Consider the following 61,468-nt stretch of genomic DNA (forward strand, 5'->3'; position numbering starts at 1 on the left):
CAGGTGGAGAAAGACAAGTACCAAATGATTTCACTCATCTGTGGAGCATAAGAACAAAGCAAAAAGTGATGGAACAAAACAGCAGCAGACTCACAAAAACCCAAGAATGGACTAACAGTTACCAAAGGGAAAGGGACTAGAGGTGGTGGGTGGGAAGGGAAGGGAAGGAGAAGGGGAATAAGGGGCATTACGATTAGCACTCATAATGTAGTGGGGGGTACAAGGAAGGTAGTATAGCACCGAGAAGACAAGTACTGACTCTATAGCATCTTACTACACTGATGGACAATGACTGTAATGGGGTATGTGATGGGGACTTGATAATGGGGGGAATCTAGTAACCACAATGTTACTCATGTAATTGTATATTAATAATATCAAAAAAAAAAGACATCCTTACCTCTGTGCAAGGCTAATCCTTCTACCTATGCCCTTGAAATTCATCATTACCCACTACTTGGGATCCTCACTCCCTCTCTTAGGCCTGTGACTCTTCCCCTCTACAGCCTCCTTCTTCTCCAACAGCTTCAAGTCATTCCTTGTAAAAAAAAAAAAAGAAGAAAAGAAAAAGAAAGTTCTTTTTTCTGATCCTTCTTGCTTAATGTCCACTCCTCTCTTCCTCCCTTCGCTACCAAACTTCTCAACAGTAATCTATGATCTCTGTTTCTACTTCCTCAGATCCTACACACTCATTAACTCACTCAAAACAAAAAACTCCTCTCCCAAAGGTCACCAAAGTCCTCTCACTGCCAAAACCCCACAGGCTGTGTGAGTCCTCACCCTGTTTATCATCTCTATACATGCCTCTGGTCTGCTCAGTACATCTCTAAGTTCGGCCACAGCTGTGGTGGACAGTTCTGTGTGAAGTCAGACTCACCGTGCATGGCCAGCATCCCAGCAAGACTGCACCTTGATTTTCACATTGTGTTTCAGGTCTGTATTGTCAGGGTTCTCCAGAACCCCTTACATTATATAAGTCTTGTTATAAAGACTGCCAAGTCCAGCATCTGTAGTGTGGGCCTACAGGTTTGAGACCTGCAAAAGCTGATGGTACACTTCCAGTCCAAAGGCCAGCAGACTGGAGACCCAGGAGAGTGGACAGTACAGAGGAAGTCCCAAGGTAGTCTGCTGAATAACTTCCTCAACTGATTGGATGAGGCAGTAGAGTGAGAAAGAGTCAGAGGCCTAAGAGGGAGTGAGGACCCCAAGTAGTGGGTAATGATGAATTTCAAGGGCACAAGTTAGAAGGATTAGCCTTGCACAGAGGTAAGGACATCTTTTTACAAACAGAAAAGAACAAGGCTGCTTTTCTCAAAGTCTACTGATTTAAATATTAATCTCATCCAAAAATACCCTCCACGCTGACACACAAAATTAACCATTACAATCTTTCTCCTACACAATGGGAGCTTGCCCACCACCCCTCTCCTTGCCCACTGATGCAAACACAGCCAGGAAATACAGTGGATTTAGCACCCAAGGTGCAATCTTCAACCAATGGGCACAGACATGAGCAGATGAATATTGCAACCTCCCATCTTTCACGTGGACAATTCTGGAAGGCATTCTCTAAATTTGGAGGTTCTACTAAATAGAGCTTCCATTACCTGCAACCACAATCTCAATAAAATTCTGTTCTGTTTGCTTTTCTTCCTTCCCTGTCTCTCTTGGATCCTTCAACCCTGCTTTTTGGATCACTCCCCAAAAAACTACCTGCACGTAAATCCATCCTCAGGATCTTTTCTTATGGAACCCCAAATTTAGATGCTTTCTCAGTAGCAGCTGATTCTGATTATTCTCTCCTATTCTGCTCCTGCCTCTCTGACCTGTCTCTCTCATGGGTTTCTCTTCTGTTGGCCTGACCTTAAACCATACAGAGTCCTCTGTCTTCAGCCTTCTTCCTTTCTCTCTTTATAGACTTTCCTGGTTGACGCTATTCATTTCCTCCTAGTGCTGGGGATTCTCGCTGCTCCAGCCCCCTGCTGACTTGAGGTCCCTGGAGGCTAAATCACCAGGCTCTCACACCAAATTGCCCACATCCAAACATAATCCATTCCCACACAATTTGTGTCCCTTCTATGTTCCACATATCAGCTCATCAGCTCATGGCATTACTGTTCTCTCAACATCCCAGAACAGAAATTTCAAATGCCCCCTCTCTCTCATCCCACAGATCCTTTTATTAATACCTCAGGAAAACTTCCAGACTGGGTTCCCTCGTCTCCAATCCCCATTGTCACTAACTCCATAAAGGTCCTCATCATCTCTCTCTTGACTTATTCTAACTGTGCTCTCCTATTTTCTCTGGCTCCAGATCTCCCCAACTCAATCCATGCTCCAAGCAACCACTGATTGCAACCACAGATGTGATTAAGCTGCAACCCATATCCAACCCTTTCCACAGCTTCCAATATTAAAGCAAAGAAAAACCCTCTAAACCTTTGGCAAAGAGGAACTTGGAAAAACACATCTTCAGGTGAGAACAGTGGTCATTTAAACATCCTTGATGCTCATTTGGGTTAATTCTCCACTTCCACACCAAAACTGCAGGTGTGGAGGTCATGCTCTTCTACCCAAAATCTGGTCTAAGCTACAGAAATTCCATCTCTGTAGTTCCCTTATCAAAGTGATTCAATCTGACACTTACAAAATGAATTTTATTAAAAACTAAGGTAAAATGTCAAAGAAAATCTAAGAATCAAACAGGCACACACACACACCATAATCAAGGATGTATGAACCCTTAAAAATTGACTAGATCTATTTTAAAACAAAACATTTTATTCAGTATAGCACTGGAAGTCCTAGCCATGGTAATCAGATAAGAAAAAGAAATCAAAGGCATCCAAGTTGGTAAGGAAGAAATAAAACTCACTATCTGCAGATGACATGATACTATGTATAGAAAACCCTGAAGATTCCACAAAAAAAACTATTAAAACTAATAAGTGGATTCAGCAGAGGTGCAAGATAAAAAATCACTATACAGAAATTTGTTGCATTCCTATATACTAACAATGAACTAGCAGAAAGAGAAATCAAGAAAAAAAATTCTGTTTACAATTGCATCAAAAAGAATAAAATACCTAGGAATAAACCTAACCAAGGAGGTGAAAGATCTGTACTCAGAAAACTATAAGACACTGATGAAAGAAATTGAAGAAGACACAAATAAATGGAAAGCTATCCCATGCTCAAGGATAGGATGAATTAATATTGTCAAAATGGCCATCCTGCCCAAAGCAATTTAATTCAATGCAATCCTTATCAAAGTACCAATGGTATTTTGACAGTTCAATTTTCAATTTACATCTCATTTCATTCCATTTCATTTTCAATAAACTACAGCAAATAATCCTAAAATTTATATGGAACCATAAAGACCCTGAATAGCCAAAGCAATATTGAGAAAGAAGAACAAAGTTGGGGATATCACACTACCTGATTTCAAGCTGTACTACACAAAGCTATGGTTATTTTAAAAAGTACGTTACTGGCACAAGAACAGACCCACAGATCAACAGAAGAGAATAGAGAGCCCAGAATTAAGGCCACACATATATGGTCAGTTAATATATGACAAAGGAGCCATGAATATATAATCTCTTCAATAAATGGTGCTGGGAAAACTGGACAGCTACATGCAAGAGAATTAAAAACTAGATCATTGTCTTACACCATACACAAAAGTAAATTCTAAATGCATTGAAGACCTAAATATAAGACATAGAACTATAAAACTCTTAGAAGAAAACATAGGCAATAATCTCATGAACATCAGCATGAGAAATTTCTTTCTCGATGTCTCCCAAAGCAAAAGAAACAAAAGCAAAAATAAACAAGTGGGACTACATCAAGCTAAAAAGATTCTGCATTGCAAGGAAACCCTCAACAAAACAAAAAGGCAACATCATATGGAAGAACATATTTCCAAATAATATATCTAATATGGGGTTAACATCCAAAATATATAAAGAACTCATAAAACACCAAAAAAATAATGATAATCCAGTTAAAAAATGGGCAGAGGACCTGAATAGACATTTTTTCAAAGAAACACAGATGGCCAGAAGACACATGAAAAGATGCTCAACATCACGAATCATTAGGGAAATGCAAATCAAAACTACAATGAAGTATTGCTTCCTCACACCAATCAGAATGGCTACTATCCAAAAAAGAGGGGCATTACGATTAGCAGACATAATGAGGGGCGGCACAGGGAGGGCTGTACAACACAGAGAAGACAAGTAGATTCTATAGCATCTTACTACTCTGATGGACAGTGACTGTAATGAGTGAGGTATGTGGGGGGGACTTGATGATGGGGGAGTCTAGTAAACATAATGTTGCTCATGTCATTGTAGATTAAAGATACCAAAAAAAAAAAAAAGAACGGCTACTATCCAAAAGACAAGAAATAGCAACTGTTGGAGTGAATGTAGAGAAAAGGGAACCCTCCTATACTGTTGGTGAGAATGTATATTGGTCATACCACTGTGGAAAAAAATATAGAGATTCCTCAAAAATACAATAAAAATAGTAATACCATATGATCAGCAATTCTACTTCTGGGAATTTACCTGAAGAAAACAAAATCACTAAATGGAAAAGATATGTGCAGACTTACATTCACTGCAGAATTATTTACAATAGCAAAGATATGGAAGCAACCCAAATACCCACTGATACATAGGTGGATAAAGAAGATGTGGCATATAGAAACAATGGAATATCACTCAGCCATAAAAAAGGACATCTTGCTATTTGTGACAACATGGTTGGACCTAGAGAGTATCATGCTAAGTGAAATAAGTCTGGCAGAGAAAGACAAATACCATATGATTTCACCTATATGTGGAATCTAAAAAACAAAGCAAACAAAAAAGAAATAGACCCATAAATACAGAAAACAGACTCTTGGTCACCATAGTGAGGGGGCCAGGAGGTGGGTGAAATAGGTGAAAGGGATAAAGAGGTATAAACTGCAAATTGTAAAATAAGCTAGTCATAGGAATAGAAGTGCAACATAGAGACTATAACAATAATACTGTAATATCTTGGTATGGTAATAAGGTAACTACAGTTATTGTGGCAAGCATCTAGTAATGTTTATCAAGTCGCTATGTTGCACATTTGAAATCAGTATAATATTGTATATCAATGTCATTCCAATAAAAAAAGAAGAAAGAATAAAACCAAATCAAACTAACAGATAAAAATGTAAAACCTAAACTCTAAAACTTTTAGAAGAAAACAAGAAAAAAATCACTGTGACCTTGGATTAGGCAAATATTTCTTGTAGATGATATCAAATGCACAAACCACTGAAAAAAAACTGAAATACATAAAGAAATGTCAAAACTCAATAACAAGAAAAATCAATTAAATGTAGACAAAAAGCTGAACACTTAATCTAAGAAGATGGCAAGTAATACAGTTGGCAAGTAAGCATATGAAAAGAGGCTCAATATCATTAGTCATTAGGGAAATGGATATTAAAACCACAATATGTTACCTATCAGAATAGTTAGTATTAGGTCGTTAGATCAAAGATTTGAACATACCAAGGATTCGAAAGGATAAAGAACTAAAACTCTCACCTTGCTGGTGGGGATGTAAATGGTACAACCACTCTGGAAAACCATTCAGCAGTTTCTTCAAAAGTCAAATATATACCTACCATATGACTGAACCATCCCACTCCTAGTTATCTAACCAAGAGAAATGCTGGCACATGTCCATTCAAAGACTTGTATATGAATATTCATAGCATCTTTATTTGTAATAGCTAGAAATTATTGTCCATGAACAGGTAGATGGATGAGAAAATGGTGGTATAATGAAATACTACTCAGCAATAAAAAAGAAATGAGCTGTTGATACACATAATATGGGTGAATCTCAAACTAACCATGATGAGCAAAAGAGGTCAGACAAAAAAGAACACGATTCCATTTATATAAAATAGAAAATGAAAACCAACCTAAAGTGACAAAAAGCAGATTAGTGGTTTCCAGAAAAGGAGGAATGGCATAGAAGGACACAAAGGAAAGATGAAAAGAAGTACAAGGAAACTTTTGGGTGTGATAAATATGTTCATTGTCTTAATTGTGGTGATGGTTTCATGGGCATATATTTATATCAAAATTCATCACATTGTACACCTTAAATTTGTGCAGTTTATTGAATGGCAACTCTACATCAATGAAGCTGTTAAAATATTTCATTTTTAAAAATTAATAGTCTTACTTGGTTCAAAGCCCTGCTTTCAGATTCTATCAAAGGACTTCGCCTATAATGGGAAATAGCTGAAGGAGCAGAGATCTGGGTTTAAAACCCTGTTATGCCACAAAGTTGTTTTATGATTTTCCCCTAGCTACTTAAATTCTCACAGTCTCCTCAGTTTCTTTATCCATAAAATGGGTCTGATAATCCTCACAGGTTTGTTGTTTCACTAAAATTTGACTTCGCTAACAGGTGAGAGAGTCCCTGGCACATCCTAGGTGCCGGAATACAATTAGGCCCCATCTCCGAAGTAGGTAGATTCCAGTAGGTAGATTCCAATCTATTCCCTTCCTTTCCCCTCGCTTCCCCTTTCCTCCCAGAAAGGGAGGGATCCTAATCATAAAGACATTCAGCGGAGAAACAATGAAGAGGAAGCAGGGCAGAGGGCTGGGATTGTGTTCCCCTGAAAACAGTGCCTGAGACCAGAACTTGAGACTTCCCGGAGGGTGGCCCCAGGGATGAGGAGGGAGGGAGCAGAAAATGTGAGGCAGGGAAGGAGAAAATGCCAGTAAATGTGGACATACTGAGCTAGCTACTGATGTGGAGGTCAGTCCAGCCAGACACCCTCCCAAGAACTACAGGGCGCACCTCAGAATTGGCCCTGGAAAGGACAGAGGCTGGGGCACTGATCGGCATCCTCCCTGGGAGGGGGTTGCCCTCAGAACCTCACCTCTCTTCTCATCACGCTTCTGTCAACTGAAGGAGAAAAATAGAGACGTGGCCTCTTGCAAAGGGCATTGTCAGGGTTGGGGGAACCATTCATGGCAGCTGCAGCTCAAATCAACGGTGGCCTAAGGACATGTGGCCTGGGGCACCAAAAGCAGCCTCCTCTGGCCCAAAGTCCAGCCTTGGGTCAACAATGCAACCTTCTCAACATTGTTGAGCACCTTTGTGCCAGGCAGACGAACTCAAGTGCCTTTCAGCCAAGCAGAAGCTAGAGACCCAAGATTAAAGCCTTCTCTCCTCAAGATCACAGGCCGGAACACAACTGACTTCCTCCATCAATCCCTCAGGACTCCAGTCTGGGAGAGGAGGGGGAGAATACCTGAGGGGTGAGTCATTAAAGGAGCCCTGGGAGGAAAGGGTGGGGCTGGGATTTACCAGAAGGCAAAGCTATTTCAATGAGCAGTCGTTAAATCATTTTTAACCACTCCATAAATCTGCGCCACAAGTAAATTGCAAACTAGAAGCTTCCTCAGATTAGAAACATGTTTATTGTGTTAATGCCTATCATTTATTAAGCATGTAATTTGTGCCTGGAAATGTGCTGTGTTCATTCATGCCTTATTTCATTTCATCCTCACAGCAACCCAATCCAGTAAATATTATAATTAAGGGAAGCTCAGAGAGGTTGAATAATTTTCTAAATGTCAAACAGCTAGTAATTTGCAGAGCCAGAATTCAATCCCTGGTAGCCTGACCTCATTGCCTATACCTTGGTCCATTAGGCTATACTCAAGTCCCTTAAAAAAAAAAAAAAAAAGTAGAACTTCCATCAGAGAAGACACTTGAAGCAGCAGCCTGCCCCACTGGAAGGAGAGGGCCTAGGGGACCACCCAAAGTTCGGTCTTCAACAGTAACTAGACACAGGAAACAAAGAGAGGAACTCCACTGTTGTACATGTATGGACACATCACTGGTGGCCGCTCAGTCTTTTTAGTCCCATCATGCTAACCAAGAACAGAAAGGAGTTACCCTTCCCAGCCTCCCTTGCCTTCAGGGTGCAGACGGGCAACTTAGGCTCTGCAGATGGGACACCATTAAAAAATATGCTCTGTAAAGAAGCATAAAAATGAGGCAGGGATTCCATTTTGCAGAGGCAGGTGACCCTAGGGGCAGGGTGTTCTTTGTGAAAGCATCAGTCTCTCAGCTTTGCTAAGGCAAAAAACAAGTTGAAAGAGGCTTTTGACTTGCTTAGAATGCTAAAAGAGAAGAGCTTTAAGCCTTGGGCACTGCCAAGGGCTCCCCAAAAAAGAACCTCAAGGGCGAAGAGAAGCAGGGGCCACAGCAGGGGAAATCCTAATGGTTCTGGACCCAATTTCAACACAGGGGGCAGGTTGGGGCAGGGTGGGGGGTTTCCTCCGCATCAGCTGGATGTCCTACAATTCAAATCAGTTCTGACTGCTATCTACCTGGAGATAGCATCAGCTCCCACAGACTAAGGGTTGAGTCCCACAAGACTCTCCCCTTTCATACCCAACTTAAGACACCAATCACAAATCCAGGTTGTTGCCTGTGCTTCTAACCAACTGGCTGTAGATTGGAGTTTCTGACAAACCCGGCCTTGTGTTCAGTTTAAATTGCTAGAGCGGCTCACAGAACTCGAAGAAACAATGTACTTAATAGCTGACTGGTTTATTATAAAAGGATGTAACTCAGGAACAGCCAGATGGAAGAAATACATTTGGTAAAGTGTGAGGGAAGGGGCCAGGAACTTTCATGCCCTCTGAGTGAGCCATTCTCCCTGCACCTCCACCTGTTCACCAATCCAGAAGCTCTCTGAACACTGTCCTTTTGGATTTTTATGAAAGCTTCATACAAAGGGATGATTGATAAATCACTGGCCTTTGGTGACTTGATTCAAGCGTCAGCCCCTCTATCCTTAGGTTACCTAATGGCTTTCTTAAAGTCACCTCATTAACATAACAAAATAACCTTTTTGGTTTCATCACAGGAAATTCCTAGGATTTCAGGTGTTCTGTGCCGGGAATAGGTTGAAGACCAAATACATATTTCTTATAAATCACAATATCACAGATCCTTTTACAAGTGGAACATTTTCCCGATAGCTCTTCTGTGCTCAAACCCTGAGGTTTGTTTTTCCAAGCGATTTTTCTGAGTGCAGCCCAGTCCCCAAAAGTGACAGTTCATTTGCCCCTAGTTGCCCCTTTTCCCTTTCTGGTGAGTGTTTTTCAGCAGCTGGGAGCAGAGATAAGGGTTCTCCTGATGAATGGGAACAGCCTTGCATCCGCGGGAGGGATTCTGCATGTCCACAGAAAAAAAGGCTCTTATCACTCTGTTTTTCACATCCTGACAAAAGATGAGACCCTTTTATTTCTTCATCTGCAAAACCTGACCATAGGTCCAACCTCACAGGACTCTGAAGACTTTCTGAAAAGCACTTTGTGAACTATCAGGTATAAAAAAGACTAGCTTTTATTACTGTTGATGATGATGATGATAATGAAGCTTAGGGGAGGAAAAGGTCACTCAGCTGGTCTGGACTCCTTGCCTCTTCCAAAGTTCTCTGTGAATGTTGCACTTCGCTCATAACATCCTCTTTGACTGAAATCACCGCTCAGACTGAAATCACAGACAGAGGTTCAGGTCTGTCATTGGACCACCAAAGGCGAACATCAATCAAGTATCAAAGGAGCTGCCAGCAGGTATTTACAGCTGCAAGGAAGCAAGAGGGGCAGCCGAGAGTAGATTTCCCGGTTAGGGTAGAGGCAGGTGAAAGAGAAAAGCTGCGGCATTTCCGGTGCTGGGGAAAACGAGGAGACTGAAAGGCAGTATTACTATGTAACTTTCATGAGTTCATTTTAGGAAAGTTAGAAAATACAGATAAAAATACAAATATATAAAAAGAAAAATCACTTGCAAACCACCAGCCATTACTTTAAACATTTTTCTATTTGCCCATTTAGATATAGTCTTCCTATTACATGGAATCATGTTTTTAACAAGTCTTTTTTTGTGTGGTAAATATGCGTAACATAAGATCTACCACTTTGACCTTTTGTATATATACAGTTCAGTGGCATTAAGTTCATTCCTACTGCTGCACAACCATCACTAATGTCCATCTCCAGGACTTTTCCATCTTCCCAAACTAAAACTCTGTACCCATTAAGCAGCAACTCCCCATTCCGGCCTCTCCCAGCTCCTGGCAACTACCATTCTCCTTCCTGTGTCTGTGAATTTGGTTATTCTAGGTACCTCATATAAGTAGAATTCTACAATATTTGTCACTTTTATGAGTGGCTTGTTGATTCACTTAGCATAATACCCTCAAGGTTCATCCACACTGTAGCACGTGTCAAAATTTTATTCCTTTCTAAGGCTGAATAATATTCCATTGTATGTATATAACACATATTGTATATCCGATCATCCACTGATGGACATTTGGGTTGTTTCCATCTTTTGGCCATTGTAAATAATGCTGCTATAAACATTGATGTACAATATCTGTTTGAGTTCCTGTTTTCAATTCCTTTGGGTATATCCCAGAAACAGAATTGCTAGTAACAGATTCTTGTTTTTATATCAGTGAGCCATCCCCTTCATTTCTATGGGTTTGATATGATGCTAATTGATTTTGTAATTGAACTTACTGGAAAACTGATATGCCTTCTTGCATTTCACATGTTCCACCTGGGGTAAGTTTTCTATATCTTCTTGGTACACACCTTTAGAAATTTCTTTAGGAGAGATGATGTTAAACTCCATTTTTATTTATTTGAAAATGTCTTTCTTTATAACCTTTGTTCTTGAAATAAATTTTGCCAGACATACAGTGCTATATTTACAGATTTTTTTCCCCCTTTCCTTTAGCACTTTGAATCGTTTCAATGTCTTCTGATTTCCACTGTGGCTGTCCCGAAGTGCGCTGCCGGTTTGCTTGTGTTCCTCTGTAGATGATCTGTGTTTTCTCTCTAGCCTTTGAGATTGTCTTCATTGTTCTGCAGTTTCACTGAAGTGCAACTAGATGTAGATTTCTTTATATTTATCTTTCTTAGCATAAATTGTGCTTCCCGTATTTGTAGATTCTTGTCTTCACCAATTCTTGAAAATTCTCAGGCATTTTTTCCTCAGACATTGCCTTGTTCCCACCTTTCTTCTCTTCTTCCTCGCAGAATACAATTTCATACTTGTTATACCTCCTCATTCTTTGTCTCTTAGTTTTTCTACCTGCTTGTCTTTCTTTGCTGTAATCTGGAGAAATTCTTCAGATCCATCTTTTAGTACACCATTTCTCTCTTCAGCTGTATCTTTTGTTTAACCGTGCATTGCAATTTTAATTTTAGTGGTTACATACAATTTTTTTAAATTTCTTGATATTCTATTTTTTTCCCTAAATCTACCTGGACATTTCTTATATCTCTTACTCCTTGCTTATTTTTTGTATTCCATCTTTTATTTCTTTAAACATTTCACAAGAGCTTCTTTAGATTCTTCATCTGGTTTTTCTTCTTTAGATTCTTCATCCAAACTCTGAAGCCCTTTAAGATCTGAACCTGTTGATCATTGCTCCTGCTGATTCTTCCTCGTGATTTGAATCCTTACATATTTAAATATTTTTGTGAGTTTTTATTTGGCTGACTTTAGTCCAGAAGGTTGGATCGAGGATGCTTTCCTCTAAGTGGAATTCAGTTTGCTTCCTCTGGACTCCAGAGGGCATTAATAATCTAGGCTGCTTAAATTTTTCAGTTTGTGGCTTATTTGATCAAAGGGAAAATAAAAATCCCAACCATAGATCCATGTAAGAGCAGGAATCACATGAACTAGCATTTTAATGAATTCTAACATGTAGTGCTTGCAGTCCAGATAGGTATCCTTGTTGGTACCCTCCACAAACAGGTGGACTTTTTCATTCCCACTAATAATGCAGTCCTGTCAGGACCCTAATTTGGGGAGGATAAGAGTGCCGCACATTTAGCTCTTCCATCTTCCTAGGCTCTAGGCTTACCCTCTGATTCTCCCCCAACCTCCCATATCCCTACCTGGTCCCCAGAGCTCTAGATTCTAGTTAATTGGTTTGTCTGTTTACTTACTATTTACTTTCTGTTTTGTATTGTTCATTTCGGGGGGATTCTCTTGAGAGATTACCTTTATTTTCTTGGGAGCTCACTAAGGAATTTTTTAAGATGTATGTTTGGTTTGCTTTATATACCATGTAGATATTCTGCTATGGGAGCCTTTTGAGAACTTTGTTGTATTACTGGAAAAGAAGTTTTAAAATGGAATTGTTATTATATGGCACATATTGTTTTATAACCTGCTTCTTTTCCATTTGATATATGATAAACACCAGTCACATTAATAAGAATATGTTTAGAGCATCATTTTAATGGCTACATGGTCTTCCATTCCATAATTTGTTCAATCATTTTCCTATTATTGGGTATTTAAGGTTCTGTTTTTTCACTATTCTAAACACTTCAGTGAATACCCTTTATAGCTAAATCTTTGCATATGATCTTCATTCTTTAACTTTATAAAAGAGGTACATAACAAAATTTTCAAACACTAAGGAAAATGAATATTCTCCTTAATCCTTTTTACCATCACCTCAAGTAATGCCATTTGGTCTATAATTGGAATCTTAATCTACATTAATGAGATTGTATAGGGCTAGATGAGATGAGATGGGAATTAGGGCTGGAATATGCAGGAAGAGAGACCACACACTCTGCCCTCCACCCCAACAACTAGCGGTAGGGAACCAGAGCAGGTACTAGGGATGGGCTGAAAGTAACCAAAGACAACAGGAACAGAGAACTGAAGGGACAAGAGACACCCACATAGATTTCAGAAGCCTAGGACAACTGGGTCAAGAGGCACTGGGCCTCAGGGAGGGTCAGAGCTCCAAAATCCAGGGATAACTCTCCCTTGCCAATCCTCTCGTGCCAGAAGTGGAGGTTCTTCTCAGATGCCCCCTACGGGCTCTCCTCCCTGCCTCTCCTTCTTTTAAAAGGGACTGGTTTATTTTGAGTCAAAAAATAGTACAGGTTCTGACACTATCCCTAACCCTGTGCTTTATAGTAGTTTACCCCCCCCCCCCCCCCGATACTCAGGGTCTTACAGTTTAAAGAACTGTGTAAGTTCTCCTGCTTTTAAAGAAATCCATCCATCAAAAGGTCTTTAAACACCCTCCTAACTTCTTTCTGCCTGCTTCCCTCAAGTGGAGCCCCGGGGTTTGAGCAAAAGAGAATTGCAAAAGGAAAGGCTGCCCTCTCCGATGTCTCTCAGCTCTTGGCTAGACATTTTTGAGGACCTGCTGCACCCACCTCTGTGAGATCTCTTTAATACAGAGATACTGTATTATCTCCCTATTATCGCCCTATCTGTACAATAGTCTATTTCAAATGGATTCTGCCGACTGTGCGGGTGCAAACCATAAAGAAGCCCGACCTCCTCTCTGCTCCCAGTGAGTATGGAGCTCCAGCAGGAGTGATCAGTGTCTTAAGGAAACCCCAGAAGTTTTGGTTGTTCATTTATTAATTCAACTCAACAAGTATTAATTGGGCGCCCACCATGTACTGGCTTTTAAAGGGGCTACTAAGAATTCCCTACATAGCTTCCAAACAGCATGCTCTAACTCCACCAGAATTCATGGTGTGGATCCTGGAGTTACCAGTTGCTCTAGAAACTAATGTTAATGGCTGGCCATTTTTACTTCAACCAGTAGAGCCCATGGACCACTGAACAGAATGGAAAGGGCATACCAAGGCAAGCACCAGTGAGCACTGGCACAGGACCCACAGGGCTGGGTCTCCCTGTAAAGGACTGAGTGCCAAGGGCTGGCCATATCTAGTTCCCACGACTTCCAGCTATGGTCACACCTTCAACAGTAAAATTTGGACACCTTTTATCTACTTTAATTCCTTAAGTCTCCCCAAGCTTCTGAGTTCTCAAAGGCTATCGTCCAAAGCTTCTGCTTGTTGGGAACACGTCTTAACCAGGTAATTTGCATGGAGGATTTGGTATGGGGGGCGAGGGCAGGGAGACACTGAGGTGTTTTCACTGTGATGTACAATGTTAGAAGCCTGTGGCTGGGCCAACTCATTTAGCTGATCCCAGCACCCGGGGAGCCAGGAGACATCACTAACCATGGGCTTGCCCAGCAAGAGCAGCTGTCAGGGACTGGGCAGGAATACAGACAGGGGCCCCTCACTAGGCAGCTGGATGCTTCACACCTTCCTCAAACACCTTCACAAGTGGCTGAATGGTAGAGCCCTGACACCTACAGGAAACTAGGAAAACTTGGTGGTCAGAGCTTTGTACAGAAAACTTGGTTTCTTGGCTCTGAAATCAGTTCCATACTGGCTTGGGCAAGGTACTTAAAGTATTTGTGTCTCCATCTCCACATTCATAAAGAAGAAAAGCAGTAACTAGCCCCTTAGAGTTAACATAAATAATACATAAGCTAATATATGTACAGAGCTGGCTTTATAGAAGTGTTAGCTATGACCTTAGGGGAGCTGTGGGAGATCTGAGCACTAGGATGATAAAATCCTCAGCACCCTACCCTCCACCCTAGGCCTGGCCCTGGTGAAGCTGGGAATCCTGCGGGAGAAGGGAGAGACTCCGTCGGTGGGAGTGGGCTGACTGTGGGCTCCCGGAAAGGGAGGACTCCTTCCGTGGCATCCCAAATGGCCAGTGACACCTAGCCTGGCTGTGGCACACAGCAGGTGCCCAAAGAAATGAGTTAGAAGAGAGGAGCACAGGCCTCCGTTCTGTCCTTCCCACTCCTGGGGCGGGCCTGTAGAGGCGCCTGTCGAAGAAGGAAGTTGTTCCTTTTCCGTTTTTTTTTTTTTTTTTGGAGGGCGACCTGGGAAGCGGAATCCCTGCCGTGGCCTAGAGATTGACCCTCTCCGACCCCCTCCCTGTCGCTGCCACAAATCGGGCTCCCAGAAGTCACTCTGTGTGGGCTCGCAACTTCCAGAAGCGCCTCACAGCTTGTTGCCGGATGTCTGGCGAAAAGTTATGGTGAGTGGAGAGTGGGATAGCGATCCGCAGGCTCCGACACACAGGGCGTCTACGGACCCGCTCAAGGAACGCCTTTGCGCCTCATGCTGAGGCCGGGGGGCCGGGGGCCCGCGGGGAGGCTGGGAATTGTACTGACCGGGCCGAGTCAGGGGGGTGGGGGGTGGCGGGCAGCAGCGCGGACTTGGAGCCATGGCCGGCGGGTGGACGAGGCCCCTCCCTCAGGCCCAGCGGTGCCTCAGCCTCCCTGGTGTCCATCGAGGAATTGGAGAACCCGAAGTTCGTCGGCGAAGGCGGGTTCGGTGCAGTGTTCCGAGCGCAACACAGGACCTGGGGTCACGACGTGGCGGTCAAGATCGTGAGCACGTGAGTGACCCGAACTGCAGCTGGCAGGGGTCCGCCAGCGAGGCTGGGCCTCTATGCAGCGGGGGACCTGGATGGGAAAGGGAGGGATCTTCCTCGGAGCAGAGCGTGACTCCAACTCTCTCCTGGAGTGTAGGGAAGCGATATCCAGGGAGGTGAAGGCCATGGCAGGTTTGCGTAGCCAGCACGTGCTGGTCCTGATGGGGGTCGTGGAGAAGCTGGAGTGGGAATACCTGTCGGGGCCGGCTCTGGTGACTGAATTCATGGAAAACGGTTCCCTGGAGGGGCTGCTGCAGCCCGGGTGCCCTCGGCCCTGGCCATTCCTCTGCCGCCTGCTGCGGGAGTTGGTGCTGGGAATGTGTTACCTACACAGCCAGAACCCTGTACTTCTGCACCGGGACCTCAAGCCCTCCAACGTCCTGCTGGATTCAGACCTGCACGCCAAGGTCAGCCCATGTGTATGCCATTCCAGCCTCTGGACAAGGTCCTGCCCCAGAACTGCTTCAGCCCCACCCACTGGACACAGGACCTGCTGCAGCCCTGTCTACTGAATACCCTCAGCATCTCCCTCTGGACATAGGGCTGCCCAAGTGTCAAGGCCCACCCAGGAGCTTTAGCCCCTGCCACAGCAGGTGACAGAGGCCCTGGCCAACATGGTCAGTTCCACAGGTACCCCCCCAGCAGGCCTTCCAGAGACCCGTGGCTGACCTAACCCAGGAGACTCAGACCTTGACCCAGCCCCATGGAGAGGGACCCAGGCCTCCAACCCAAGGCCCCACTGGTCCTACCATTCCCCTAACCCTCCATGCACCTTTGCAAGGGGGACCTGCACCTTCTATTGGGGAGGACGGGATTCTGGAAGTTGCCTGGTGCTGTCCATCCCACTACCTTCTCCTTCTTCTGCAGCTGGCAGATTTTGGCTTGTCCACGTTTCAGGGGGGCTCACAGTCCGTGGTAGGATCTGGGGAGTCAGGAGGCACTCCAGCCTACTTGGCCCCAGAACTTCTGGCTAATGTAAACCAGAAGGCCTCCATGGCCAGTGATGTCTATAGGTAAGGTACCGGCTCCAAACTCACATCCCAATTCCTATACCTTTCTGGGCCCTTCTAGGGAATAGAATATTAGAAAATGAGTCTTGCCAGCAGTTAGACCAGGTCTCAACTTTTTGTCTCCTTGCAGCTTCGGGATCCTAATGTGGTCAGTGCTAGCTGGAAGAGGAGCTAAGAGTAAGACTCTGGGCAGACACTGGGACCTTTACCCCAGGTGCCCTCCTCCCACAAGCCCCAAGCCCTCCTCTTCCTACTTACCCACTCAAACTACCCTCCTCCCTCCTCACCTCCCACTGGAGGACACTCGCTGACCTTCTCCAGGATGGAGCAGGTGGCCCTTCATACCTGAATGCCTTCTCTTCATGCTCCCCACCCCCATCCTAGTAGTGGCCCAGACATCACTGGCGCAGGAAGCAGTGTGTGAGAGGCAGACCCGGCCCCCACTGACTGAGCTGCCCCAGCCTGGGCCTGAGACTCCTGCTTTGGAAGGACTAATTGAGTTAATGCAGCTCTGCTGGAGCCATGAGCCCAAGGACAGGCCCTCCTTCCAAGGTGAACTGGCTATTTAGCTAACAGCTGGGGTAGGTGTGGATATGTCAGCAGGAGGCTTTTCCCTGGGAAAAGAAGTTTTGTTCACCTGCCACCTATCCTGCCTCCTCTCCAGAGTGCCGACTAAACACCAACGAAGCCTTCCATCTGGTAAAGGAGGAGGCAGATGCTGCAGTCACCTTGGTGATTGTCCAACACCATTTCCCATCCAGGAGTTGGACAGGATGGCACAACATGGTTCCCTTGGCCACCCAGTGACTCCCCACTGCCACTGTTCTTTATGATGAGACCCTCATCCCTACTTTCTCCACCCCACCCCTGAGTTCCCTGGCAGCAGATTATGGATCAAGAGACTTGTCTCTTGGGCTTATTCTGCCTCTCCCACCTCCAGCTCCCCCTGTCCTTGCAGGTAAAGAACTTCCTGTCTGAGCACAGAGGCACCAACAGGACATTATCTGCCCTAGAGCCCAGCCCAGGAGGGATAGAAACAGATAGTTCCACTGCAACCACAGAAAGCCATGATTCCATGGTCTCTGGGATGAACAACCTAAATCTGAAAGAACTCCCCAACTCTGTTCCTGAAAAATGTGCAAACCTTCCTGAGAGGATCAGAGCACACAGAGAGAAGGTAAAGCAGGCCCAGAAAGCAGGGACACCTTCAGAATCAACACTCCAACTTCCCCAAACTCCAGAGATCTCACCTTTCAGAAACCAGAAGGCTGGCCCCACCTCAGCTTGGTTCCCAGGTCCTGGACCCCAAAGGAATCAGGTGAGACATTGGCAGGACTAGGGGTCCACCAGACTCCTGTGATTCCTGTCCCCTCTCCAGGGAAAACTGGCACTGAGGGGGTATGCACTGAAGGAACAGGCCCCAGGACAGGGAGCCTGAGAGCAATGTGTTGTTTGCAGGGGACTGAGAGGTGTGGCACCACCAGGCCTCCCAGGGCACTGGGGCCAAACCCGATGCCAGGTACCCACTCCCCACTACTTTCTTTCCCCTGTGCAAATCTTCTACCAGCCTCTTCCTCAGGACCATATATAGATCTAGGGTCCTCTGGGGAAGGCAGGAGAGAAAGGACTAGCTGCCATCTACCCCAACCTTCTCATTTCAAAAATAAACTGATACTGACTGGGACTGGATCCCACTGAGGTCACACAGCAAAGACTGGATTTACCCCCTGGGTCTTCTGACTTTCCCCAGCACCAGCTCTGTAAAACCCTAAATTCTGTTGTCACTATGTTAGTCCCAGCAGAAATGACCTAAATATCAGGGTCTCAGACTTAGCTGTCATTCCTCTTAAGCTTCTGCTGACCCAGTTCTGAAGCGGCAGCCTGAAGAGCAAGGCCAAAAGCCCTCCTTGACACAGGCACTGGCAGGCCTGGAGACAGGTACTCGCATTCCCCCTGGGGGTGAACATGAGGTCCTGTTGACCCTCTGCTGCTTCTCCTGAGTTTCTGCTACTTAACCTTCTCACTGTCACTATTTCTCTTAAAGGACCTCCATCTCTTATCATACATGACAGCCAAGGGGTACAGATTGGAAACAGCAACTACTTGGTTATACAGGGCCTGACACCATGGGGCATGGATTGGAACCAGCAGCATCATGCACCCCAATGAGTAGGATCGGAAGAAGGGCTCCATGAGCCTGAAGCCTGGAGTGGGCCGAAAGGCCGGTATAATAGTAATAAAAATTGAGGCAGCTTCTAAGCTGTCTCCTGGACTTGGGGCACCAAGACTTTCTTTGAGGGCACTCCAGCCTGCACCCAACCTGAGTTTGTGTCCCCCAAGAGTTAATAAATGTGGAATTTTAAGCAAAGCGCTGCACAGGAGGATGAGGCTTCAGCCAGGGAAGGGGAGGGACATGTCTGGGAGACCAGGGAGCTGACATCCAGGGAGGAGGCCCTGCAGTTTCTCTGAGGCCGGAAGCGGGATGCTGAGGGCTGGCAGCAGGCAGTGCTGCTGTGGCATACGAGGTCAGCGCCCAGCCAGTGGCAGGAAGGAATCCGGAGGCCTCATCCCTGGCTGGGGCAGCTCTAATCAAGGCTGAACCCTTTTTCTAGAGCAGGCAGAGACCCCACCCTAAACAGAAACTCAGGATAGAGTGGTCTCACTGCCCTCCTTTTCTTCTGGGTTAAGGAGACTTAGCAGTGAGGCCCCAGGAAGGTGGCTCTCCATGGAAATTCGCAGCCCCCAGCACCTCTCTTGTCCTACACGATGCCCAACGTCCGTCCAGTGGTCACCCTCCATCTATCAGCTCCCTCCACCACAAATGCTCACACATTGTTTCCAAAGGTCAGAGCCCTCTGATTCTCTGCTGCATGCTGGGAGAGGAGATCTAGGGCTCCACAAGGCTGCACATAGATGTGCCCCTCCCACGGGGCTGGACACTAAGGGACCTGAACAGCCCAGACTCAGGCATGGCAGCTGCTAGTCAGGCAGGGGAGGGGAATGAGCGTGGCCTCCCCATTCCGACCTTATCCTTGCTCCCATCAGGCACCACTTTCTCCCCTACATTCTCATTAGCCTTTACTGCAGCTTCGTTTTAGTCTCTGCACATCCAAATGTTGCACCCCCACTTTGACACTTGCCACTCAGCCTGGCTCACCCCTTGCCTTTGCATGCACCCCACAGTCTGCATTCCCCTTCCTAACGGAGACAGAAGGTGAAGGTGATGGTGTTAGGAGAGACAATCAGAGGGGGAGGAGGCCTGTGGAGTCTGGCTCCACACTGAAGGGGCCGGGCTGTCCCATCCGGGAAGTGGGAGGGGGCTGCGGCGCCAGGAGGGAAGTGCCTGTCGCCCGGAGTTCTGAGCCACTACCTTAGCAGCCAGCTTGACTCTGCGACCAGTCCCTTGGCTCCCTCTCCAGGCTAGCCATTCAACGGCGGCAGCTTCGCGGGCAGTGAGTTCAGGGGCATGGGGGAAACCAGAGGTTCCTTTGCTTCAACCCCAAATCCTGCTCCCCTGGCAATGAGGCTATTGCTAGGGAACCTTGGCCACAGTCTGGGTTTGAGGGAAGAGGAGCTAAGGATTGGGCAGCCCCTTCACTACCAACTGGGAGAAGCCTGGGAGGCCACAGGGAGTGCCTGGAAGGAGACAGGATTGCCTCAACTCTAGGGGTGCAGAAAGTGGTTTGGACCAGGTGAGAAGGGCACCTTTGGAGCAGGCTGGGGCTGCAATAAGTAACCTGGCTCCTGGCCCTCCTCAGCTCCGGGGCTCTCCCCGAGCAGCCGAAGTGAGGGGCAGAAGAGACCATGGCCCGCCTCTGCAGTCCCCGGCAGCCGCCCAGTGAAGACCTCTTCTACGAGACCTACTACAGCCTGAGCCAGCAGTACCCTCTGTTGCTCCTGCTCCTGGTGATTGTGCTGTGCGCGCTCCTGGCACTCCTAGCTGTGGCCTGGGCAAGCGGCAGGGTGAGCAGGGCCTGTGGTGCCAAATGCCTCCTCATGGGCAGCCAGAGGGTCACCACCTAGTAGGCATTTTCAGAGTTGGAACTTGTGAAGTCTTACTTTCATTGTGTTGCTTTGCTGGGGCCCAGGAAAGAAGCGCTGAACCTTGCTAGGAACTGTAGTGACCCTGAACGAGTCCCACCACCTCTCAGAGCCACAGTCTCTGGGTTGACACAGGGAGATAGCTCGCCCTGGATGCTTCTCATTTCTCTCAGGGTACTGACAGACCTTAGGAGCTTCTGTGTTCTACTGGTTCTAGAATAAATCCAACACCAGATTTTCCATTTTCCATGCGGGAAGTTACAGTGGGTCAGGTGGAAATTTGTTACTGGTTTTCTTTCCCTCTTAGGAGCTGTGGGGCAGTTGTACCCACAGGCTCCCAGAAGGCACCCTGCATCCCACTCTCATTTAGTCCCAAAACAAACCCATTTCCAAGTTTCCTTTTTGGGAAGAAAGGGGATCTTCAATTCCATTTCTGGAAATATCTTGTTCCAATTTCCTTTTCACACTTGGGAGGCAAGGTGGAAAAATCACTGGACGCGACCAGTCCTTGCTGGTCCACCTAGAAGTCCAGGAAGAGGTGGAGACAAAGGGCGGGGACAGCGGCCAGAGGTCTGGGGCCGCACTTACACACTCAGGGCCGTTGGCTAGGGCATAGTCCGCCGGCAGTGAGGGAGGTTCAGGGCGCCTCCTGCCACCGGAGCTCTGCTTCGCAGTCCCCACCCGCCACTCCCGAAACTCTGAACCTTCTGCCCAGGGCAGGGAATCTCAGCAAATTGGCCAGATTTCTATACATTCATTCTTAAGTGACTTCTGTGAGCTAGGATTTTTTGCTTGCTTAGAGTTCCAGGCTGGTGTTATGATTCCTATTTGACAGATGAGAATTACAGACTCAGAAAGGTCATGGATTCACAAATGGCTGATACGGGGTTAGAGCCAGGTCTTCTGGGTAGACGGCCCAAGGGTCAGCTGCCGCTGCAGCATACAAGTGAGATGTTAGGTTGAAACATATGAGGTTGCTAGCCTTATAGATTAAAAACAGATGATCTTCAATTTCATATCGTTCAACCTAATATGAATAGCAAGCGGAGGTGCCCAGCCTCCTTTTCGTACTTGGGTTTGAGACACTTTTCAGAACTGGCCTGAGGAGCTGCCCCTTATTTCTCAGTTTGGAGGAGCTCCCCAAACTCCACACCCCGATCTTGCCAAAGGCGCCTCCTCCCCACAGGAGCTGGCCTCAGACCCGGGCTTCCTGACCACTGTGCTGTGCGCGTTGGGCGGCTTCTCGCTCCTTCTGGGCCTGGCTTCCCGCGAGCAGCGACTGCAGCTCTGGACGCGTCCCCTGTCGGGCCTTGTGTGGGCAGCGATGCTTGCGCTAGGCCACGGCTTCCTATTCACCGGGGGCCTAGTGAGCGCCTGGGACCAGGTGAGAGGGGCAGCAGATGGAACATGGCAAAAGGGGACGCCCACGCCACAAGCAGCGCAACAGCCGCAGCTTCCTGCACGCTTCTCCCCCAGGTGTCTTTTTTTCTATTTGTCATCTTCACCGTGTACGCCATGTTGCCCTTGGGCATGCGGGACGCTGCCGCCGCGGGCCTGGCCTCTTCGCTCTCGCACCTGCTGGTCGTCGGGCTGTATCTTGGGCCTCAGCCGGACTCACGGCCGGCGCTGCTGCCACAGGTGAGCACGCGCCATAGAGCAGGCTGTAGGTGTGCCCAGGGCTGCCTCCGCTGAGTGCTACTTGGTTCATCTGAGCATTCATCAACAGTTCGCTGGGCTGTGACTCCGGGGTAGGGCGCCATGCAGGGCGCGGGGTGCAAATACAGATAGACCCTGACCGGACCCTCCTGGAGTTAGGACACCAGTGCAGGGTGATACCTGCAGACACCAGAAAAGGACTCTGGGCCTACGGGGAAGGGAGCCCACCATAGGGACCAGGATGGTAGGGAACCTTCACAGAAAAGGTAAAATTTGGAATTCGCGTAGCTCTGTGTTGCGGTAGGAGTGGGGATGTGGATGATGGAGTGGTATTACAGGCAAAATAAAGGTATGTGCAGAGGTTTCTAGGCCGTGTTCGCGCGACATCCAAGAGTCTGGAACAGGGAGAGTGAGAGAGGAAAAGAGACCCCTATGGGTCCCACAGTGTGGTACCGATTGCCTTGATATGCTAGGTCTCTAATTATAGAGCCCACCCCCAGCAGCTCTCTTGGAGACCAACTCCAGCTACACACACAGCCACCCCCATTCCCACCCCCGAGTCCGGTGCCTTCTGAGACTGACCTCACCAACAGCTGGCAGCAAACGCGGTGCTGTTCCTGTGCGGGAACGTGGCGGGCGCGTACCACAAGGCGCTGATGGAGCGCGCGCTGCGCGCCACATTCCGTGAGGCGCTCAGTTCCCTGCACTCGCGCCGGAGGCTGGACACGGAGAAGAAGCACCAGGTCCGCTGGGTCTGGGAGGCTGGGCGCGGCCAGGGCTCGGAGAGAGGAGGTGTTCAAATCACACAAGCGGGCTCCTTTACAAGCTGAACGACTTTGGGCAGGCCTCTCCACCTATTTCCTCCTTGTAAAATGTGGCTATGGCCCATCTTGGAAGGCTGTTGTGAGCTCAAACAAACTGAAGCTTGTGCAAGCACTCTAGAATGTTATGATACTAAACCAAGAACTCTAATTCCGGCACTGGTGCTGGAAGTTCAGTCTCTAACGGTGTTCAGTGCAAGATGGGGTGCTGGATGTTGGCTGTATGTAGTGGGGTGGAACTGGGGGAGTACCCTGCAGAACACCCAGTGGGGCCAGGGAACTGTGTGGGTTCCAAGGTGGTTCGGGGGTCTGAGACTCCTGGTTTTAGGATGCAGGAGGGTCGGTGCTCATAGTGACCTCCCCCAGGAACACCTTCTCTTGTCTATCCTTCCTGCCTACCTGGCCCGAGAGATGAAGGCAGAAATCATGGCACGGCTGCAGGCTGGACAAGGTTCACGACCAGAGAGCACCAATAACTTCCACAGCCTTTATGTCAAGAGACACCAGGGAGTCAGGTATGAGAAAGGTGGCTGGAGGGGAGGGGGCCATAGGCTGAGACCCTAGCCCCACTGATGCAATCTGTCCTGCCCAGCGTGCTATATGCTGACATCGTGGGCTTCACACGGCTGGCCAGTGAGTGTTCCCCTAAAGAGTTGGTGCTCATGCTCAACGCGCTCTTTGGCAAGTTCGACCAGATTGCCAAGGTCAGAAGGGGTCTTCCTCCCTATCCAGGGACCTTCAAATCTCCATCCTGGAGAGCCCCTTCCAAGGGAAACCCCTGCCCTCTAAGATCCCAGTCTCATTTCCGAGCCCATGTGGACTCCCAGATAGTGCAGTGGAAGAAAGAAACCCTCTCAGACATGCCGTTACGGAGCTGCTCATCACACACCTCAAGCCTGGAGAAACCTCTTAACATCTCCACAAATGCCCCCACCCCAGCACCCCCAAATATGCTCAGAGCGCCTACATAGATGTCTCTGGACACCACAACCAAACCTAGACAGATTTTCAAATGCTTAACCTTAGGAGAAGCTTCTAAGGGAAATCCCTGCCCTATGCCACCTCAGCCCAGCCACCAGCTCAGACCCCAGGGTTGCCCCCCAAGCAACCTAATCTTGGGTCTCCCCCAGAAAATCTGAGTCCCAAGTTTACTTTCATATGCCCAAATCTGGATATACCTTTCATGTGTCAAAGCTCAGGAGAGCCAGAGACATCCCAACCCTGAGAAAACCCTTCTGAGAAAGATATCTGCATGGGAGCCCTCAGCCAGACTTGTGTGAAGTTAAGGGAGTGCCTAGATCAGACCTAGACACTCCCACTTTTCCCAGCTCCTTCCTGCCTCTGGCCTCTAACCAGGTGCCTCCCTCCCCCTGCACATACCCATTCCCAGGAGCATGAATGCATGCGGATCAAGATCCTGGGCGACTGTTACTACTGTGTCTCTGGGCTGCCGCTCTCGCTGCCAGACCACGCCATCAACTGTGTGCGCATGGGGCTGGACATGTGCCGGGCCATCAGGTCAGCTCAAGTGGGTGAGCAGGACTACCTTGGGGTGGATATGGGAGAGATACAGGTAGGGTAGTGGAGTCCTCCCAGGGGTCGCGGGTGATGTGGGTAGAGCTGAAGGCAGCATTTAGATTGTCTCACACACACCCTGCTCAGGAAACTTCGGGCAGCCACTGGCGTGGACGTCAACATGCGTGTGGGCGTGCACTCGGGCAGTGTGCTCTGCGGAGTCATCGGGCTGCAGAAGTGGCAGTATGATGTCTGGTCTCATGATGTCACACTGGCCAACCACATGGAGGCAGGGGGCGTACCAGGGTGAGATGTGGGGCTGCAGGAAGCTACAGCAAGAAGGCAACCAGGCATCTTACATCCTGTCACCCTTTTCATAGTTCCCTAAAATGAGCACAGTCCCATATGAGACTCAGGTTGATCCTGGGGAGTGGGGAGGGAAGCTGACAGGCACTTCCTCTAGCACAGGGCCTTGCTTGAAGTTAGACCTCCAGAAAGATCCTTGAAAGAAATGAGGGGATTGGAGGTTCTTCCCCCTAACTCACCCGTCCCCTGTTTCCAGACGAGTACATATTACAGGGGCTACTCTGGCCCTGCTGGCAGGGGCTTATGCTGTGGAGGATGCAGCTGTGGAGCACCGGGACCCATACCTTCGGGAGCTGGGGGAGCCTACCTACCTGGTCATTGATTCCCGGGTAAAAAAGCCCAGACTGGACCCCATGGGCTGGCCCACCCCAACCACCCACAGCAGACAGGCCTGATCTTTTCTCCTATACCAGCAACTGAGTTCCTGGTCCTAGTATGCACATTTTGAGGGAGGGGGACACAAGCCTCTAGTGGGCATGGGAAGAATGTGAGAGTGTGATCTTGACTCTCAGCCTGCATATGCCCCAGGCTGAGGAGGAGGATGAGATGGGCGCCGCAGGAGGGTTGCTGTCCTCTCTTGAGGGCCCCAAGATGAGTCCATCACTGCTGATGACCCGCTACCTGGAGTCCTGGGGTGCAGCCAAGCCTTTTGCCCACCTGAGCCACATAGAGAGCCCTGTGTCCACGTCCACCCCTCTTCCGGTATGTGCACCTCCTTCAGGAGCCCCAGCACTCACATAAAGTAAACCCATCCCCACTGCCCAGTCTCAGCCTCCCCACCACCACCACCACCAGCAAGCCATTTGATGACAACACAAGGTTCTGAACTGCCTGGTCATCCCCATCACTGGTTCAGGCCCTTCCTCACTCTTTTGTCTGGGCAGAAAAATCTCTGCCCACTGAGCCCACCTCAAAAAAAGACACAAGATCCCATCAACACCCTGTCCATTGCTCCCCAGCCCCCACTCAAGAAGCCCTTTCCCTGGTGCCACAAATGTATAGACCACACTTCCTCTTGACTTCTAGGTCAGGGCTCATACCCACTCTCACCAGGAAATGTTTGTTTAACACAATTCCTGGGATTGCCTACCTCCTTCTGTCCCCACCAGGACTGGGAAGGTGGGCAAATCATTTGTTGTCCCTATTCTCTAGCACTTGTCCACAGATAAAATGGGGTAACAACAAAAAAAATCTCACATGACCTTGAAGCAAGTCACCATGAATAGCTAGGGGTGGGGGAGGGAGAGAGGGAGGGGAGGGAGCGGGCTCACCCCTTGTCTAGGGGAAGCTAGGGCACCACTGATTACTGGCTGATCCTATGCCTACCACGGGCAGGTAATCAGTGACCCACCAGCTGCCGTAGGAGCCTGGATCTTCCCAACCAGATGGCTCTTGGGGTTGGTGCTTGGTGACAAGCAGCCAGAACCCCCTCAGGCAGGGACCCAGGCCATGTCCACAGAGGTTTGGAATACGTTCCTCAGCCTGCTCTCCTCCATTTTACCTGATCTTCCCAAAACCTTGGGCATTCCCAGCCTTTCTGCAGGTCTTTCCAGAATCTTCTCTGCTGAGTAGGCCTGGCTGGATTCAGGGGATGACTCCAGAGTACCCTTTCTGGGTCCCATGCCCCCTCCTTGCCCATCCAGCAGGAAAGCAGGCAGAAACCAGTGAACACTGAGGAGTGGGGGGACACTGGCAGCAGTGGTTCAGGGGAGTACTTCATTCCAAGCCTCAGTGTGGTGTAGGGGAGAGGTCGGAAGGGTTACTCTGGCAGGAGGGAAAGGAAGAATCTAAAACCCAGCTGACTGGGGCAGGTGGGGCCTCTGGGGTGGAGTGGAAGGCTGGGCTTGCTGGGAGCCCAGGGACCGTCTTGCTCACCATGCAATCCCTGTGTGCCAGTGCCCCCAGAGCCCATGCCAGACCTCCCCAGCCCTGCACTGGTGTGCAGACTAAGAACTGTCAGGGCAGAGGAGTAGGAGCCCCTTGTTCAAGGGTATCTCCTAAGGCAGGACTTCACCAGCCCAGAAATTCACTTCTCAGCCCCCCTGATGTTCCAGGGCTTCGGTCAATTGTTAGAAATCCTGAGAGTCACAACTGGCTTACTCTTAAACAATGGGGGGCTTTGGGGTGGTAGGGTAGTGTTTGTGCTGGTATATACCATTCATCCATTCATTCGTTTTACAGTTTGGGGGCACCTACTATGTGGCAGACACTAGGCTAGTTCTTGAGAAGACAGAAGTGAATAAGATGTTTTCCCTGCCTTCAAATAACTTACATGCATTGGGGAAAAAGCAGGTACATAGTTTGATAGGCTCAGCTATAGATGCACACAGATTGGCCCATACCTAGAACATACCTCTCCATCTCCACCCAGACACCAGGTTTTGGCTTGGGTGAGGATGTGGCCCCTTGTGGCGCTGCTCCCTTTACACGAGTCAGGAGAGAGGGAAGAACAGTCACCGTCCCTGTTGCCCTGGGCAGTGGCTGCAGCGCTTCACCCTCTTCCTCAGCACTGTCCTCACACACTTAACTTATCTGTTCATCTTCATATCTTTGCACATACCACACATTCCTTTTATCAGAAGAGAATGACGGTAACCAGGTTTGTTTCTCTTCTTCTTTCCCTTTCTTCTCTCTCTCCCCCTTTTCTTCTTCTTCTGCCTCCACTACCCCCAGCTACGCCCAAGCATCACAAAAAAGTCAGAAGGGAGCCAGATTGTTCTGCATTGTCACTTTGATTTAAGCCAAAAGGAATATTTTTTTTTGGCATCCTGGCATGATGATAAGTCCCTGCTTTAGGGAAGATAGACACAAGGAATCAACAGCCTCTCATACCTATAGAAGATACAGGGTCATCTCATAAGTGACAGAAACTATGAAGAAATTAGAGACTGTAAAGAGTCAGGAGGAAACTTTAAGGAGTATGTGGTTTGACCTTACCCTTGAGGGCAGGTGGGATTTGGTGGAGAGAGGAGTCATTAGAGACAGGAGAAACAGCCAGGTCAAATGCTCAAGGTCAAAGACGTGTGTAAATATGGAATGTCTCACTGCAGAGACAATCCAAGTCCACTCACCATCTCCTCATCTTCCCCACTCCCGTGTTCTCTCATCAGGAGAAGGCCCTGGCTTCCTTCAGCCCCCAGTGGAGCCTGGACCGGTGAGGAAGCCTGAGCAGCTTTGACAGTGGGACTCCCTCGGGGGCTGCTCCTGCTTCACCCAAATCCTTTTGAGGGTCTCCATAGTGATAGGCCGGATTCTCACTGTGCAGGAGCCGTACTCGACTAGATGATGACCTGGACACTGGGGATGCCAAGTTCTTCCAGGTCATTGAACAGCTCAACTCTCAGAAGTATGGAGAAAGAGGGAGAAGGGCTGGGGGTGTGCGTGGTGGGGAGGGAGGCCCTTGGCTGCTGTGGTAGAGGAGGGACGGCGCTCTGTGATGACCTAGAGGAGAGGGCGGGGCTTCCCTGCTCCAGCCCTGGGAAACACACCTGACCACCCACTCCTGCCCTGCTCTTTCCTCCCTGGGGATCATTGCCCCCACCTCCCACCAGACAGTGGAAGCAGTCGAAGGATTTCAACCCACTGACACTGTACTTCAGAGAAAAGGAGATGGAGAAAGAGGTGGGCTGGTGAGGGGCAGGGTAGTTGGCACCAGAGCATCTCCCAGCCTCAGTTCTTTGGCCCTGGGGAGGAGCTAAGTCCTGTGGCCCCACCTCCCCTCCCCAGGTCTGCTCAGTTTGTGATCCTGGGGGAGAGAGGCTTGTGCTTCTCTCTAAAAGGAAAGTCACCCTATGGACTGAATTACTGAGTGGTGATGGGGGGAGGAGGACAGGTCCTTGCAGAACCGTAGGGGTTCCTGGGACTGAACTGAAGGGTGGAGCAGTAAGGCTGGGGGACCACTCTTTGCCTGGGATTGACCCCTTCAAGGTGGCAGACAGCACTGTCTCCACCCCTCCCTTCCCCTCCAGTATCGACTCTCTGCACTCCCTGCCTTCAAATACTACACGGCCTGCACCTTCCTGGTTTTTCTCTCCAACTTCGTCATCCAGATGCTGGTGACAAACAGGTGAGAGCCCCAGGCAACAGAGACCCTGATTCCCATACATGTATGATATTCTGGCTCTTCCCTATCCCTAACACACACTCCTCTTTCACCCACTTCCCCTTGGCTTCAAGCACTGCCTCACAGAGGAAATGTGTGTTCTGGGGAACCAGTGATGATTACAGCCCTCATTTTACTGTTGTACATCCTGTGGGCTTTCTACATAACGCAAGCACATTCACAGACCCATTCACTTACTCTTTCCAACAACATTCCCGTGAAGGAGATTTTATTCCCATTGAGAAGCTCAAATCGCACAGCAAACAAATTTGGAAAGTAGGTCCTCACTCCTAGTCCATGGCTAGCAGGGGCAGCAGGCACATGTTCAAACCCCAGGGAGGTGGAAGAGCTCTGGCCTGAAAGCCAGAGCCCGGCCTGAAAGCCAGAGCCCGGCCTGATGCAGCCAACCACCACCCCCACACTCCTGTGAGCCCCCTCCCCCCTCCCAGTATTGTCCCTACCTTATTAGTTCCTGTCCCACCCCAACACTGACCTAAGCCCCTCAGCTTTTCCAAATTATCAGCATGCAACGTCTTTCATTAGCCCAGACCCTATCAGCAGCCAGTTCAGATCCCCAGGACCACATCCGCCCACATTCCCAACCAGATCGCACAGCACCCTCCCAGCACACAGAGCCTATTTGGCTCTTCAAGACCTGCTCTTGTCTCCCTTTAGGCCCCCAGCTCTGGCCATCACCTATAGCATCACCTTCCTCCTCTTCCTCCTCCTCCTCCTCATCTGCTTCTCAGAGCACCTGATGGTGAGGTGGGCTGGGGGGTGGAAGTGGCAAGCTGTAGCCCTGGCCACGATCTGGCCTGAAGTGGGCGTCCCAGCCCCATGGCTGATTCCCATGCTCCTTCCACAGAGGTGCGTTTTGAAAGGCCCCAAGATGTTACACTGGCTGCCCGCACTGTCTGGCTTGGTAGCCACACGACCCGGACTGCGAGTCACCCTGGGCACCGCCACCATCCTCCTCGTTTTCGCCATGGCCATTACCAGCCTGGTGAGGGCAGAGGGTGCCCTATGCATCCCCATAAGTTCATGCTGGACCTGCCAGAGGCTAAAAGGGGACCCCTGAATTTGGGGGGCAGCGGCAGTAAGGCCAGGGGATGCTGGAAATGTTGGACAAGCATAAAAGAAAAAATTACAGTCACCCACAGTCTCCCACCTGGGCATAGGCATTGTTAATATACTTTGGTGGACATCTTTCCTATCTTTTTCTATGTAGGCAGGTCTTCATTTCTTAGTTCACTCGCTATGAGTTTGTACCTGAGTTTGGCTGATTTTCCAGAATTTAGAATCATTCCTAGAATTCTTTCCCTGAAAGGCACTTTAGGAATCATCCCCAACCAAGTAACAGAAGAGGAAGCTGAGGTCCGGAGAGGTTAAGTGGCTGGCAACAGATCACACAGCAGATCTGTGGCAGACTATTGCCTATGACACCCACTCCCCCACCCCCAGCACCCCACAAGGACCCTAGCACTGAGGCTCTCTCACCAACCAGAAAGACCCCTGTGGAGTCTTGCCTTGAGCCATCCCTGGGCCAGTTGAAGCCCCACACAAACCACCACGTGCCCAAGGAGCTGCCTGCCCACTTCAGCTCCTCATCTCCCTCTGCAGTTCTCACCGGCAGCATCGAACTGCCCTTTCCAGGCTCCCAATGTGTCCTCCATAGCGTGCAACCTCTCCTGGGAGCTCCCCGGATCCCTGCCTCTCATCAGCGTCCCAGTGAGTGCTCCTACTGCCCTGAATCTCCTTCTCCGGATCCTTCCTTGGCCTCTTCCCTGACTCCATAATCCAGGACCTGGGCCCTGGGAGGGGCAGGACAGGGGCCCTGGGGTGTCCCTGAGCCCTGCCTGTGGAACCCGAGTCCTGAGCCTGCCTGGCCCGGCCCCCCAGTACTCCATGCATTGCTGCGTGCTGGGCTTCCTCTCCTGCTCCCTCTTCCTGCACATGAGCTTCGAGCTGAAACTGACACTGCTCCTGCTGTGGCTGGCGGCCTCCTGCTCCCTCTTCCTGCACTCCCATGCCTGGCTGTCCGACTGCCTCGTCGCTCGCCTCTATCTGGGCCCCCCGGACTCCAGGTGCGCACGGCCACCGGACAGAGGTGTCCAGGCTCTCTGGGATTATATTGAGACAGGACGGAGCAGGGTTGTCCTGAACCACAAACAGGGCAACGGTAGAGAGAGGGGAGGGCTACAGAGGCACTGGGGCAGGGAGGAGGCCACTGGAGCAGGAGAGAGGCAGGGAAGGGACAGGGCAAGGAACAGCCTGATCTGTGGCCTCTTTAGGCCAGGGGTGCTGAAGGAACCCAAACTGATGGGAGCTATCTCCTTCTTCATCTTCTTCTTCACCCTCCTTGTCCTGGCTCGGCAGGTAAGTCACCCAGCTCAGTCCTCCAGGGCCTCCCTATGTAGGGTAAGGTGGGGGGCCCCATATTGGTGACTTGGTCTCTCCCACCCTTTCCCTTAACCTTACATCTCCAGGACTGAGCCAAATGGTGTGCTCATTGGAAGCTTCTAGGTGAACCTTCCTGCTCCCTTTCTTTCTCCTTCATTTCTCAAGGGGAATGCCTTCAAGTTCTCCCCTTTGTTCCTCCCTCCCACTCCCAACTAGGAAAACCACACTTCAGAAAAAGTCTGCTGCCAGTTCTGTCCACCCTAGCTTAAATATAGTTTCAAAGTGGTTTCCCCAGAAATAGTCCTTAGGCCTTTTCTCGAACCTGGGGGCAGTATGGTTTTAGGCACCATTGAGTGAGGGGTGAACACTTGAGAGCTGGGCTTCCCCTGCACTCTGCTCCCCATGCCCGCCCTCCCACCCCCTGTGACTCTCCCCAGAATGAGTATTACTGCCGCCTGGACTTCCTGTGGAAGAAGAAGCTGAGGCAGGAGCAGGAGGAGACAGAGACGATGGAGAACCTGACTCGGCTGCTCTTGGAGAATGTGCTCCCTGCCCATGTGGCCCCCCAGTTCATTGGCCAGAACCGGCGCAATGAGGTGACACCTCACCATTGACTCCTGAGCCCCAGGACCCATAGGGACTAACGTTGGATGGAAGTCTTGGCCCTTAGCCCATCCTTTCTGGATGCCCCCCCAATGGGTGGAGTGACCACCCAAGCCTCTGTCCCTGTCAGGTGCCTCTGCTTTCACAAGATCTTAGGCTCTGTCTTTGGTAAGCATAGAATCTCTGCTTTCCGGCTCTTGGAAGGAGTGTCCTCTCCAAATCATGGTGACTCCATACCTTTCAGAAGCTTCATCAAGTATTGATGGGAGTTGTGTGAGGACACAGTCCATGCATCTCTTGAGACCTGCTCTATCCAGTATGGTGGCCATTAGCCATGAGTGGCCATTTAAATTTATATTTAAATTAATTAAGATAGAAAATTCATTTCCTCATTTGCACTGGCCACATTTCAAGTGTTCAACAGCTGCTTGTGGCTAGTGGCACCATATCAGACAACGCATACACAAAACATTTCCATCGCCACAGAAACTTCTATTGGATGCTGCTGCTCTAGGTCCTCAAACACCTTGCTATAGTCACATGATCAGAAGATCACCACATATTTGTACCACCACCTCACCCCATCTGCTGTAGACATGTTCTTGGCCTATATTGAGGGGTGTTAATTGAAACAGTTCGGGGGAATTTCACAGCCTTATGTCCCCAACTCACCTGCTCTTTGCTCTCAAGATCAGGAGTAGCTCTACTTCCCCTGCTTTTTTCTCTTAACAGATGCTGGGAATCTTGTAGTTGACCTTCTTTCTGTCTTCACATTGGCTACTAGACAGCTCAGAGCCAGAATCTAAGACTAACAAGACTTTGTGGCCCCCATCTTGTGAACCAACCTCAGATCTGATTCCATCTTTACCATCTTACCCTTATTTTCCCTTTGCCCCATTTTCCAATATTGCACTATTTTATCTTCCAAAGTGTACCAATATTTGTAAGCTGACCTAACTGACTTAACACCTTTCAGCAACAAGATAGAATATAAAGGTAATTCCCATGGACATGATCCTAGTTCTAGAAGAGATTCCCTTCATGTTGCTGAGGTAATCTTGTCCCCAAATTTCTGTCTCTCCTGGAACCACAGTGAGACCCAATCTTTGACTCCTGAGTCACATCTCCTGGGTAACCTGGCCCTACCACTTTCCTTCCTTCCCAGTCCCTCTTCAACAGAGGGTAGGAGGGTGGCTACAGGGAGGAGGGCCCAGACAGGTCCAGAAGGGGGAAGAACATGGCACATGCCCTCTCCCTGCCTCCTGCCTTCCAGGACCTCTACCACCAGTCCTACGAGTGTGTCTGTGTCCTGTTCGCCTCAGTCCCAGACTTTAAGGAGTTTTACTCTGAATCTGACATCAACCATGAGGGGCTAGAGTGTTTGCGGCTGCTCAATGAGATAATTGCTGATTTTGATGAGGTGACAACTTCAAGGGTCCCCCAGACCCTAGTCCTGGATTCTAGAATTTCCCACCAGTCCCTCCTTCTACTTTGCTTTTCTGGCCATGAGGCCCATCCTCCCCTCCCCAACCCTCCCACTCCTCCTCCAGATTCCCCAGCTCTGCCCTCTCCAGCAGTTCTGCCCACTACCCACTCTCCCTCCTGCCACCATCCCTGATCCTTTAGCCTCCAAAGGCCTGGGGCTGGGCTTCTGGGAGAGAGGAGGGAGTGAGCAGGGAAGACTGGGGACACAGCCTCCTCCCTATACAGCTGCTCTCCAAGCCCAAGTTCAGTGGGGTGGAGAAGATCAAAACCATTGGCAGCACCTACATGGCAGCTACAGGCTTAAATGCCACCTCTGGACAGGACACACAGCAGGTACAGCATCCATTCCGTGGCTACAACCCTCATCTGGGCTCTCTCTGGTGGGCCCATAAGTGGGCCTTATTTCTGTGCCCACATTGACCCATCCTGGTGGGCTGGCCCATTGCCAGGATGCTGAGCGAAGCTGCAGCCACCTTGGTACCATGGTGGAGTTTGCGGTGGCCCTTGGATCTAAGCTGGATGTCATCAACAAGCACTCTTTCAACAACTTCCGCTTGCGTGTGGGTGAGGACCCTCCCTGGCTGGGGCAGTCTGGAATCTGCTCCTCAACTTTCCAAGCTTTCCTTCCCTGAAGTCCTTTGTTAGCTGCTCCCTAACTCCCACACCCCTCCAGATTCAGCGGTGGGGATGGAGCATAAAGCTGCTGGGCCAGGAGCTATGGAGCTCACTCACTCCCTTCCCTAAGCCACACTCCTCCAGCTGCAAGCTGCTTTCCTCTGAGGCCACCAGGCCTTTCACCCTAGTTCCTTGAGCTTCCTCTTCTCCTATCCCTCTCCAAATTCCCCCCATTCAGGGTCCCCCTTTGCCACACTTCTTTTCAGGGTTGAACCATGGACCTGTAGTAGCTGGAGTGATCGGGGCTCAGAAGCCACAGTATGATATCTGGGGCAACACAGTGAACGTGGCCAGCCGCATGGAGAGCACAGGAGTTCTGGGCAAGATCCAAGTGAGGGAGCAACGGAGGAGGCATAGGGGCAAGGGCGTAAGGATAGGGCCACCCCCACACTCCCTCCCCACTCTCCGATTGCAGGTGACTGAAGAGACAGCCCGGGCCCTGCAGTCATTAGGCTACACCTGCTATATCCGGGGAGTCATCAAGGTCAAAGGCAAAGGGCAGCTCTGCACCTACTTCCTCAACACAGATTTGACACGAATTGGACCTCCCTCAACCACCCTTGGCTGAGACCTCCCACCCGACCCCTTCTACATCTAAGATCCTCAGTAAAGAGATTCTCGTATGTCCGGAGCCAACTGATGTTACAGCTGCAAGTATCACTGGGGATCACCTTCTCCTTGCCTCTCAGCAGGCCAGCTTCTTCCCAGGTCAAACTGAATGTATGGGTGCAAGTGTGAGCATGATGTGTTTGAAAGGGGTGTTTCTCTCAAACTTAATGAAGACTGCCTCAGCCTTTCTGCCTGCTTGCCAGCCTGATTCCAGTAGTTTGTACACCACAGAAGCATAAAGAATTTCAGCCACATGACTCAAAACAAGGATTTGTCCTTTTCTGCTCCCTACCCACAAATACTGGAGGGAATCTCCAGGAAAATGTCATTTCATCTTTATTCATTAAACAGACACTTACATAAGCACCTATGACATGCTTAATTTGCAACATGGGCGAGAGGCCTGGGTAGTAATCTATTAGGTCCCTCTGTGTTTCAGCTGCCTTTTCCAGATTGACCCACCATGCTTTCCAGTGAGGACCTGTAGACAGTTTCAGGGTTCTCCTGATCTCAGGTCTCTCAGATGCCCCCTTGCTTCCTTCTGCATCTTTCTGCACAGATGATGATATTATGTGGGTCTTGAAGCATCCATGGTTCTTTCCCACCTACTCATATTTTAGGGTCCATGGGGGATATCTTGACACCTTAGGTTGTTGCAGATTTTGCACATGGATCTTTGGTTTTTCTTCTAGTTGCTCTTTCTTTTTTTATGCAAGAGATGCAAAAAGTACACTGCTATCACTGCTACTACATCTTCCTATAAAAGGCTGTCAGAACAGAGCCAGTCAAGGCTAGGACTAGTCGGCTCTGGGGAAGAATGACTCATCCCTCTCACTTTTGGGAATCTGTGCTTCCTAAGGGTGACCAGGATCACAGAAGGCCCTCAGCCCCACCCTGTGCCAGAGTGTGTTTTACGGGCTGGAGGAATGCTGATGTGCAGAGTTCTAGAAGGTAAAATCTGATGACTTAGTTCTCAAGTGTGGCCTCCTTGGGAGATGGAGGAGAGGAAGGCAATCCCCTCAAATGTCTTCTGCCAGGAGGACGATTACTGGCAGGTAGTTGTAGTCATGCCAACAATGATACCTACCACAGGCTTCAGGGCAGAGGTCCCACAGCAGTGCTAAATTTTCACAGAAGACCAGCTAAGTCAGGGAGTCTGAAGTGATGAGCACACCGTGTGCTTCTGTAGTCAGCTCCTTCAGGAGCCTGCATACCTGTGTTGTTCACAGTATGATCTGCAGACCTTCTGCCTCAGGGGGAGGGAATTTCTATGCCTGATTTCTATGTCTGTCTTTGATCCCTCCCCACACTGAAAATGATGAGAAATTAAAGGATGTGCCTCTCCATTACTAAGAAGGACCCTTACAAGGGCTCCCAGGATCACCCCTATCCTCCATAATGCATATAATGCATACAACCCCCCACACAGGGTTGGCCCAATTTCAGATTTAGGTTTAATTGTAAAGCGGCATGGGAGTCAGGCTCCCGCTCTGCCCATACTTGCCCCGCCCCTCCCTCTTCTCTCCACCCCCAGGCGCGTGCTCCTCCTTGGGGAACAGAATTGGGTCAGGTTCACTTGGGGACGCTCTACAGGAGGAAAACGAGAGTCCTTCCCCACCACTAGTGCCCCCAGTTCAGTTGCTTCACTCGGTACTGTTGGTGCAGGCAGCGAGGCTCTCGGTGGGGCCAGGCTCAGGACAGGCGCGGACATCCCTCATCGTCTGGCCCACGGTGCCCCTGTGGCGGGTGCTCAACGCCTCGGAGCCCGTGCCCTCCAACAGCTTGGCAACCCAGCCCACGCCGACTGAGCGCAGCAGGCCACCGCCGGCGCACGCGTACAGCACGGGGTTCACGCTGCTGCTCAGGAAGGCCAGCGCGATGAGCACTTGGCGGGCCAGGTACAGCCGATGCCCGGTAGGCCCGGACTCGGCGGTCCTGCCGGCCAGCAAGCAGCCGGCCTCCGCCAGGTTCACCACATGGTAGGGTAGCCAGAAGGCCGCGAAGGCCAGGATGATGAGCGCCACCAGGCGGCCTGTGCGGCGGCTGCGGCGGAAGCGCCGGGCCTGCAACCTGCGCCCAATGTCCGAGTAGCTGGCCACTACGGCCAGGAAAGGCAGCAGAAAGCCAGTGAAGGCCTCGAAGAGCAGATGAAAAACCCTGTGTCCTTCACTGGGGTACTTCAGGAAGCAGACCAGGCTCCTGTTGTTTGGTCTCAAGGTTAACTTGCGGTACACGATGACGGGTATGGCCAGCAAAACGGACACCCCCCAGATGCCTACCAGCACCCAGCAGGCAATCGCCTTGGTGCGCAGCTTCTGCGATATAAAAGGGCGGGCCACTGCCAGTGAGCGGTCCAGACTCATAGCCATGATCAGCAGGACACTGGCATACATGCTGACTCCACAGACGTAGTGGAACAGGCGGCAGCCTGCCAGTCCAAAACTCCAGGTGCCTTGGGCCAGGAAGTGGAGGAAAAAGGGGGCAGTGAGCAACACAGCCAAGTCAGCCAGAGCCAAGTTCAGCACCAGCAGGGCAGTGACAGAGCGCTTCCGCATCTTTACCAGTATGCTCCACACCACAAAGCTGTTGCCAGGAAGGCCCACAGCCAGCGCCACTGACAGTAGGATGATAGCCAGCAGAGATATGAACATGACACCTGGAGAAGAGGGGACTGCAAGACATGTAGAGTTTATGGCCATTGAAAGGACCTGGAGAGTGAGGGCAGACAAGCACATGAGTGTGGGGGACTAAGGGTTTCCTGTCACCCTGGACACACCTCGCCTAAAGAGTCTGTCCCCAACATCAGAAGCATCAGATGCACCTCCCCAGTATACTGCCCTCATCACTAACAATGGGCCTGTCTTAAGGGGATCTGGCTGAGTAGAAAGACTATTTCCTAACTGGGCCATGGGGCTCCTTCCTGCCCACAGACCCAATTGCAAAATAGACAGCAACTGTAGCAGCACTATTTCCAGACCTCTTCAGCTTCCTTTCCTTCTGAAACTCAGAACCAGACTGGGGACCTTTCCTTGCCAATGCTGTACCCCTTAAAAGGCTAGCTCCTCTGTCCTCTGCCAGACCCTGAGTCCCCTTACCCACCTCAGTCCCACCGACTTCCTCTAATCACCTGCGCACTCTCCTCAAGATGCCCAAGGTCCACAAGCAGTAACGGGAACCAGGGACAGTTTGTGGACAGGAGACAAGAACAATTCCTCCCAAATCCTTTTAACCACTGCTCCTCAGGTGTCTGGAAATTCCTTTGCATCTCCTTTCATGGCTGCACCTTGCCCCACCATCATCTTCCCCGCTCCCAGGATACTTACAGGCTTTACCAGCTACTGGTTGGAAGCTGGTGCCAATCACAGACACAAGGCAGAGTGGTGTAGCCTTCCCTAGGTCTGTCCTATTTCCAGGGGGCTGGACCCTGGTCCGGGTGCCTTTGGCTAAGTTAGCCAGAGAGGAAGTGCTAAGAAGCAGGGGAGGCGGAAGACACATCTTCCTGAGGGTGGGGCTGAAACTCCTACCTCCTCCCTTCACTGGGAGGGGGGATAGTCTTTGTGTTCCAGAAAAACCCAGCAGGTAGGACTCCTCAGGGGTGGGGTCAGATGAGCTTGGCCCTGGAAGGGGCTGTGAGAGAGGAAAGAGGGGTGAGGGGAGTGAGTAGGCTGGGGTGTGGCTTCAGGTGCAGGTCCAGACTGGAGAATTGAACAAAATAATAATTTATGTCATACCGGAGCAGAAGGGAAGGAATTCTGCCAGAGAGGGCTCAGATTGAGAGGCCCAAATATTGAAGCATCTTTACATTTTGTGGAAACAATATAGATTTTTGGACTAATACGAAGTGTAGGTTTGAGCTGCAGCTAGGTTCTGGATTTGGGTTAGGTAACATGCCTTAAAGACAGCACCCTGGCTTGGCTTGGGTTCGTCATGAGCAAACTTGGGGGCAGAGGGCCCTCTTCCAGCACCCGTATCCCTCTCCTCAGTTAAAAGGATTGATTCCATTCTAGGCCAATCAATACTCCTTTCCCTTTGGTAGAAGCCAAAATCCCTTCCTTAGAATGCCAGTTTTCTTCCCCTTCCCACATCTACTTGCCTCATGATTGCCCAGGTGGCTACCCTACCCCATTAGTTTGGATTTAAGATCTGGGGACTGGGCAATGAGGGTAGCACCATCTCTTTCCTAACTTCCCAAAGCCAACTTTCCAGTCCGACCCTAGACAGACAGAAAAGAGTAGAGGCTGAGCATAGGAAGCAGGCATAAAGGAGTGGGGGCAGTGATTCCTCATGCTTGCCCTGCCAACTGAGGAAACTAAGAATGTGGAAAGGGAAACAGCCCCCAAAAGGGTCACTCTTTGCCTCCCCCGGAAGGAGGGCAATCTCTTGAACTCTCCTGCAGAAGTTAATAACTGGAAAGGCTTTCCTGAAATCTGACCATGAGCCTTCTTTCTTCGTTTCAAAGGTATAATGGTGTTCACTGAGGTCCCTTACTCTTTGTAGTATGCCCCTCCCTTTCTCTGCTTTGAGAAAAGCCAGAGCAGAGCTGACCCAGTAGCTGTCAGGCAGAGGATGTGATGAAAAGAAATTAGTTGAAACCACAGCAAAAAGGCAGAGCTGAGGAAGGGCTTTCTGACCACAGAGGGTGAGTGAGGCAAGGAATACGTAACAGAGGAAGTTAGGGAGCCTCTGTGGGTATATGAGGACAGGAAGAAGCCCCTGTAGTTGGTGTTTGTGGGTAAAAGCTTCTGGATCAGGGCTCTGGAGTCAACCAGAGGTCCCTTCTGGTAGAAACTGGGTTGTCATTACCTCCTTTCCCAAGCTGCTCCCAACCTCCACCTATCTCAATGTCCTTTCTTCCTCTGCCCAGGCTGGGCACTCTTAACTATACTTCCTGCCCCCCACATGCAGAGCTCCACCCCAACCCCAGTTTTGGTGACATTGGTCATGACCCTGAGGACTGGATTTCCTTTGCTCTCTTTTGGCATCTGCCTGGGTGGTGTTAACAGTCATTAAAGCAGAACGTGGAGTGATAGTTAGGGTGATCACTCAGGTAACCAGCCTCTAAGTTTGCCAGGGACTGAGGGGACTGGAACAAGAAGCTTATGGTGCTAAAGCTGGAACAGTCTTGGGCAAACTGGGATGAGTTGGTCACCTCTGAGACCACATGGGTGTGCACATGGACATCCCCTAAAAAGAATCCCATCCCACCTACCCAAACTCTAGAGTGTCAGGATCCAGACCGGTTTTAAGACCTAGAGATAGATTCCAGAAGATGGGGGCTGAGAAGTACTGGGGTGGGGATGAGGAACAGCTAGCAGTGTTGGAGGAGTCAAGAAAGAAAGACGAAAAAGAAAAAAGAAAAAAGAGAAAAAGGAGAGATGGCGCTTCCCTGAAAGTCTTCCTGTCTCCCAAATATCCATACTGTTCCCCACACCTCTTCATCCCCAATCCCCAACCATCCCCTGGGTGGGCAAGTATCTTCTCCTGGGCAACTTTTTGACTCAGGTGACCTTTGGGGGTAAAGGTAGATTCAGAAAGGAAGACAAACCTGACTCCCAGAGCCCCTCTCCCACAGAATCAACCCCAAAACAGGAAAACTTTCCTTTCAAATCCCACAGATTGACTTTCCCCTTTCAGAACCAATTTTCCCACGCTGGGTTCTTACAGAGACCCTAGGGAATGAATTCCATCCACCCTTCATCCAAGCACCCATACCTTTCCTTCCTCTTTCTCCCTTTATTTCCAGAGTGTTTCTATGGGTTGGCCTGGGGAAACCAGGCCACCCAGATTGGAGAGGACAGGCCAAGATGCCCCTGAAGGCTGGCACTGCCCAGCTTGGCCTGAACTAGGCAGGAACCAGACGGCTTCAGCACAGCACAGGCACGATGAGCCACCAGGGGAGCATACCTAAGCCACCATAGATGGGCTGCCCAGGGTATTCACAATATTGGCACATGGGCATCTGCCAACCTGCAAGTACATGATACGCATCAACATGTACCACCACCACCTGCAATCCCTCGGTTTGGAGAAAACTGGGCCTGACCCACATATGTAATAATTTTGCCCAGACAGATCCAAACTGGTCAGAGGAGGATCCCTGCACGTTCCAGAGTGGTCTCCTGGGTTGGGGAGTGGGGGGCTGGGGGGCGGGCAGTGGGGATAGAAAGGGACGGGGAAGGGCAGACCCAGTTGTAGGGTTTGGCATCAAGGGTCCCATCCTTGACTGTCCTTCTCTGCCCCTCCCCCAGGGTCTCCGTTGCCCCGGCCCTGCCCCACCACTTTGAGCCGAGGGGTAGCTCGAAGCTCCATGGTCCCCTCCCTAGAGCGCCCACCCCCGCGGGCCTCTCCTGAGCCCTCAAAGAGCCGTGTGAGGAAGCGGGGCCCTGCCCGGGGCAGCAGATCCCCGGCAGTGAAGACATAGAGCACCGGGTTGACGCTGGAGCTGAAGAAGGCCAAGGCCGTAGTTCCAGCTCGCGCTGCCTGGCCGGCACCACCGAACCTCGCCAAAGCGCCTTCTGGCGGAGCCAGTGCAGCGACCGCCTGAAGAATGTTGACCACGTGGTAGGGGGCCCAGAGCAAGCCAAAGGCGAGCACAATGGCGCTCACCAGCCGGCCCACCCGCGTCCCGTGCCGCCTGGTGCCCCAGTGGGCGCCCCGCAGCCGCACTAGCGTCACGCTGTAACAGCCGAGCACCAGCCCAAAGGGAAACACGAAGGCAGTCAGAGTCTCCAGACTCAGGTGGGCAGCGGCGTGGGCCGGCGACGGGTGGCACAGCTGGCACACGCGGTCCCCCCAGAGGTGGCGGTAGACGGCGGCCGGAAGGGCCAGCAACAGAGCGGCCAACCAGACCGCAAGCAGCAGGCGGCGGGCCAGGGCCGGGCTGCGCAGTCGCGGCGCCAGAAAGGGGCGGGTGACGGCGAGGCAACGCTGCAGGCTGAGCAGGCTGGTGAGCAGGACGCTGGCGTACATGCTGAGCGCGCACACGTAGTATACGGCCTTGCAGCCCGCCTGGCCCAGTGGCCAGGCCTGCCCCATCAGGAAGGCCACGAAGAGCGGCGTGAGCAGCAACACTGCGCCGTCAGCCAGCGCCAGGTGCAGCACGAGCGTGGCTGCTAGCGGTCGCCCCCGTGTGGGCCGCCAGCCTAACAAGCTCCACACTACGAAGCCATTGCCTGGCAGCCCCAGCAGCGCCGCCAGCAGCAGGAAGGTGGTGCCTGTGACCCGCGAGGCCTTCCAGCTCAGTAGGGTCTCGTTCCCAGGGGGACGGTAGCAGGCCGACATCCTTCTGCGCCTACGGGGAATTGAAAGGGGCCATAGAAGGCATTCAGGGCAAAAGCCCATGGTTACCCCTTATGCCAGGTGGGAGGGGACTGTGCCTTCTCTCACTTCCCCTGCAGCCTGTCTCTCCTCCGTCTGGGAGCCTCGACTCACTTCCTTGAGGACCTTAAGCCCTGATACACTTCTTGGAACCGAAACGCCCTACTCTCCGTCATCTGACCTCCCCAGTCCTGACTCCCAGCCGGTTCTACCTCCACCTCCACCCCTCTAGTCCGGCCCCTCCTTCTTCGTCCAGCTCTAGTCCTTATACTTCAGGGCGAAAGTGAACAGATCTACTTACCCAGCTAGGAGATAGTAGGCTTGTGGGCTAGCAGGTGGGCTGGTGAAGCGGAAAGGCAAAGCAGCAGTGAGCAAGGTGACACTCCTTCCTACGCCTGTGAGGTTGGCGAGTGTGAGCGAGAATGGGGAGGGACAAGGTGGGGCTCCTCTTGGGGGAAGGGCCCCTCCCTTACGATACTCCTTCCCATCACTAACACATCCAGGCGTGTGAGATCCTGCCTCCCAGGAAACAGGGTAAGATGAACGGGTACAGATAAGGTTCCCCGGTCCTGTATATGAGTAGGGACACTGCTGAATCCTGACCCTGGGGCCTGCTTCTGCTCATATGCCTCCCCCAGTCCTGGTCCCAGGCATCCCAATCCCACAGCCCTGTGCTCTCTGGCCTCCTTGGACTGCACTCAGCAGAGAGGGTGACCCAAACTACTCATCCCCCAACTGCTCTATCTTTGCCTATTTCCAGATTCCTGACCCTGATGAGCCCCCTATTTCCTCAGCTTCCCATCTACCCTTCTCATCCCTTGCCTTGGGTCCTGTCCCAGCCATTCCACCCCCAGAGCTCTCACTGGGATGTCAATGACAGCCTTCAGTATAAAGCACAAGCCTAAGTTCTGGGGGAAGACGAGGTGCATGGAGGTGCAAGGGGCTTATACCCTGGTTGAGAAAAGATAACACACACCCATGAAGAGCCCACATTTACCAGGCTGTACCAGCGGCCAAAGAAAGGAAAGGGTGCACTGGTGGAGACATACTGAAAAGAAGACTCCCATAGGTGAAGAGGTTAGCCAAAGCCCAGAAATGAAGAAATTTGAGGGGCACATGGTAGATTGATAAAAGGGAATGTGAAAGGCCCCTGCCTAGTCAACAGCCTGAACTGGGGGTTCCTTGGGAGCCAGAACACAGTATTGTGTCAGTCTGGGTTCCCTCCAAAGCAGAGCCCAAGTTAAGTGCATGGGTATAGGTAATCCTGTACTGGGGAGGTCAGCTCAGAAGCAGAAATGAAGCAGCAGGGGAAGGGAAGGAAGAGGAAAGCTAGTAAGTATGTTACTGAGCCCCTTCGGAAGGCATCAGGAACCTCTGAGAAATACACAGAATGTCTTCCAGAAAAAGGGAAGACATTTATGCCCAGCTTGCATTCCCCATTCAGCATTGTCCTGGTAGCATTAACGCCCCTGAACACACTTGCAGCTTATACTTGTCAGGCAGCTGACTGGGCTGCTTCAGATCAGACTGCCAGGCAGGAAAGCAGACTTTTGAGCTCATGTAGTTGTTCACTGTCAGTGACAGTCTGAGCTTCGACCACAACTGCAGCTGAAATCTTGAGATGGGACACAGGGCATCAAAAGCTAAATTCCTGATACCATCACAGGTTGTCTCCTTCCCCACATGCATCTTCTTAATATCCATTACATAGACAAAAGGAAAAGGTGAGAAGGTGAGTGAGCAATCCAGGGTGGCCTAAGCAGGCCGTTCGGGAGAAGGAAGCCAGAGGCACGTCGAGCCATCCCCTCCCCTAGATCAAGGAGGAAGCAGCAGGAAAGCTGGAAGGCCAGAGTCCCAGAAAGGTCCTGGTGATCCCGCAGCCATGGAGCAGGATCCATTCTCTCCCCATAACCCCCCTCCCCTCTCTCACTCCCCAGGTACTAACTAGGTGGCCTCACCTCCTTTACCCTAAACCCTGTCCATAATCCCCACTTCAGCCAAGCCTCCCCTTTCCTAAAGCTGCAGTTTATAGTTTTTCCAGTAGGGGAAAGCATGCACAGTGCAAATCACATATAATGCAGCTTCTCACAGGATGGGATCCAGAAACTGTCCCTAGAAATTCCCTCCATACAAAGACCACCAGAGGTCACATTCCATCCTCTTCCATAGCTCACATTTGCCCTCACGGCACACGCCACCACCAGACACATGCGCAAGCAATGTGATTTTTGCCAGCAACTCTGGCCTCAATCCTTCCCCAAGACATGATCTAGGCCAATCTCCGCCCCCTCCACCTAGACTTTGCACTCCTCACCGGACAGACAAGGGGGCCAGAGTCCAGGTTGACTCATCCCCCACCTCACTGAGGCTGAGATCCAAAACACCACCCCCTCAGCCCAAGCACAGCAGAGAACCCGCCAGCCAGAACTCACAAAAAAAACAACTCTCCTGCTCCTTCATTCCAGCATGGAGCACCTCTCTGCCCTGAACCCCAGAGGCTTACTCAGGTGATTTCTAACCCTCCTCTCCACCCTTCAACTCCGGCAATATGCTCAGGGCAACACACAATTCCACTTGGCACCTAGGACTCACGTACTGGTACCCCTTCCCCTCCCCACCCCCACTTTCCACAGCGCACTTATACAGCTCCTGACCATCCGCTCCCCACCCCCACTCCATGGTCTCCCTGGACGACTATAATCTGCAAACCTAGATACCTCCCTCCCTCCCTCTCACTCCGCCCCGTCCTCCCCTTTCCACTACCAGGTCACTATCCTATATGAGCTCTGAGTTTAGCCGGAGGGTCTGGACCTCAGCTCCACCACCCCAGCGACCTTTCCGTGTCTGTGATCACAAGAGGACCACTCGGAAAGGCCTGACAGCTGCCACCCACCAGGAACTTCTAGCAAAGGTAAGTGAGCCAAGTCCCTGGGCTTCTATTGCAGGGGCAGCAAAGGGGCTCAAAGGAGTGTGAAACTGGCATGAACCAAAGGGGCTGTTACATGGCTACTCCTGAGGGCTAAAAGGGACCTCGGCCCAATGACCTCTGCTGGATTTGGGTCTTTTTTTCCCAGGGAGTGAGTGGGCTTTTCTTTGGGGACAGGGGAAGGAGTAGACAGGTAGGACTGGAAGGACGGAATTCAAGAAGTCAGTATGGAATGGCGATTTGTATGACAAATCACGTTCAAATCCTGATGCTGCCACTTCCTAGTGTCAAACCTCAGGAACTTATTCAACCTATCAAAACTCCAGTTTCGTCACCTACAAAACGGGATTAATGAATGACACACCTACCTCCTAGGCTGACTGAAAGGAGTAAAAGAAGATGATGTATGTAAAGTGTTATACAGATACATGGCACCAGTAAAGACTCAAAAATATTGAGTCAGTATTACTGAAAACAGGTCCGGAGGACTGTTTTTATAAAGGACATTATTATTGAAAACAGTTCTGAGGGTGGGGCACAGTGAGGTGGGACTCTGGAGAGTAGACAGAAGGATGGACTTCAAGAGAACCTGGTTAGCTTTTCAATTCCAAACTAGCAGGAGTGGCTTGGAAGGGAGTAGGGACAGAGGACAATGACATGGTAGGAGCGAACAGGGAAACGGGTCAGCCCAACAACTGAAGAACACTAAACACTAGCGCCGTCTGGGGGGATGGCAAAGCCCCAGGAAGCAGAGTTGGGATATCAACCAGCGTCAAGGGCCCATCGATGGATGCTGTGCAACTCAAGAGGGAAGAGGCACGGGATAAGCTCTGCCCCTTCCCTCCTGCTTCTTGCCACTGGGCAGGCCCTGGAAAGCCTGCATCTGAGTGGGGAGCTCACACTGGTGCTAGAGGAGGATGGGACCGCCGTGGAGAGTGAGGACTTCTTGCAGCTGTTGGAGGATGACACATGCCTGATGGTGCTGGAGTGCGGGCAGAGCTGGAGCCCCAGCAGGGTGAGAAGCCCAGACAGGGGCTGCTATAGGCCCCAGGCCCTTGACTCTCTCCCGAGCTGCTTCTCTAGCCTAGCCCTGATACAGAGGCAGATGCACGGGGAGAGGTGAGGAATTGCCAAGGACACCTTACAGTGGACAAAAAGTCCAGGCAGGAGTGGGCTGACTCAGTGCTAACGGGGATTAGTGGGGGGCGTCAGTGTGTGAGGGGCCATCACACAATGGGGTTCCCTACAGAGTGGGGTGCTGTCATACGGCCTGGGCCGGGAGAAGCCCAAGCACAGCAAGGACATCGCCCGCATCACCTTCGACGTGTACAAGCAAAACCCCAGAGACCTCTTTGGCAGCCTGAACATCAAAGCCACCTTCTACGGGCTCTACTCCATGAGCTGCGACTTTCAAGGACTTGGCCCAAAGAAAGTACTCAGGTCAGAGATCAACATGTCATACATCCCCATCCCCTACGCTTGCGGTTCCTCCAGTTCTTTCTCCTGCATTCACCTGCCTGTTAGCTCTGCCGTATGGAAAACCCCCAGCTGCCAGCTTGAGGGCCACCTGCCAGGATGCCCCCCCTCTGACCTCCTCTTGTCTCTGCCCTTCAGGGAGCTCCTCCGTTGGACCTCCACACTACTGCAAGGCCTGGGCCACATGTTGCTGGGAGTTTCTTCCACCCTTCGCCACACACTGGAAGGAGCGGAGCAGGGGCAGTGGCAGCGCCAGGGCCGCCTCCATCCCTACTGAGAAGGGGCCCCGAGCTTCTGCACCTAGACTCATTCCAAGAGACACATGGTGAGGACTGTGACAGCATCAGCTGTGGGGACCTGCAGACGGTACACATTAGATGGCTCACTTGATGCCCTCACTGTCCTCTGACCCCATCGTGACAGGCACCATCGGCACAGTGCCTATACCCGTTCCTGAGGAACGCTGTCTCTTCCTAGCCATCTTTTCAGCCTCCCACTTATCCTGAAAGGCCATCGGCCTGCCCCCAGGCATCTTGATCCCACCCTGATTGCTGCTACATCTAGATTCCTGACAACTCCTCCTGTCCCTAAGCTCCCCAGTGCACTGAAGGCCGCCCTCTCTGAGTCAACATGAGATCTCTATTTTGTCATACCCAACCCAAAAATAACAAAAACATTTCCAATAAAAATATTAAAATGTTTGCCACTGACACTTATGACTCCAACTTAAACTAGGAAGGGAACCCAATAGATACTCCCTTTTCCCGCTCCCCTGTCAACACACAAGTCCAGATCCAAGGGCCTCAGCCTTCAAGTATTGAGTTCAAAGCCCGCCTCCGCTTGGCCACTGGCCCCTGCTGCTGTTCCCAAGCCTCTCGCCGCTGCAGGAAAGTAGCCAGGGCCACGTTTCGAGCCACATGATGGCCAAAAGGGTCTCTTATCAGCTCCTGATTCCGCTCCCCTGCAAAAGGAACCACGTATGTTCAGTATCACCATGCAGTTACCCACTCATGCTCAAAGGGACTCTGCCTGGGGGTAAAGGTCCCCTCTTCCCTCCATTTTCCCTGGACCCACCTCAGGGTAGAGTTAACACCTCACTCTCCAAGGAGCAGAAGCTGAGAGGAGGGCTGGGCGCACAAGACTATACCATCAGCAGAGGTGAAGGGGAGAGCAGAACGCTACAAACCCATGGCCAAGACCACTCTTTGGAACTGAAATCACTGCTGACCTGAATTCCACTGCCCAGAGACCCAGTTGTCTGCAGTGAGGGGAGGGCAAGTTGAAAAGAGAGGTGCTGGTACTCACCCAACTCAGCAGCAATTTCCTTCCGGGCCCCCAGGGCTGCTCCACTCCAAATGGCATCTAGCACACGGCTGCCATGGCGACTACAGGCCAGAGCCACATATTGTCCCTGCATTGAGACAAGCAAGGGAGGTCCTCTAGGGCACTCCACAGAAGTGTGTTGGGGAGTGCAGAAGGGTGAAGTTACAAAAGTTTAGAGACTGAGTCAAATAGTCTAGAAGCTACATATCTTCTCTTTGACTCTGAAGGACAGTCCTGGGGGAAGCTTGTATTCTCTTAAAATAGATAATGGTGAGGCAATCAAAGCAGAAGCCAAAAGTCTTACTTTTAGGGTCTTCAGCACACGGCGGCGCTGTCTGCACGTCACAGAGGTGCTGGTCAAGACGGCATCAAGCACATGGGAACCAGCAGGGTTTTGGGCCAGAGTCAGAAGCTGTGGTCCTGTCAAAGCACCCAGACTTCGAAGTACAAGACTAGGGTTAGAGAAGTGTAGCAGATGTTGGAGCAGCAGAGACCCAAGGACTGTCACTTCCCCGAGGGCCTTGGCTTTGGCCATTTCCATCTGGGAAGACAGAGATAAGGAATCAGGAGGTAGCCACCTTCACTTGGATGAAGCTAGAGATCTCACCACCTCATCTCAGGAGCGAGGGGATCCCTAAACTGTGGGAGGCCTGGCCCCCAGTTAGTCACTGGCTTGGCCTCTCCCCTGCCTCACCTGGTGCTCCGCAGGCACTGCCTCCTCCTCCTGCATCAGTCCATAGTACACCTCGTAAGTCATCAAAGTGGCAAAGAGAGGCACACAGGCTACTTGCCGGGAGGAAGGCTCTGCACAGTGGAATGCCTACAGGAGAACACAGAACACAATTAACCTGAGAACTATCTCATCCCTATACTCAACTCTCTAGCCAGGGCAAAGCATGCAGGAAAGGTAAGGATGCTTAACTACACGGAGGTAAGCTGCACTGGGGTGGGATCTCACCTGCCCCTCCGTGTCCCCAGCCGGGATCTCACCTGCCCCTCTGTGTCCCCAGAGTCTACACCCATAATGGGCTGAATGAACATTTATTCCTTAAATAACTTCTTAGTTTTGGGAGACAATTTCCATTGCAGGGCTATGATGACCTTGACCTCATTTTTCCCGGCATCTGTGAACTCCCTAGGCATTAGACCTCTTCAGTCCAGAGATACAACCACTGTAGATTAGGTAAGTCCAAACATGTAGAATTAGAACTGAGGGCATGAATGCTTTTGGGGTAACACCCACTCACCTCCAACAACAGCTGCAGGACCTGGGCTTGGAGGGCCCCAACTCTGCGGCAGGCTCCCACCAGGGCAATGACTACCCCTGGGCGACCCCGGGCCAGAACAGTTTCCAAGGCAGGGCTCAGCTCCTCAAACACAGGGGACAGCTGAGGGGAAGCATGGAATGAAAAATCTTTGGCAGTCTGCTATTAGGAGGCTAAGTTATTCATAGATGTTTTGCTGCCAGAAACAACTGAAAATGCTAAATAAGACAAAAGCACTGCCAATATCAGGACTTTGGTTTGGCTGGATAACGTCCATGACAAGGGGATCTCAGAGGAGCTGCCTCACATGGAGATGGGACTTTAAATGGCCACACTCTTGGGGAAAGGGAGGATGAGGACTAAACCTGCCCCTTCACCGAACTCCCCACCCGGGTGATCATAAGAAGCATGCCTTGGTGCCAAGTAGCAGAAGAAAAAGAGAAGCTATGGCAGCCGCTCCAGCACTCATGGATTTGTTAGCCTGGTACCCAGAACTCGAGTGGGCTGTGGAACCTCAACCTGTGCACTGATTTAAGCCACCCTCCTGCTGTTATTAGCACCTGAAACAAGCCAAAACAAATCTTTCTGGAAAGAAGACATTCACCCTAGGCTCTTGGAATGACCCCAGGAATAACTTTTCAAGGAGACTAGTCCTCACACTAGTCCAACAGACACAGAGGCAGGCATACAATAATATATGGCCCATGGAAAAGAAACCTGCAGAAACAACAGAGTAGAGAAACAGATCAAGCCAGTTCTTGACTCACTAGCTCAGGGGTAGTGACAGCATCCAGTAAACGCTGAAGAGGGAAGTTGGCAATGGGATGTGCAGCCAGGGTCTGCAGCTGCCCGTGGAAGTGATCTTCAAACAGGCTCTGGAGCCTTGGAGGCTCCAACACGAGCAGCACCTGCTCCAGGAGTCTGGAGCTCGTCCGGTCCCGCAGAAATAGCAGTAGTGGACTAGAGACAAGGAGAAGATGAACAGGAAGACCTCACCCCACTTCATCCAAAATACCCACATCCCCTCATCCATTTCACATGGCCTTATCAACATAGCTCGATCCTGAGGTCCTGACCATACCTGCCATCTGCTGAGGAATTGCGGCTACTCAGGTAGCCAATCACAGCATTGCAGAGGTGGACACAAAACTGGGGCAGTTTGCGGTATAAGACCTGTAAGGCCACTTGAAGGCAGAAGCTGGAGATCTTGTCGGTGATAAATACTGCAGGGAGTGGGCAAAAATAACAAAAGCAGTGTTCCCCAAATCCAGACAACCTATAGAGCCTCAGCAATAAGGTACCAGGGACTATGGATACAAAGGGTCTACACAGAGTGTTTCCAACATCAAACCAGATCAGATTTGAAAAAAAAGAGGAATAAAACTGATCTAAATAGGATGATGATAATCACCTCCAGAAAAGTAGATCCCTAGACCTCCTTCTACTTCCCTCCTTACCAGCAATGTCCTTCAGAAAGCAAGAGCTTAGATCCTGAAGACGATTCAAGAAGGTGTCAGGGACTTCAAAATCAGTTGGTTTACATTCCCGAGCTGGGGCCCTTTGGGCTTCTGAAGGAAAATCAGCACATGTGCAGTGGTGAGATCACAAACTACCATTCAGGAGGGGGCAGAATTCCACAGACGAACAAGGACCCAGCTGGGAGATGCTCAACACTTATGAATGTCTCTTCTCATCTGGATGACTGAACTGAGACTGTATGTCTGTTTTAGTCTGCTTAAGGAGCTTCAACCAGCTCTCATGGTCTAAACTCTCTAACCTTATTTCCCAAGGTTTTTCAAAATGTTAGATCACAGCCAGAGTGCATTATGAAATCAACTTAGTAGGTCTCAACCATCACCTTAATGGAATAGAACAAGAATAAAATAAAAAGGAAAAGAAAATATCAGAGTGGGTTGCATGAAGTAAGGATATTATTGTTTCCTGAACTTTTGTTTGAATCCAGTATGTCTACAGATACACACATGCATGTTGAGTCTTTTTTTTTTTTTTGTATTTCTTACTCTAACTTGTGGCTTTTATAAAAAGTTTGCAATCCATTGCTCAAATGAATTACCTCTTCCTCCTGCCCCCATTCTTAATAGCTGTGCCCTTAACACAGCTGTGCATCCTCACCTCTGGGCCTCTGTGCACACTTATCTTCAGCCTGCTAAGTAAGATCTGTGCTAATTTTCCTGCTAATTCTTCGTGGTCATGAAAAATTACTCTTTTGTTTTCCGGAGTTCTGGACTTCCTATACTGTCCTTTCCTCAAGATCTACTCCCTGTCTTATATTACTTACCGGGTGACTGAGAGCCATGGTGCTTGGCTCTCTGAGACTCCAGAACAGTCCCTCCTAACACCTGCAGCAGAGTTCGGACCAGGAAGGTGCCATGTGTGTCTCCACAGTAGAAAAGAAAATCATCACACACCTCAGAGGCTAGTCCCAGGACCAGATCCTCCAGGTTCTCCAAGGGACCATCCTTCCCATCCTCCTGCTCCTCCTCTGCAAGGCTCCCCAGCAATCGAGGCAGCTGTAGCAAAGCACTTTGCAATACATGGACGGCACATCGATGACAGGCCACCAAGCGCAAGTTGGAGCACAGTGCAGCCCATACTCGACACAGCGGTTTCAGAGGACTGAACCCCAACAGCTCCTGCAGTATCTCACTGCCAGTCCTGTTTGTGGCCAAGGCTAGGGTCTGAGCCTCCACTTCCTTCAAAACATTGTGCACCATCAACTCTGGATAGACGAGGAAAGAAATATTTTTAAGAGACTGAGAGCATAAGGCTATGTATGTTCCATCAACTAACGAGGCGGGGTGGGTGTGGGGAGAAAGTAGTGGATGAAACTAAGTCCCCACGCCACCATCTGGGAACCCAAGGCAATTTCCTCGCTTATTCTACATTTTATGCCCACCGAGTCCCTCTCGGTCCCGCCCGGAAGATGCTCCCTACCTCGTTCTTCTCCGGTCTCCGGAGCCTCTTTCAGGGCGGATAGGGCCCGGCGGAAATAGCCCAGAGCTTCGGGACTCAGGTGAGGCTGTGCAGCCAGAGCCGCCTCCGAGTGCCGGTCCGAGGGCGGGCACGGGTGCCGCTGGCGGCCTGCTCCGGGCCGCCCAGACCCCTTGGCACCGAGCCCTCGTTTGCCGCCAGCTGGGAACCGGCTCCCTGCCTTATGGGCGGAGCGTGGTCCCAGTCCCATAGGTGCTTCGGACCCTCTCCGTCCACGAAAGCCGCCTCGGTCGCCGGGAGACCCTCACTCAGCCAACGTGGACCGGACCAGGTCGTACTTTAGAAACGCCGGCGCGCTCGGGACGTCATCATCCCGCGACAGCCCCTAAGCCTTCCGGCTGGAGTGGGTGTGTCACCAGACCGCCCCGCCTCCACCTGCTAATCCTGGTCGCCGCCCAGATTCGCCCGACCGCGCTTCGCACTCTGACCCTCCCGCTCCACGCTGTTCGCTGAACTTGAGACAGAAGTGGACTTACACCTCAGCCTCACACCCTGACCCAGTCGTAATCACTACGTCCCGCCCCCACGGCCGGAATCAAGTTCTCGATTCTGAGAACCGCGAGCCAGACGACGCCAGGATTCCGGAGGCAGCACAGTTGACAGGTGAGGAGCGCGACCTCCCTCGTTAGGACTCAGGGTCTCTGAGCCTCGCGCTCACCCCGGACACGGAAGACGTGCCCCCGGGCTCGGCCTGACGGGGCCGGCCAGCGGCCAGAGCCCCAGACCTCCAAGACTACTAGGACGCGCGGCGGCAGAATCCCCCACCCAGTCAGCCCCAGTCAGAGAGTCCCAGGAGGTGTCCTGCCCTGGACAGACCCACCCAGACCCCTTCTTCATTCCTTGCCCTCCCAAAGAGAACAGTCAGCCTTGAACTAGGGCATGCACTCTTCTATCCCCTCTGAAATTTCTCTCCCATCAAAGGATCCCAGCCTTGGCTCCCCTTCCTGCCAACTGTCAGGGTTCTCCTCCACATACAAAAGCTGCAGGCCTCTCAGAGCGAGTCTTTGCTTCTACAGGTCCCCCCCCACCCGCCCCCTTTGCTTGTGAGTCATGGTAGCTTCCATGAAGGGTCAAGTGTGTGTGGTGACTGGTGCTTCCAGGGGTATTGGCCGAGGCATCGCCTTGCAACTCTGCCAAGAAGGTGCCACAGTATACATCACTGGCCGCCGTCTCGACACGCTGCAGGCCACTGCTCAGGAGGTGAGTGCTTCCTCTGGAAGGGACCAAGGAGACAGAAACCACCTGCAAGAGCCCTTCGCCTAATCCCTTACCTGAAACCATAATGTTCCTCAACAAAATGTGAATAATCACTCAAAATGGGATAAATGAGCCCCAAAAATAACTTCCTATCAGGTTAAATTTTCCCACCAAGTGAGTTTTATGAAAACATTTCCTGTTTGAGAGTATCAGGGAATTTGGAATTGCAACCAATGGGTTGTGGAACCTGTGCTTTGTTCTATTTTAGGCAAGACTTTATGGAACTGCAAGTGTTCACTTGACTTTTCTACACATTTCAGTTAAATAAATATTTGAGTAGGTTTGATTTCTAGGCAATGGCTGAAGCACTGGGGTTACCAAGATTAAAAGATCAACTTCTACTCTTGATCAAAAGATACAGTCCAGCAGACAAAGGCACAAGCAAATAATTTCAGTGTAACGTGAATATGGTACATGATAAGAGCGAGAGGTGCACAGAGTGCTCTGTGAGTGCAGGAGAGCAGTTAGGAGGCAAGCTGCTAAGAAGGTGGGACCCAGAGCATGGATCTGCAGAACAGGATCATTCCTAAATAAGGTGATCTTCTTCCTCTGAAGTTAGAGGATGGGGGCACATTTGTAGAAGGTGAGGCAGAACGGGAAGCAGAAGTAGTTCTTGCCTGAGAGCTTTGATTTCTCAGCTACCAGGCAGGGGCATTACTGGAATGAGGGTAAGAGGGCTGGGGCTGAGTAGGTGTTTCACGTGGGCGGTGAAGGGTGGCAGCTGAGGGCATGAGAGATGGAAATGACCAAGGACAAGGAAAACGGTAACTCATTTCTCAAGAACAACCTCCATGCCTTATTTGTTCCTTGCCCTTCACTTGCAGAGTACAATGCCTTAGGCTTCAGTACATGTTTACTGATTTTAAACTTGAGGTTCCAATCCACTTTGCTCCATAACGGAGGACTAGCATTCCTGAAACTCCTCGAACTGACACGAGAGGACGATATTGCCCACCATGGCCTTCAACTGCTGGCTTTCACTCCTGTGATTGCCTTCTTAGCTCCCAAGCTGGCATTTGAGGGTATTTGCATTATGTCTCACACTCATGTGTAGACTGTGAGCTCATTCCCCTCTGTCCCTCTCCAGGCACAATCCCGAGGTGGCCGGTGTGTGCCTGTGGTGTGTGATTCAAGCCAGGAGAGTCAAGTACGAAGCCTGTTTGAGCAGGTGGATCGGGAACAGCATGGGCGTCTGGATGTGCTGGTTAACAATGCCTTTGCTGGCGCGGAGGTACTCGTTGAACTTTTATCCCAGCTCCACACTCCTGACCTCACCCTCTGACCTCTGAGTCTTCATCCCCACTCATTGTCCCTTCCACTGAAAAAAACCCTCATACCTTCCTGCCTTCAGATCATACCATTCATCACCCTCCCTGTGCCTTCCAGGCAATCCTGAAAAACAAAAACAAAACATTCTGGGAATGCCCCGCCTCCATTTGGGATAATATCAACGATGTTGGACTCAGGTTGGTGTTCCCCTTGCCCCACTGCAGTGGCCTGGGCTGCCCTCACTCATTTAGTCATTCACTCATCCTGAGCTCCTGAACCTTTCCCCATATGCCCTCTCCATTTCCCTCTGACCTCCCTGTCTCTTTTTCCCTTCTTCTGTCCCATTTGTCCACTTAACTCTGAAGAAGTTCCATCCAGGGAACGTCAATTTTTGCCTCGTTTGTCGGTAATGGTCCTCTAACTTGCTCATGGCCTCTCTACTGCCTCACTCTCTGCCCATCCAAGTACACGACCCAGAAGGCACCTTCCTTCCTCAGTAATGCCTATCGTCCATAGTCAATATTCACAGAAACTGTTAGAGGAAGAAATTGTTTAGTTTAAGATCAAAAGGTCAGGAAGAAAGAATGAATGCCAGCCATTTTAGCCTGCACATCTTTACTCCAGACCCATAGGCAAAGGCACTCGTGAGGTCAGAGTTTCGTGTGCCATACATCTGGCACAAGAGTGAATTGAAGCACAGCATTTAAAGTCTGCCCAACATGATATACACCAGCTGAGTCTCTGTTTCTTACTGCTGAAACAATGGTACCCTTTCAGAAACTACACTGCATGGAGGTGATCAGCCACCTATGGGAGTAACTAAGGGATTATCTGCAAATCTGTGACTAAAACATCTCACAATACCCAAGGCTTCTAATGGCAGCTCAAAGGAAGCAGGATTAGAATCCAATTGTGATTTCTAAAATTAAAAAAAGACTATGAGGTCAGAGGGGGACAGTCAGTCAAGAGGCAAGAAAAGAAAACCCAAGGAGGGGAAACTGGCAACTCCCACATGCTTAGCCTGCCAAAGAGAGGGGCCTTGCACACCCTCATCTCTTGCTGGTGAGAGTTTTGAGACTGCAAGACCAGTATAATCTTATTTCCCATTGCCCCCCGTCCCCATGTGAATGAGATATAGCTACTGTTAATAGCCTAGTATATATTCCACTATTCTTTTAAATACTCCACTGACAGGAGGCACCACAACTTACATATCTACTCCCTTATCTGTTGCAGTAGTGGAATTTCTGAGCCAAAATATGTACTCCTTAAAGATTTAATAAACATTATCAAGCCATCCCCCCAAAAGACCCCATCAATTTATAATCCCTTGACAATGAAGGACAGTATCTACTTCCCCATATCCTCAATCATGCTAGACGTATTAGGCTTCTTGGTCATGCAAGCTTTGCTATTCTGATAGGCCAGAGACACCTGAAGGATTTTTTAAATTCATACTTCCTTATTACTTGTGAAGTTGAACTTTTTTTTCATTTGTTTACTGGCTCTTTAATCTTTTGTGAGTTTTGTTTATGTTGTTATTCTTTTCACTTCAACTTATAAGAGATCTTTGTAGAATAGGTTCCTCTAATGTATATATATATATATATATGCATATATATTTTTCCCAACTTATTATTCATTTTTTGTAAGCATGGTCTCCCTGCCTCTCTGTACAGAAACTTATGGGTATTTCTATACATGTAGACAGATAGATAGAGGTCTTACTTTTAAGAAGTCAAGTCTGTCAGTCTTTTGTAGTTTCTATCTTGCTGTGAACCAAGACAAGCCTTCCTCACCTCGTGTTTATAAACACACGGTTGTGCTTTCTTTAGTGTTTTTGTGCTTTTACTTTTTATACTCATGTGTTTTATCCTTTTGGAATGCATTTTGATATAATAAAGTAGAGAGCCAAGCCCACCAACCAAATAACTGGCCTGTTGTCCCAAATCCATTTACTGAATGACCCTTCTTTCCACATTGATTCAAAATGTTCCCTTTATGATTCACTGAATTCTCATTTGCACTTGGACCTAATTATTGACTGTTTCGTTGCACTGACTTATCTGTGTATGGATACCAGTACTGCATTGTTGTAGCTCTTAGGTTATTATACATCTTAACACAGGGTGGCGGGGTAGAAAGAGCATATCCCCCTCACCCACAAGATACTACTCCTCCTCTTTCATAATTTTCCTGGAAATATTCACATGCTTATTCTCATTACGCTTTAGATTATTTTGTGAATTCCTCCAGAAGTCTGATTGAGATATAACTCAAGTTGAATTTATGGATTAACTTAAGTAGGACTGATAGTTTACATGTTGTTTCCTCTTTGAAAAAAAATCTGCCAGTACTTATTCACTTCAACTAGATGGAATTTTACACTTTTACCGTATATATTCTGTATGTTTCTCAGGTTTTTTCCCCCAAGCTATTTTAGATTTCTCATTGCTATTATGACGGTTCTCTTTTCTTTCATTAAATCTTCTAAAGATTGCCATTTCTCACTGTGAGATAATCGAAAAAATATATATTGGTCTCTGCGTCCTGGTTCCTGACCCAGAACTCCTAAAACTCTTGTAATTTCCTAAGTGACAGCACACTAGATGCATCTCTTGTCCTAATATTCAGTCTTTTACCCCGTCTCTAACACAGGGCTCTTAAAACTAGTAGGTTCCTGAGTGATGAGAGAACTGGAAGCATCTTTTGTTCCAATGAGGTGACTTTGGGTGGGGCTCTGGATGTCTCCTGGATGGGGGCTGAGAACCAGAGTGACTAAACCACAACGAGAAGCTTGGGATTTTCAGCCCCACTCTTCATCCTCCAGAGAGGGAGTGAGGCTATAAATGGAGTTAATAATTGATCTGCCTAGCAAGGAAGCCTCCATAAAATCCCAGATGTCGGGTTTGGAGAGCTTCCAGGTGGGTGAACACATGCACATATGGGGAGGGCAGGGCACCCCAACTCCACAGAGACAGAAGCTCCAGCACCCACGACTCTCCCAGACCTTGCACCCTATGTATCTCTTCATCTGGCTATTGGTCCATATCCTTTAATAAACTGGTAAATATAAGTAAGTGTTTCCCTGGGTTCTGTGAGCCACTCTAGCAAATTAATCAAACCTGAGGGGGTCATAGGAACTGCTGATCTATAGCCGGTTGGTCAGAAAGAAGCACAGGTGATCACCTGGGCTTGTGACTAGTATCCAAAGTGGGGGGCAGTTTCATGGGACTGAGTCCTTAATCTATGGGATCTCACACTGTCTCCCAAAAGATAGTGTTGGAATTGAGTTGAATTCACGAGCCCTCTACTAGTGTCTGAGAGTTGCTTGTTGGTATTGGAGAGAACCTCCACACATTTGGTGAAAAGAAGTTCGGAAGTGAAATGTTCCCTGTGAAGGTCAAGGAGACACACAGGATAGAGAAACACCCAGTTGGGAAGAACTGGGTTTTTCTCCACATAGGAAATTAGAAAACTGAGTTTTCCCTTTGCACGCATCCATCAGTGGTAGATTTTCCCAATGTTGCTGTGAATGTGCCCTGAAACCCTTGATAGCCCAGCTCTGACTACAGACCTTTGGCTGGCTGACCACAGCCACTAGAGGGCAGAGGAAGCTGCCAGGGCTGCAGCGCCCAGGCCTGCCCTGACCAAGGCCCACTCTGCCTTCCTTGCTCCACCTTCTAGAGGACACTACCTCTGCTCGGTGTACGGAGCTCGGTTGATGGTACCAGCAGGCCGCGGCCTCATCGTGATCATCTCCTCCGTTGGGGGTCTGCAATATTTCTTCAATGTCCCCTATGGCGTGGGCAAAGCTGCGGTGAGGACCCAACAGCACAGGGTTTGGGGAGGTATAGAACAGTGATGGTACCCATTGCTTAGGAGATACAATACCCAGTGGTCAGAGTAGGAAGGCCAGCAGCCTTCCCTCTGCCCCTCCATAGACAGCTCCTTTGCCTGGGCTCCTCTCTGCTGGCCAGGGTAGGCAGCGCGCGGGGAAAGTAGACAGTTGAGATGAAGCTCCTGGGAAGGGCAAGGGGCTGGGACATCCTCAGTAGAAGCAGGGAAGGTAAGGGAAGTGACATGGCCAGGCGCCCTGGCTCTCACCTGCCTTCTCTCCCTCTACAGTGTGACAGGCTGGCTGCTGACTGTGCCCAGGAGCTGAAGCGCCATGGTGTCAGCTATGTGTCTCTGTGGCCAGGGGTGGTGCAGACAGAACTGCTGAAGGATCAGATGATGAAGGGTGACACTAACGATCCCCTGCTTAAACAGGTTGGCAAGGGGAGGGAAGGGAGGCAGAAATTCAGGAAATCACCCTCTGCATCCTCAATGACAAGACAGTGACGACAGAGCATAAATACCCGGGTACTACTGGGCAGGCACAGGGCTGTGCACAGCACACACATCGTGACCTATAATCCTGGGAGAGGGCTATTAGCGCCATCTTACACGTGGTGAAACTGAAACCGAGAGGTTAAGAAACTTGCTCAATGTTGCATATGCCCTAAGGGGAAGGCTGTCATGCTCTGAAGCCCGTACTCCTGACTTGTAAGCTGAAACTAACTTACAAAGTCCGGACATAGTTGGCACCCACCGATCCTTCCAGTGACGAAAGGGAGCGGGTCCAGGTGCCAGGGTGCAAGGCTCACCTGGATGTGCGGAGCAGGAGGTCCAGCACCTTCCAAGACACTGCAGGCGCTCTCTCCTGGGAAAGAGGCTGAAAGAGGGAAAGAGACTTCGCCCGTACTCTTGGAAACTAACCCTTCACTCCTCTGTCCCTGTATTTCAGCTCAAATTTAATTTCCCAACTGCCGAGACCACAGAAGTGAGTGGCAAATGTGTGGTGGCTTTGGCAACAGGTAAAGAGGTTGGGGGGAAGCTGCTGCAACCAGAAAGGGCAGGGTGGACCTGCAGGGCGCTGGCAGCCAGTTCTGGGGCCTGGCTTAGGGGATGGTTGAGGAACACACCCTTCTTTTCTCGGGCTCTGGAGACCCGAAGGGTTAAGATGCCCAGTTTGAGGTTTGGGAGCCTCCGGAGCTGGCTCCTAGGAGGGGTGGCTAGGAGCCAAAGGCCCAGGAACGCAGGAACAGAGAGAAACAATTTTTGGCTCCCAAGCCTGTCTCAGTGGTACCCAGTCACCACTGCAGACTTATCACCCTACCCCACTGCCATGCCATCTCAGCCATATATGCACCCACAGACCCCAAAATCCTGAGCCTGAGTGGGAGGGTGCTGCCGTCTTGTGACCTTGCTCGACGCTACCGCCTTCGTGATGTGGATGGTAAGAGCTCTGGCCTAGCAGCAGCCTGGCCCTCTGCCTCGTGCTCCCTGCTCCTTCCTCCCTCACACCCCACTCAGCCAAGCTGGAGGTGTCCAAGGAGTGAGAAACGAGGCTCTAATCCTTCTCTTCTGTGGCTTGCAGGCCGTCCCATCCACGACTATTTGTCTGTGAGCTCCGTTCTCTCCAATGGCACTAACATGGGCTGGCTGGCCTCCTACATGCCCGGCTTTCTCCGTGCCCCCAAGTGGATTTTAACTCTCTGCACCAGCAAGTTCTGACCCTCCTGGCCTAGCATCACAACTCTGCTCCTCCTTCGGGCCTGGGTCAGTGGGTCAGCGCAGCCTTCCCCGCCTCCCCCATGCCCTCGATAGGAACAGCGTTTGCTGTGTGTCCTGAGTGAGTCCTGAGGGCCCTCACAGGCCCTTCTTTGGGCGTTGGTTTTCCTTGCCCCTACGTTTTACTTTTTGCCTTAGTTTTTTAAAAAGTGCTCTGGAGGCTAATAAAGGTTTCCTTTCTTCTTCAAGACGTTTTAGAGTGCTGATTTTGTGCTCTGCAGTGTTAAGCACTTGGGAGAAAAACTAAAAGATACTCCAAATGTTTAGGTTCTCAGGGAGCTCCATCCCCAGGACAGGGCTCTTTCCTCCAGATCTGTTCCCGCCTTCCCCACAGAGCTGCCCTTCTCAGGGACACTAGCCCTTCAGCTGCATGCCTGTTTCCCAGCCCATCTGGGGGGCGGGGGCCCTCCCCAACTGGAAGCAGGTACACGCACTCTCGCACTACCGTCCTACCCCCTCATTCCACCGTTCCTCAGGGACACCTGCTGCCTTCTGCTGGGCCCGATCTCGGGGTAAGGCCTGACCCTGCCAGGGCAGATCCTTGGTGTTCATAATTTCCTGAGATTTGAGAGGACAGTACTGCCCAAATGCAAGTGAAAGGCAGAGGAAGAGGTGCTGGCACCGACACGCTCTCGTCCTTCCCCGGGGGACCGTACCATCTGAATTGGTTAGTGTAAGGCTGAGAGCACTGACGGGAGGAGCAAGCACGTCGGACCCTGATGACGTGTCAAAGTCCCCGGCTGTTGCCCCTCCCAACCTGAAAAATGTGCCTTACGTTAGCCAATCCTCGCACCGCTGTAAATCTAAGCTCTGCCTCCCACTACCTTCTCTTAAAACTCGCTGCCTGTCTGCTTACGCGCGCGAATTCCCCAGCCTCTCTTTCTGTAGACTGAGGAAATCTCGCCCGGGTGTTTGCGTTCAAATAAATTACCTGGCCCTTTGTTGCCTCTCTTCACCTGCTTATTTCGGCTAGAATTTATCTTACAGTTAGCATCTGCAGAACTGATTGCAAGAGCCCTTCATGGCTGCCTTGTCTGCTCTGGAGCTGTCCCAGCCTGAGGCGAGGTAATGGGCGCGGGTGGGTTTCAAGAGGACCTGGGGCTACTCTGAGGGAGCCCTCCCTCCAGCAGCCTACCGGCCATCGATGTAATGGGATGGCTGCTGTATATTCGAGGGACAGAGGCCATATGGAATCTTCGAAAAAGCCAGGCTGAGACTGAGCCTTCCCAAGCCTGTGCACAGTGTCCGCAGAAGCTGACATCTTTCGGTAGCTTATGGGACAGCCCTGGTTAGCGTGCCAGTGGTGTGCAAGGGTGGCTCAC

At 50.4% G+C, this 61,468-nt stretch overlaps 7 protein-coding genes across 16 annotated transcripts; 4 read left to right on the forward strand and 3 right to left on the reverse strand.

The window, feature by feature from the left end:
• The first annotated feature begins 14,681 nt into the window (after positions 1–14,681).
• On the forward strand, positions 14,682–18,684 carry RIPK3 (receptor interacting serine/threonine kinase 3). 3 transcript variants are annotated; one of them, XM_036884429.2, is made up of 11 exons: positions 14,686–15,003; positions 15,226–15,366; positions 15,495–15,809; positions 16,270–16,415; positions 16,543–16,589; positions 16,797–16,964; positions 17,077–17,144; positions 17,371–17,730; positions 17,871–17,931; positions 18,264–18,350; positions 18,457–18,684. In XM_036884429.2, the coding sequence occupies exons 1-11, from the start codon at positions 15,001–15,003 to the stop codon at positions 18,579–18,581; spliced, it is 1,521 nt and encodes a 506-aa protein (XP_036740324.1). In that variant the 5' UTR covers positions 14,686–15,000; the 3' UTR covers positions 18,582–18,684. The 3 variants fall into 3 exon arrangements, with proteins under 3 accessions (XP_036740322.1, XP_036740324.1, XP_036740323.1); XM_036884428.2 differs by having other exon boundaries at positions 14,706–15,003; positions 15,500–15,809; XM_036884427.2 differs by having other exon boundaries at positions 14,682–15,366.
• A 1,105-nt stretch (positions 18,685–19,789) lies between these two features.
• On the forward strand, positions 19,790–34,952 carry ADCY4 (adenylate cyclase 4). 5 transcript variants are annotated; one of them, XM_057488535.1, is made up of 26 exons: positions 19,794–19,864; positions 20,171–20,375; positions 21,640–21,837; positions 21,930–22,091; positions 22,703–22,852; positions 23,297–23,445; positions 23,523–23,634; positions 24,321–24,448; positions 24,593–24,751; positions 25,008–25,140; positions 25,340–25,513; positions 27,922–27,965; positions 28,077–28,157; positions 28,363–28,432; positions 28,780–28,877; positions 29,589–29,673; positions 29,779–29,916; positions 30,534–30,641; positions 30,813–30,997; positions 31,205–31,289; positions 31,751–31,909; positions 33,190–33,336; positions 33,627–33,734; positions 33,851–33,965; positions 34,283–34,407; positions 34,492–34,952. In XM_057488535.1, exons 2-26 carry the CDS (start codon positions 20,217–20,219, stop codon positions 34,642–34,644), a joined length of 3,225 nt encoding a protein of 1,074 aa, XP_057344518.1. In that variant the 5' UTR covers positions 19,794–19,864; positions 20,171–20,216; the 3' UTR covers positions 34,645–34,952. The 5 variants fall into 5 exon arrangements, with proteins under 5 accessions (XP_057344521.1, XP_057344520.1, XP_057344518.1 ...); XM_057488536.1 differs by having other exon boundaries at positions 28,077–28,131; positions 28,367–28,432; XM_036884417.2 differs by having other exon boundaries at positions 19,795–19,864; positions 30,567–30,641.
• A 51-nt stretch (positions 34,953–35,003) lies between these two features.
• LTB4R (leukotriene B4 receptor) lies at positions 35,004–38,180 on the reverse strand. Of its 3 annotated transcripts, none has more exons than XM_036884433.2 (2): positions 38,009–38,180; positions 35,004–37,137 (listed from the first exon to the last, which is right to left on the reverse strand). In XM_036884433.2, exons 1-2 carry the CDS (start codon positions 38,178–38,180, stop codon positions 36,329–36,331), a joined length of 981 nt encoding a protein of 326 aa, XP_036740328.1. In that variant the 3' UTR covers positions 35,004–36,328. The 3 variants fall into 3 exon arrangements, with proteins under 3 accessions (XP_036740328.1, XP_036740326.1, XP_036740327.1); XM_036884431.2 differs by having other exon boundaries at positions 35,004–37,356; XM_036884432.2 differs by having other exon boundaries at positions 35,004–37,393; positions 38,009–38,133.
• Positions 38,181–40,398: 2,218 nt separating this feature from the next.
• LTB4R2 (leukotriene B4 receptor 2) lies at positions 40,399–42,439 on the reverse strand. The gene is made up of 2 exons (XM_036884435.2): positions 42,304–42,439; positions 40,399–41,976 (listed from the first exon to the last, which is right to left on the reverse strand). The coding sequence occupies exon 2, from the start codon at positions 41,964–41,966 to the stop codon at positions 40,890–40,892; it is 1,077 nt and encodes a 358-aa protein (XP_036740330.1). The 5' UTR covers positions 41,967–41,976; positions 42,304–42,439; the 3' UTR covers positions 40,399–40,889.
• A 1,802-nt stretch (positions 42,440–44,241) lies between these two features.
• CIDEB (cell death inducing DFFA like effector b) lies at positions 44,242–46,681 on the forward strand. The gene is made up of 5 exons (XM_036884438.2): positions 44,242–44,509; positions 44,769–44,913; positions 45,794–45,943; positions 46,178–46,368; positions 46,543–46,681. Exons 1-5 carry the CDS (start codon positions 44,469–44,471, stop codon positions 46,679–46,681), a joined length of 666 nt encoding a protein of 221 aa, XP_036740333.2. The 5' UTR covers positions 44,242–44,468.
• A 399-nt stretch (positions 46,682–47,080) lies between these two features.
• On the reverse strand, positions 47,081–52,321 carry NOP9 (NOP9 nucleolar protein). Of its 2 annotated transcripts, XM_036884424.2 has the most exons (10): positions 51,948–52,320; positions 51,292–51,732; positions 50,450–50,560; positions 50,074–50,215; positions 49,760–49,952; positions 48,975–49,115; positions 48,422–48,547; positions 48,032–48,268; positions 47,710–47,815; positions 47,081–47,365 (listed from the first exon to the last, which is right to left on the reverse strand). In XM_036884424.2, exons 1-10 carry the CDS (start codon positions 52,192–52,194, stop codon positions 47,208–47,210), a joined length of 1,902 nt encoding a protein of 633 aa, XP_036740319.2. In that variant the 5' UTR covers positions 52,195–52,320; the 3' UTR covers positions 47,081–47,207. The 2 variants fall into 2 exon arrangements, with proteins under 2 accessions (XP_036740319.2, XP_036740321.2); XM_036884426.2 differs by lacking the exon at positions 47,710–47,815 and having other exon boundaries at positions 51,948–52,321.
• Positions 52,322–52,436: 115 nt separating this feature from the next.
• On the forward strand, positions 52,437–60,334 carry DHRS1 (dehydrogenase/reductase 1). Its single transcript, XM_036884437.2, has 9 exons — positions 52,437–52,607; positions 53,021–53,204; positions 54,349–54,492; positions 54,648–54,727; positions 58,218–58,350; positions 58,659–58,802; positions 59,320–59,389; positions 59,731–59,811; positions 59,953–60,334. The coding sequence occupies exons 2-9, from the start codon at positions 53,055–53,057 to the stop codon at positions 60,087–60,089; spliced, it is 939 nt and encodes a 312-aa protein (XP_036740332.2). The 5' UTR covers positions 52,437–52,607; positions 53,021–53,054; the 3' UTR covers positions 60,090–60,334.
• The last annotated feature ends 1,134 nt before the right edge of the window (positions 60,335–61,468 follow it).

The sequence above is a fragment of the Manis pentadactyla genome, chromosome 11 (genome assembly GCF_030020395.1).
Source record: "Manis pentadactyla isolate mManPen7 chromosome 11, mManPen7.hap1, whole genome shotgun sequence".
NCBI classification, from domain to species: Eukaryota; Metazoa; Chordata; class Mammalia; order Pholidota; family Manidae; genus Manis; species Manis pentadactyla.

Bases quoted from the DNA above. Each gene is read 5' to 3' on its own strand.
- DHRS1 (XM_036884437.2), top strand. From the start codon at position 53,055: ATGGTAGCTTCCATGAAGGGTCAAGTGTGTGTGGTGACTGGTGCTTCC. The intron at 58,351-58,658 runs GTGAGGACCCAA...CTCCCTCTACAG, and splicing joins ATGGCGTGGGCAAAGCTGCG to TGTGACAGGCTGGCTGCTGA. The intron at 59,390-59,730 runs GTAAAGAGGTTG...ATGCACCCACAG, and splicing joins TGTGGTGGCTTTGGCAACAG to ACCCCAAAATCCTGAGCCTG.
- ADCY4 (XM_057488535.1), top strand. From the start codon at position 20,217: ATGGCCCGCCTCTGCAGTCCCCGGCAGCCGCCCAGTGAAGACCTCTTC. The intron at 28,158-28,362 runs GTATGGAGAAAG...ACCTCCCACCAG, and splicing joins GAACAGCTCAACTCTCAGAA to ACAGTGGAAGCAGTCGAAGG. The intron at 33,966-34,282 runs GTGAGGACCCTC...ACTTCTTTTCAG, and splicing joins CAACTTCCGCTTGCGTGTGG to GGTTGAACCATGGACCTGTA.
- LTB4R (XM_036884431.2), bottom strand. From the start codon at position 38,180: ATGTGTCTTCCGCCTCCCCTGCTTCTTAGCACTTCCTCTCTGGCTAAC. The intron at 37,357-38,008 runs GTAAGTATCCTG...CATGTCTTGCAG, and splicing joins ACCAGTAGCTGGTAAAGCCT to TCCCCTCTTCTCCAGGTGTC.
- NOP9 (XM_036884424.2), bottom strand. From the start codon at position 52,194: ATGGGACTGGGACCACGCTCCGCCCATAAGGCAGGGAGCCGGTTCCCA. The intron at 50,561-51,291 runs GTAAGTAATATA...ATTTTCCTTCAG, and splicing joins CCATGGCTCTCAGTCACCCG to AAGCCCAAAGGGCCCCAGCT. The intron at 48,548-48,974 runs GTGAGTGGGTGT...GTTCTCCTGTAG, and splicing joins TCCTGCAGCTGTTGTTGGAG to GCATTCCACTGTGCAGAGCC.
- CIDEB (XM_036884438.2), top strand. From the start codon at position 44,469: ATGGAGCACCTCTCTGCCCTGAACCCCAGAGGCTTACTCAG. The intron at 44,510-44,768 runs GTGATTTCTAAC...TTCCACTACCAG, and splicing joins AACCCCAGAGGCTTACTCAG to GTCACTATCCTATATGAGCT. The intron at 44,914-45,793 runs GTAAGTGAGCCA...GCCACTGGGCAG, and splicing joins ACCAGGAACTTCTAGCAAAG to GCCCTGGAAAGCCTGCATCT.
- RIPK3 (XM_036884427.2), top strand. From the start codon at position 15,193: ATGGCCGGCGGGTGGACGAGGCCCCTCCCTCAGGCCCAGCGGTGCCTC. The intron at 15,810-16,269 runs GTCAGCCCATGT...CTTCTTCTGCAG, and splicing joins ATTCAGACCTGCACGCCAAG to CTGGCAGATTTTGGCTTGTC. The intron at 16,416-16,542 runs GTAAGGTACCGG...GTCTCCTTGCAG, and splicing joins ATGGCCAGTGATGTCTATAG to CTTCGGGATCCTAATGTGGT.
- LTB4R2 (XM_036884435.2), bottom strand. From the start codon at position 41,966: ATGTCGGCCTGCTACCGTCCCCCTGGGAACGAGACCCTACTGAGCTGG.